Source organism: Lactuca sativa, chromosome 9, assembly GCF_002870075.4.
Source record: "Lactuca sativa cultivar Salinas chromosome 9, Lsat_Salinas_v11, whole genome shotgun sequence".
NCBI classification, from domain to species: Eukaryota; Viridiplantae; Streptophyta; class Magnoliopsida; order Asterales; family Asteraceae; genus Lactuca; species Lactuca sativa.
The window spans coordinates 73,596,032-73,668,120 of NC_056631.2; the positions used below are offsets into that span (position 1 = coordinate 73,596,032).

General features: G+C 36.9%; 3 protein-coding genes and 1 non-coding gene across 4 annotated transcripts; 1 reads left to right on the plus strand and 3 right to left on the minus strand.

Annotated features, from left to right (window-relative positions):
* Positions 1-33,948: 33,948 nt before the first annotated feature.
* Positions 33,949-34,347, minus strand: LOC111901650 (uncharacterized). Its single transcript, XM_023897535.1, has one exon. The coding sequence runs from the start codon at positions 34,345-34,347 to the stop codon at positions 33,949-33,951; it is 399 nt and encodes a 132-aa protein (XP_023753303.1).
* Positions 34,348-35,001: 654 nt separating this feature from the next.
* Positions 35,002-39,353, minus strand: LOC111901651 (uncharacterized). Its single transcript, XM_023897536.2, has 3 exons — positions 38,630-39,353; positions 35,956-36,075; positions 35,002-35,810 (listed from the first exon to the last, which is right to left on the minus strand). Exons 1-3 carry the CDS (start codon positions 39,351-39,353, stop codon positions 35,002-35,004), a joined length of 1,653 nt encoding a protein of 550 aa, XP_023753304.1.
* A 59-nt stretch (positions 39,354-39,412) lies between these two features.
* On the minus strand, positions 39,413-40,585 carry LOC111901652 (uncharacterized). The gene is made up of 2 exons (XM_023897537.1): positions 40,429-40,585; positions 39,413-40,314 (listed from the first exon to the last, which is right to left on the minus strand). The coding sequence occupies exons 1-2, from the start codon at positions 40,583-40,585 to the stop codon at positions 39,413-39,415; spliced, it is 1,059 nt and encodes a 352-aa protein (XP_023753305.1).
* A 550-nt stretch (positions 40,586-41,135) lies between these two features.
* LOC111901815 (small nucleolar RNA R71) lies at positions 41,136-41,242 on the plus strand. The gene has a single exon (XR_002853612.1). It is a non-coding gene; the product is annotated as a small nucleolar RNA R71 (small nucleolar RNA).
* The last annotated feature ends 30,847 nt before the right edge of the window (positions 41,243-72,089 follow it).

A 72,089-nucleotide genomic window follows, 5' to 3' on the forward strand; every position in this document is an offset into this window, starting at 1 on the left:
AGCCTTTTCTCTTTTGTTGATGTAGAAGACCACTAATGATCTTGCTCACCATATTCACTTTCCCACCATGTGGAGAAATCTCAAGTAAAGAGTTAAAATCTGATTAATAAACATCAGTATTAACTGTGACATTGAAACAATGAAAGTTGGTTATCATTAACATTCACCAATCAATACATTCACTTGTTCAATCACTACAAGAAAAAAAGGGTATCAAACACTAACATAATCAGTCTCTGATGTTTAATTGTCAGTTTCTAATAAGAATCAAGGATTGGTTTATATAGTCCTCGATACCTAGTCTTAGATAGTCGATTTTTTTATGTATATGGGAATGAAACTCAGTCCCTAATTCATTAAAGTGTCAAAGACATAAAATCATTGGTTGATAGTATCCCATTCGGTCACTAACTTGTTTTCTTTAAGTACTCGATTTGATGTCATATCAATCCCTGATACTATCTTTTAAGGACTGAATATTGAAGGATCATAAAGATTAAAATCAGGTAATAAAGAACAAGAATAATCAACAACCAATTTTGATTAATAGCTCTTACAAAGAGAGAATGCACAAAGTCATAACTTTTATAATGAACCCTAGTACTACCTATATATACTCTGAATTACAAAAAATATGGAAATCCCTATAAATTAAGGATTTAAACAAAACTATAGGTAACATCCCAAAAATCAAAGTAAAATTTCATTTTTCCAAAACAACCCCAAGAGAATAACTGTTTACAAAAATATTGTTTCAAAATTATAATTCATAAATCAGAGTGTCCTAAAATCCAAAAACATAAAATCCTAACGATGTGCACTATCTCGCCTTCTCCTTGTCATGTTCATCTGAAGTACCTCAAACAATAAACTAAAATTGTATGCCAAAGCTTAGTGACATCACCCAAGGTACCACCACATAAACATATAATCAAACAGAATTGAAGGACTCTGAAACATTGTGATATGATCCACAAGTATAGTAAGGAAAACTCACATGAATCGAAGGACTCTAAAACACTGCGATATGATCCCTTTTCTACACTGCTTGCACCCACGAACCCACTAACACCAAAACCAGATAAATATTAATCAATAGTCCAAAATTCTCAAGTTTTACCCAAAGACAAACTTGGTCAAAAGTCAATGGTCAAAGTCAAAATCAACAGCCCTTAATGTGAACTATACAGCCTCACGTCGTGACCAAACCTTGGTTACGTCATGAGAGTCCACTCGGTCCAATTCCAACTCGTATCGACCCAACCTAGCCAACTCAGCCAATGAAAATCAACTGAGTTGACCTCACGACGTGAGAAACCTTCTCTCATGTTGTTAGCTCCAAAGACCATAACAAAAAACAAGGTCGTTCAAGCCTTACATGGTGAGACCCTATGTCTCACGTCATGAGCACAGTATGAAGTTAAAAGCCAACCATTTAAGTCCTTAATTTGTTAAGGCTTTTACACTAACTTTCCATAAGGTCTTATTACTCCATAATATACTTAGAAGTCGATGCTTTATAGACATGTTTATTCAGTACATGTCTAGATCTCATTTGGGACCAAACTGAGGAAAAGATCATCTAAATTTCATGCAAAGGTTTAAAACCCAATCATTCACTAGATCTGAACTTCATGACACGCTAAAGACCCTTATGGCCGATAAAGTTTCCAATTTTATGGTTTCCATTCATTCAAACTTGCTCAAGCAAGGGGAAAAGTGGGATAAAACTTGGATATAGCCACAAACAACAATGAAGATGGAAGCTTGGCACTTAAGGGTCGAGAAACGATGTGAGGTGATTGTGACTTCCCCAAATTCACGGTTATTTTAAAAAAATTATTTATGCTTATTTAAAACTCAGAGTATTTATTTTTAAGAATAATATTACGAAATTTGTTCTTAGAAAACATGTTAAATATATTATCAAAGCATTTTCGATGAAATCTATTTTGTTTATATTAAAACTTTGGGATGTCATCATTAATAGCAAAACATAAGCATAAACAGACCATACATTCATTTACACTAGTGATTTATATCTCCTTTAATCTCCCAGTGTAAAGTGTCCTCGTATCGATACATGTGATACAAATAAACTGAGTGAGTCAGGTTGGGAAACCTATTGAGTACATAGGATTTTCAACCCAAAATAATAAAGTTATTACGTTTCAATATCAAAAAATTAACCAAATTACCCAACCCCATTATCTTCTTTATTTCTTAAGGATCTACCCTAAGAATCATCTATCATTCACTCATTCATTCCTAAGGATTGTCCTAAGGAGTAGGCATGAAGTCCATCGTTGCGAGGGTTTATTTAACAAGCACAAAGTTCATAGCTACCGAGGTTATTAGTTAGGCATTAAGTCCATAGCTGCTAGGGTTTATCTCATTTATTGACTATATTATTTTAAGGAGTCCACCCACAATACATGTCAATGGGTTTTAGAGTACATCTGATGACCATATTGCTCACAACACCAACAGGTTGCGAGCCTGCTAGTGTTCAACTGGACTGTCTAGAATAGTTTGTATTTGTCATCTATACTTTGCTAGATGACTGGGCCATCGCTTCTCATATCTTTCACCTCTTATCATCTATATTATCTTCCATATCTCATCATTCATCTCTCATCTCATCTCATCTTTAATCTACCCATCTTTACCCATCATAATTATAAATATAAAATACGTATACAGTTTAAATCGAATAAAACATGTATATTTTGTTCATCCAGCATAAATATCAAGAACATAGATAATATGCACACATAGCACGTATTTTATATTAAATACTTCATATCTATGTGTAATACGAAAGTAAAAATGCACCCATTTGTTAAAGTGATGATTCCAAACTCAGGCAGCACTTCGCTTCTAACAATTCTATTTTCCTTCAGCGAAATCTAGTATCATTACCACTAGATTTTAGTCTAATATTTATTGCGACTATTTACGAGCGATATTTTTTTTTATAAGTGTTAAGCAATACTATTCAACCATTATGTGCAGACAAGGGCCAAACATGAAACACTGGAGGGTAGGACCATTTTGGCATTATAGCATTTCTGAAATTCAACAACCTTATGCGGCCCTTCAAACCAGATTCCGCATATATATATATATATATATATATATATATATATATATATATATATATATATATATATATATATATATATATATATATATATATATATATATATATATATATATATATATATATATATATATATATATATATATATATATATATATATATATGGAGGAGTTCACGGCGGAGGGGTTCACGGCCGATGACAGTTTGTGCGGGTTCACGGCCTGCGAAGGGTTAACGATCGTGAACCGTTTGCGGTCCGACGTGGTTTGTGACCAGAATGTTGTTCACGATCCGAAGGTAAGAAAGAATGGTCTTCAGACATCATGTTTTCACCTCTTAAACATATAACACCTTGTATACAAGGTTTAAACACTTATAAATCATTAATCTAACCTAGTTAAGATATAATAAGATTTAAGTTGACTTTAGTAGACCCGAGTTTGACTTTACAAGTAGAAAATAATTGGACGTTACAGTTCTTCTATATACCACTTTTGCTTGAAGATATCTTAACTTCAATGGCTGCTTCTAATACTCAACAAACGATTTCATTGCAAATCGCAAATAGCATGGGTGGCCCTACACGTGCCCCACTACTAGTTGTGGAAGAATATGATCACTATAAAGTTAGAATGGAGATATTTTTTTGGCTAAAGAGAAAGGTGAAGCTATTTGGAGATCCGTCAAAGAAGGCCCTCATGTTCCTATAAGAACAGTTGTAAAAGATGATGCTGCTCAGCTTATAGGTCAAGATGAGACTCGTCCAACTCCTCTAACTGCCGATGATATTGAGAAGTTGCATGCTGATCAAGTTGCCTTCACGATTTTGTTTGTGGTTTCTCGAATGATTTCCGGACCAGTGAGAGTACTGTCTGGAACTTGAACTCTAGCAAGTTCCGTATCACCCACTGCAGCCCAACACAGATGTGATCTGCACGTGCAACCATAGAGGGCTTCGAATGGAGCAACCTTTATGCTAGTGTGATAATTGTTGTTGTAAGAGAACTCGACAAGGGGTAAATAAGTATCCCATGCCTTTCCAAAGTCTATCACGAAGGCTCGCAACATATCTTCTAGAGTTTGAATCGTCCTCTCACTTTGTCCGTCTGTTTGTGGATGGTAGGTTATACTCATGTCCAACCTAGTTCCCGAAGAGTTTTGTAAAGACTGCTAGAAATGAGAAGTGAATCTACTATCTCAGTCAGAAATAATAGATATTGGCACACCATGCAGTCTAACTATCTCTTTGAGGTAAGTTCTTGTTAGCTTCTCCATTTTGTCGTTTTCTTTTATTGGAAAGAAGTGTGCGGATTTGGTCAATCTATCGACGATTATCCAAATAGCATCATAACCACCCATTGTTTTGGGTAACATAGTTATGAAATCTATCGTAATCCGCTCCCACTTCCATTCAGGGATTTCAGGTTGTTGCAATAGACTTGAAGATTTCTGGTACTCTACCTTGACTTTGGCACAAGTAAGGCACTTGCCCACAAAGGTAGCAATCTCGGCCTTCATATTAGGCCACCAGTAAAGTTTCTTAAGGTCCAGATACATTTTGTCTAAATTTGGATGAATGGAGTATCGATTTTTGTGTGTTTCATTCATAACCCCGTCTCTGTAACCACTAAACTTTGGTGTCCAGATCTGGTTCATGAAACAATAGACTCCATCACCCCTGATTTCGAAGTTCTTATCCATTCCTCTCAGGGTTTCACCCGCCATGTTTTCAAGTTTCAAGGCCTCGAGTTGAGCTTCCTTGATCTGTGCGGACAGATGTGAATGGATTGTGATGATCAACGGCTTTACTCGGTACCCCGAGTATTCTTTTCTACTAAGGGCGTCGGCTACTACATTGGCTTTACCAGGGTGATAACGAATCTCACATTCGTAATCGTTCAGTATCTCCACCCACCGTCGTTGTCTCATGTTCAACTCCTTCTGGTCGAAGATATGCTGAAGACTTTTATGGTCCGTGAATATTGTGCATTTCGTTCCATATATGTAATGTCTCCAGATCTTCAGAGCAAATACCACTGCTCCTAGTTCAAGGTCATGTGTTGTATAGTTGACCTCATGTGTCTTAAGTTGTCTAGATGCGTAGGATATAACCTTTCCTCATTGCATAAGAACACATCCAAGCCCTTGGTTAGAAGCATCACAGTACACTACAAAGTTTTCTATCCCTTTAGGAAGAGACAAGATCAATGCACCGCACATCGCTCGCTTCAGCGTTTGGAACGGTGTTTCTTGCTTCTCTCCCCAACTAAAATTTACACCCTTTTGGGCCAGGGTGGTAAGTGGCTTAGCAACTCGGGAGAAATTTTGAAAAAATATGCGATAGTAGCCAACAAGACCTAAGAATTGTCGGATTTCTATAGGTGTTTTGGGTGCTGACGAGTTCTCGATTGCCTTGATTTTAGAAGGGACAACATGTATTCACTCCGAACTGAACACGTCACCCAGGAAATCTACCTTCCTGATCCAAATTCACATTTTGAGAACTTCGCATAAAGTTTCTCCGTTCTCAAAGCTTTTAATAATTGACGAAGATGTTGGCCATGCTCCTCTTTGCTTCGTGAGTAGATAAGTATGTCGTCAATGAGGATTATGACGAATTTGTCCATGTATGGACGACACACTATGTTCATTAAGCTCATGAACACAACAGGTGCATTTGTCAATCCTAAAGGCATCACTACAAACTCGTAATGACCAAAATGAGTTTTGAACACTGTTTTGGGGATGTCCTCCTCCAGAATTCGTAATTGGTGATACCTGGATCTTAAGTCTATTTCCGAGAAGTATCTCGCACCTTGAAGTTAGTCGAACAAATCGTCAATGTGAGGTCGAGGATATTGGTTCTTAACGGTAAGTTTATTCAGCTCGTGATAGTCTATGCACATACAGAATGATCCATCCTTCTTCTTCACGAACAAGACCGGTGCTCCCCATGGTGAGAAACTTGTTCTTATGAAGCCTTTGCTAAGGAGTTTGTTCAGCTGGCTAGAAAATTTCTGCATTTCTGATGGTGCAAGACGATATGGGGATTTGGCTTTAGGGGTAGCCCCAAATATTAAGTCGATTCTGAATTCGACTTGTCGTTTAGGTGGCACTCCTGGGAGATCGTCAGGAAATATGTCAAGAAAGTTGCAAACCTCGGGAATGCTCGTGATGTCTTTCATTTCTTGCTTTTTGTCTACTATGTAAGCTAAGAAAACACAATACTCCTTGCGAAGATACTTTTGTGCCTTAATACAAGAAATGATCTGAAGGTTCGCTCCGAGTATGTCACTGAAGATGATAAGAGTTGCATTATTCGGCAAGCTCAGGTGAATGGCTCTATCATAACATAGGATGTCAGCATGGTTAGAACACAACCAATCCATACCAATAATGACATTGAAACTTTTGATAGAGACTGGCATAAAGTCTATTGGGAAAGAAAAGTTATTCAAGGTAAGGGTACATCCTATGTATATATCGTTAGTGTATTCAGACTTCTCGTTAGCCATTTCTACTGTGAAGGTTTCATTTAGTGGTTAGGAGTTTTGTTTTAGTAGGTGTTCGAAATTATGGAATACGAATCTCTTCTCAGCACCACTATCAAATAGAATGCATGCATAAGTATTGTTGAGAAGAAACGTACCCGTGACCACCGTAGGGTCTGCCACAGCTTCTTCGTGACCAATTGCCAGTATCCTTCCAACTCCACCGGCATTTCCAACTTTAGACAATCTCTTTTGAAATTTCCAACTTCCCCGCATCCATAACACGCTTGACCTACTCCAACGGCTGGTACTTGGTTAATCGGTTGGGTTGGTGATTTACAGAATCGAGCAGTATGCCCTTTCCTGTTGCAGTTTCGACATTGCATTTCTTGGCAATTTCCGTTTTGGTGGAAATTACACTTTTTACATTTAGGGACATTACCAGCATAAGGCTTAGCTGGTGTGGGGTTAACAGGAACAACAACGGGTACAGTAGCAGCATGGACTGCCACCAAGGTTGTAGAACTCGTTACTCGGTACCTGTTCGGCCGACTACCGAGTAGTGAGTAGTCGGGAGTACTCGGATTTCGTAATTCATGTAGAACTATTTTTAGGGAAATTATATATGTCAAAATCGTAAGGTGATTGAAATATATAACAAAATTAAATACATGTGGATACACAAAAACTAAAAAAACACATAATGGTCTTACTTCACGAATAATTACTAAAAATTTAAGATGTATATGTAGTAATAAGCACATGTGTGTGTGTTAAATAACAAATCATTAAGTATATTTTACATATTAATCACCGAGTTGACCGAGTTTTACAACACGAATCAGTTCATTAATGGGCCAATCGGGGAGTACTTGGGATTCTGTAACTCGCATCGGTAAGGCGTCGAGTAGCGAGTACTCGGAGGAGTAATCGGCCAACTCGGCTATCTACAATACTAACTGCCACTAACTATTGGTTTTTCCAGGGTTCTTGAGAAGATTTTCCCTTCCTTTTATTCCAGGCTATCTTGTTGTTGTTGTTGTTGTTGTTGTTGTTGTTGTTTCCCTTAGGTTGTTCCGAAACAGTAACCACTAAGTTTTGACGGGATCCATGGTCAATAAGCGACTGTGCCAACTGCTTGGCAGTGTCAAAGGTAACAGGCCTGGAAGCAATAACACTTCCCTGAATCTGAGGTGACAACCCCCAAATGTACCTTTCAATCTTTTTGCTCTCCAGAGCAACCATTTCGGGACATAGAATCGCTAAGTCGTAGAACCTATTAGTGTAGGTTTTTATGTCTAAACCAACCATAGTAAGACCCCAGAGCTCTTGAGCTTCTGAATTTCACCCCGCAGGCAGTACTCCCACATCGGCATTGTCTTAAAGTTCTCCCAACTTATTGAGTTAGCCACTACTAAGGTCAGTGACATAACATGGCCGTTCCACCATGTTAAGGCTCTATCAGCAAAGGTACAGGCAACAAATTTAACTTTGCTAGCCTCCGAATAGGAGCAGATCTCGAAGACTGCCTCTGTTTTCTCAATCCATTGCCTTAATGCCATAACTCCCCCAGTTCCATTAAAGGTCCTGGGTTTGGCGTTTGAAAAGTCCTTGTAGGTACACTCCCGATGGTGCCCGTGACTATCACCGTGATTGGAGGGGTGTGCGCCACTCCCTGATCCACTTGTGACAGTGGTGGTTATATGAGACATAGCAGCTGCAACAGCTGCGGTGACTGCCTCCTGAAACATGGCAGCGTCAAATTGAGGAGGTGGTGGCGGAGGTGTTGTTGGCGCTTCATTAACATTGACACGCTTTGGATTTCTCTGTGGAGGCATCTTTCACTTTAAGAATTAAAAGATGAAAAGACATTCAGATATCAAGAATGAACATGAATATGATATCTCTGAAGTAAAACACTTAGTTCAATATGAATCTTGTTAGGAATTAGAAAAAGAAGTCTACTACAAGTACAACTTGCAACAGGATAATATGAATTTGAGTGGTTATTTTTCAAGGAGTATGAAAATGCATGTTAGCTGTATTGGCATATTAAATACATAGAGTTTGGAAACGTTGACCCTAAATAGGTCTACAATACACCAAAATACTGGGAAAACATCGACATTAAACCGACCTACCGAAAATGAAAGTTTCGCGGTCGTACAGAAAATCATGAAAAATAACACTAGAACATATCTAAAGACTTAGACTATATCCAAAAGAGTAAGTAGAGGGCGAGTAGAGTATGATCTACTTCTTACTGGATTCGGCCCTGGATTTGGCTAACTGGCATTCTATTTCGTACATACGCCTGTCTTGTGTTATTTGTTGTTCTCGCAATTCTCTAACTTCGGCTTGGGATGCAACCAGTTCTCTCATCAAGAAATTAGTACGATACCTTGTCACATTATGACTGTTTTCTAGGTTGTGAATGTGAACGTTGTTGATTTCAGTAGCAAGATCAACCTACATGAATCGGTCGATAGCAGCTCTTCCCTGTTCATCGTTATGCGCCGCACGACAAACTAACACTGGGAGGACTCTGTCTGCTTAGCCTTTTGTGTCTAGATTGTAGAAGCTTCAGTCTCCTTGATAAGGATGGTTCTAACCCTGCTCGTTACTCCTCCTGTCTAAGTTTATCGCCCACAGAGGCGTTGGGCCTTGTAAGTTTTGTTGTGGATTGGGATTCTAAGCAACTGGTGGTGGATTATAGGCTTCTGATCCTTACTCAGCATCTTCAGAAAAATTTTCTGCAAAATCACCATCTAAGGAAATTTTAGGGTTCTCATATGGCTCTTTATCGAGCCATCCTCCATTTCCCTGATTGGGAAAGTATGGGTCTCCACGTAGATGGAATCCAACCACTGTTATCTAAGCGAGAATAAGGATATAAGAATAAGTAATATCTCATATATATATATATATATATATATATATATATATATATATATATATATATATATATATATATATATATATATATATATATAGTAAAGATAAATTGCAAATACAAGTTTCTATGAGAGAATCATACAATTAACAGATAATGAATTCTGTTTGGAATAACTCCTACTGAGTCCTTCTATAGGTACATAGTGTATACTAATTATATACAACTTGGGTCGGATAGGCCTTTGAATAAATGATCCTACTCCGAATCCACATCCAAACATGGAAAAGGAAATAAAGTTTAGACCATTTATTTTGAGCCTATACAACCTTCATCATATATAACTGTGATGTATGCACTTAGTACTTATAGAACTATCAACTAGAGCCCTTTGTTTTCATGTAGTTTGTTCTTACTATATAGTGCCTAAAATACTCCTATAGTACTTTAACTTTATGTTATGTTCTAAAGTTCTTTTGTATATGTATAGTTGGTACGTTTTAGACTTGTTGCAACACTACATTCACTCCCAAACACATGTTGGTCATATCTCAAACCAATATAGTTGACCAGGCTATATTGATCCCATATATGATTACATAACTGTCCAGGTTTGACTGCAGTGTCCAACATCCAAATACTTTTGAGTTGTTACGACTGTGATACTCTTCTTGTATGTATGAGTGTTAGTATACTTCTTGTAATAATACTTAAATTTTAAAAGTATACTTGTAATTAGATCTCTTAGCCCCAAGATATTTATAGTTTGTATATCATTTATGAATTGATATATTGAGTTCACTATAAACAATGTTCTGATATCAATCTGTCACACCCCCAAACCAGACGGCGGAAACGTCCGGTGGTGGACAAATTCATTTGTAGTATCACAACACATGCATTATAGTAATCAAAGTACAAACAACCATTGCATTAATAAGTATAGGTTTCTACATGTGTTCAATCATTGTATATTGACACCAAAATAGTTATAGCAAAAAAAAAAAAAACAGAAGACATGACTCAAAACGGCTTCGTCTTCTCAAAAGCTCAGGGAGTACCTGTCTATTGATTCCTTGAGAATACAAGTAATTTGAAAAGAGAGTATCAACATAAAGTTGAGTAAGTGCATAAATATTTATGTTTGAAAGCTTGTTTTCTGTTCTTTGACTATGTAAATTGTTCCAAAAAATCCTATATTTTCCGATGTATATGCAAAGTAGTTTTAATATCATAAAACCATTCTATTTGTAAACCATTGTTCTGTATTTGTATTCCTTTGTAATTCCTGTAAAAGTGACTGTGCATGGCTCCACCAGCTGTTATTGTAAACTATAATGTAATATTGTAAATTGTATCTTTGTAAACTTGTACTTTGAAAATGTACTCATGTTTTGTTAGTTATACACTAACCGTATTGTGAATATCTTTTTAATGAGTTATTATAACCATACTATGACTAGATGGCCTGAAACAAAGCTTTGAAAGCGTTAAAGTTGTTGATATCAATTGCCACTCATAGGCGTGTATGTCGGACTGTAGCTAGCAGCCCGAGTGCGGGGTTGTCAATCCCAATATAGATCTGCACACACTTGTTTCGATCCCCGACTGGAGATTTTGGTTATAATATTAGGACTTTAACTATGTTGTTCAAATAAATAAACAACCTGAACATTGTCTCATAAAAAGCATATAGACGTTATGTGTATAATAGTAATGAAAACCCAATCAACTTGAAATAAATGATTGATAATATGCTCCTTCTTTAGTATACTTGAAATGTATTTGTAAATTGTACACCATTGTTTAGTTTTGAATCAAATCCTTGTTATTGTAAAACAATCTACTCTTGTATACTTGACTCGTGAATTAATATTCTTGAATCATAAAATAAACCTATTATAATTTATATGTACTTTATGTATTGATACTAACTGTTCATGAATGCAACCCCTTCCTCGACATGTTACAAAGGGTATTGAAACTGAATGAAATTACCTTTATATTTATCTACATATACAAATATATATATAACTAAAATTTAAACGACATTCGAACAAATAACCGATACCCTAAGCCCACATCCAACCAAGGAAAAGGAAATAAAGTGAGTTATCAGTCCTAAGCCCTTTAAATCCTATATATGTGTGTGTGTGTATATATATATATATATATATATATATATATATATATAAGTTTTGGGGAAAAGTGTAAGTTTATAAAATATTTTAAAGAGTTTAACATTTTGAAATACTTTTGGTGACTTGATGTCATTTTAACACAAATTGAAACCATTTGATTTTAAGATAACTGAAATCCATTTTGTGAGATATTCTGAAACCATTTGTTGGTAACACAAAATCCTTGTGTTAGACTTGTATTCCCCCCTTAAAACTGTAAAAATTATGAAAATACGAGGGTATGAACTCACCTTTTAAAGGGTGAATCAATTGAGGATTTGATATAGGACGTTTATTTCCATAAGTGAAATATCGTAGCAAAACAAGTCCTATTTAGCAATTTGTATAGTATATATGCAACCAATTAGCGAATATAATCATAGGAATGATTGGAATTTGGACTAATTTGTAAGTATAACATCTAAATAGGAGTGTTAGAAGCTAAAATGGAGGCTGAAATGGGTTCATGGCCAGGAGGGTTCACGACCCATGAAGTGTTCACGACCCTGATGATGTTCACGGACCTGTGTTCTTGATGAATGAAGAACACCTGAAGATCCTAAGAAAGTTTCTAAGAAGATTCAAAGGTTTTCAGATGGGTGTTCTTCGTGTTCTTCACGTGTTCTTCATGTTCTTCGCGAAAACTAGTGAAATTAACAGATTTCAGTCTAGTATATGAAGATTGAAGGATGTTCTTGAAGTGATAACAAGACCAAGAAATGATACCTGTTAGATCTTATGAAGAACTAGTGATTATCATGAAATATGATGAGAAAGGATGAGTTTAGCATGTTCTTGAGGAGAGAGGTTGTTCTTGGCCGATGATACTTGAGAGAGAATTCTTGATGTTCACGGCCAGAAATGAAAGAATGGGAAATAATCAGCCCATTATATATATATATATATATATATATATATATATATATATATATATATATATAGGGAGGAGTGATGGGTTTTGGTCATAAGACATCCTATGTGCTCATACAAACCCTAATGCTTGGATTTAGCTTTCTCTATTGTACATGCAAGTTATCCAAGGCTATAAACCCTAATTCTAGCATATGGAAATCGATATTAACATATAATTAGGTTTAAGATGTTACCTTGATTGTTATGTAGTAATAACAATCACAATTCCTCCTTGAATTGACTTTGGAAGGCTTAGAGTCACAAGTGTCACTCCTCTAATGGCTTACAAACACCAAGAGCAAATGGAGAAAGTATAAAGAGAGAGGAGAGGTATAATAATTCGTCTCTAAGACCTCTTGGGAAGGCATGGACGAATTCATGAGCCTTGAAGGTCTTTATATAGGTGTAGAGATTAGGGTTTTAGTCCTTATCCTTATCTAGTTGCTTGCCCACCAAGTAACCATAAGATAAGCCTTGAAAACCCTTATCCTAATCGAATTCTAAGGCCTTATCACCTTAAATTCGTCCAACCTATTAATAAGATAATCCTTACCTTATTTTGTAACTATCACATAATTACAATTCAGCCCCTCTAGTTTAATTAATTACACTTGATCACAAAATTAATTCTTAATTAATTATTGACCAATATTAATTAAACAAATATGATTTCTCCTTTAATATATTATTCTTATAACATATTAATAAATCATAATAACCTCTCTCTTTATTTATTTCTCCAATCAAGTTGCTTTGGTGAAGGCAACCCAAAAGGACCATACACCATCGGGTCAAGTACATACCAAAATAGTTATGGACTTAGACACTAATCCAACAAGGAGTTCATGACCGAGGGGTTCACGGCTTTGGTTCATGGCTGAAGGCGGTTTGCGAGGGTTCACGGCCTGTGAAGGGTTCATGGTCGTGAACCGTTTGCGGTCTGAGGTGATTTGCGACCATAATGTTGTTCACGGTCCGAAGGTTCATGTTTTCACCTCTTAAACATATAACACCTTGTATACAAGGTGTAAACACTTATAAAACATTAATCTAACCCAATTAAGATAGAATAAGATTTCAGTTGACTTTTGTTGACCCAAGTTTGACTTTACAAGTAGAAAATAATGGGATGTTACAGTTCTTTTATATACCACTTTTTCATGAAGATATCTTAACTTCAACGGCTGCTTCTAATACTCAACAAATGATTTCAATGCAAATATCAAATAGTGTAGGTAGCTCTACACGTGCCCCACTGCTAGTTGTGGAAGAATATGATCACTGGAAAGTTAGAATTGAATGATTTTTGTTGGCTAAAGAGAAAGGTGAAGCTATTTAGAGATCAGTCAAAGAATGCCCTCATGCTCCTATAAGAACACTTGTAAGAGATGTTGCTGCTCAGCTTATGGGTCAAGATGAGACTCGTCCAGCTCCTCTAACTACTGATGATGTTGAGAAGCAGCATGTTGATCGAGTTGCCTTCTCGGAAATGGTGTTTGGTGTTCCTCCTTCACTCTTTGAACACATTAAGTTGTGTAAATCAACAAATGAAATTTGGTACACTCTCCAAGATCTGATAGAAGGTTCGGAAAGTATGAAAGACAAGCGTCTCACCTCGGTTGTCAATGATTGTCACACCTTCACTACCACTCCTGGTGAATCAGTGGCCTCAGCCTCTAACCATTACCGAATCGTAGTCACAACATGACTGCTCATAGGATTGTCCGAACTCCCTTGGAGTACAATCTCAAGTTCATTAACAGCCTCGGTAAAGGATGGGAAAATGTGAAATCTTGTCTCCAAATTAATGGCTCCTTGAAAAAGTTAAAGCTTTATCAACATTTTTGTATGAACTTCAAGGACACGAATCTAATGTTGCTCAGACCATAAGGGAACTCTCCGGAGGTCCTCTTACTCTTGTCAATTCCATTGAACCAACCATTCCGAACCCATCAACCTCGGATCCTTTCAAACCCATTGTTCCATCTGTTCAATCCTCCTTACCTTTCTTACCCACACAAAACTATCATGTTGATGATTCCGAAGCCATAGATTCTGAACTCCGTTTCCAACAGGTGTTTGCTCTACTTTGCATGAAATACAAACGTCTTTTTAATCCATCTGATAAACCATACCAAAATCGTTTCCATGCTCCTCACCAAAATAATCCTTAATCATACTCACCTCTAGAATCTCAACAAACTCCGGAAAATCCTCAAGCATATAAACCATACATCTCAAAGCCAAACTCTACTTCGGAACCACCACAAAATCCAAAAGCTAACAAGCCGAAAACAGTGTGTCACAAGTGTGGACATGCAAACCACTTTGCAAAAGATTGCTTGGATGAAGCTTCGCAAATACCAAAGATCAAGGACTATGCGTACTATGCCCAAAGAGCTCAAGAGATGGTAGAAAGTGAAAAATCCTTTGAAACAACTGTATCAAGGGATGTAGAAGGATATTGGTCATCTAGAGATGATGATGACATGGTGATTGGAAGAAACATGTGCTTGATGGAAAGACAAACTGTTGAATGTGATGAAGGCTATTGGTCCTCTGGGTCAGAAGATGAAGATGATGTTGCTGAATTACACTACTGCTACATAACCACCAACGATCCACCTGGTCGAAGCATCATTCAGCAGGTAAAATCTATGATTACTGATAATAATTTTGATTTGTCTCTTTGCGAACCTTATGTTTTACCCAGATCCAAATAGATATGAGCACCATTTATAAAGCCTACGAATCCGCCATAGAAGCCAGTGTGAAGAAGGAGTGTGAATTAAATCGTATTAGGTTACGTTTTGAGGATAAAAAGTTGAAAATGGAGTCTATAGAGCATAAGCTTGTAATCTCAAAAGATGAATGTATCATTTTAAAAGACAAAGGTGAAATCACCTATTTTGAAAGAAATATTTTAATTTCCGATACCAAATGTATCAATGCAAAAATAGTTGTTTTGCATAATTCCATTGACATACTTGAAGCGAATCAACGAATGACTCATAAATTTCATCATCCTTGGTCAAAAGCTCCTCGTCTCTGAAGTGAGTTTTTGAAACCAATAGCTAGTCCCTTGAAGGAATTGCAAAATCTGACCTTTATGGGAGATGTTTCGAACCATCAACATTCGGACGCACCTGTCTCTCCCTTGTTGTCCCTTCCTAAGACTAATGACAAGTTCGCATCCTTGATTCTTGAGTTCCAACTCATCGTTGTTAAGAGTCCCAATTCCACGCAATTTCTTCCTCAGATAAACCTGGACCTGAATCAAACCTCTAGCACTCAAAAGTTTGTTGTTCAAAATCTGAACCGTATCCCTCCTAACAACTGTGTTGTTGAGGAAATTTTTCTGGAATCAACTTCGTCTGAACTTATAGTGAATGTTTGGGCATCCTTAGATAGTGAAGTCGATGGGAGAATCTCGTGTGATTTTGAAACTTAGGTCATTTAAAAACAAATCTGGTTCCCATTAAGCCTGTGTTTAACAATCCTTCAGTAGCACAGACTTTGAAATCCTCGTCTCAATCAAAAAGAAATCCAATGTTGAATAGGAAGGATATTGTAGACCCTAAAGTGGAAGCTCAAAATGCTCACAAAAAGGAATTTAAGACTAGACAAAATTCAAGATTCCTTGAGAACTCCAAAAAGAGTGTATCTCAGAATTCTTACTCATCATCCCATAGTTAAAACTCCTTCATTCCCAATAAGATACACAAAAGATCCTCAAATCATCATAGTCCCGTAGAACAAATTAAGGCGGCTAGTTCCACTCAGAAAGAGTCAAAGTAAAGCCCACATCTATCCTAAACACTTCTCCTCGGAGTGTTTCATCTGTTTTTATTGCAAAATCTGATGGCACAACTTTTAGACCTCGAATTTCAAAATTGAATGTGTCATCAAACAAAGTGAAACATCTTACGAAAACAAATTCTACAAAGTATTCAAAACAAAACCTTGTTTAGAAAGTAAAAAGTTCATGACTCTGGATGATACTTTGACTTCCACTACTTCAGAAACATCAGGTCCGGAGAAAGCCATTCCAAACCCTCAAGTCATCAAATATGACTATTGGATAGATGAAAATACATTAACCTTTTGTTTGTTTCCTAAGAACTCAAAAGACATTCCCAAGAAACACAAAGTTGTGCTGCAGTCACAATCAAAGTCAAAAGCCCGTGCCTATGTCCCTAAACCTAACGCGGAGCCTAAAAGCTCCACCACTTACTAATTTTGCATGCACTTTGTGCTTCGAAGCAAGAAACAATATGGTATATTGATAGTGCTTGCTCCATACACATGAAGGGGCAGAAAGACTTTCTGCGGGATCTGAAGCTCTCTCCAAATGCTGGTTATGTGACATATGGAAACAACTCCAAATCTCAAATTCGTGGTTATGGAATTATCACCAATGGAAATTTCTCTATCTCAAGTGTGGCTTATGTAGTTGATCTGAAACATAATTTGATAAGTGTAGCTCAGCTCACTTACTCAAATCGACATGTTGAATTTTGCAAAAATCATAGCTATGTAATGATTGAAGACTGAAAAGAGTGTTTAATCAAGCCAAATCGCAACAAGAACATGTACCCACTCGACATCAACATGATTATTGGCAAACCACAACTCTGCCTTCTCTCTAAATGTTCCTGAAGTCAGTTGGTTATGGTACCGAAGGCTCACTCATCTGAATTTTCGGTAAATGAAAGATCTCGTATCCAGTGAAATGGTGAGAGGTTTATCTCTTCTTAAATTTGAAAATGATCATTTATGTGCTGCTTGTGAGTGTGGAAAGCACTCGAAGAAGGGTCATCCTGTTATCATCGAAAAATCAATCTCGGAACCATTGGAACTTCTACACATTGATCTTTGTGGACCATCCACTGTAGAAAGTCTTCATCATAAGAAATACATTGTTGTGATTGTTGACGACTTTACAAGGTTCACTTGGGTCTTATTCCTAAGGCTGAAATCCGAAACAGCCTCTGAGCTCATCAATTTTATCAAAGGAATTGAAGTTCTCATCAAACTCCTAGTTAAGAGAATCCGAAGTGACACTGGCTCGAAATTCACTAACTCTACCATTAAGATATTCCTCACTGAGAAAGGAATTGACCACAACTTCTTAGCCCCTTACACTCCACAATAGAACGGTGTAGTTGAAAGATGCAATAGAACTCTTGTTGAAGCTGCTCGATCCATGCTTAACTTTGCAAATTTACCACTCTATCTCTGGGCTGAAGCCGTATCAACCGCATGCATCACTCAAAATAGGAGTATCATCAATCGACGCCTCAACATGACACCGTATGAAGCAATCAATGGTCAGAGACCAAGTATTTCGTTTCTCCATGTCTTTGGATGTTGATGTTTCATCAAAACTAATCGTGATCAGCTTACAAAGATCCAACCCAAAGCTGATGAAGCAATCTTTCTTGGGTACTCCTCAAAGTCAAAGGCATATCGAGTTCTCAACTGTCGAACTCGAGTTACTGAAGAAAGTTTTGATGTCACCTTTGATGACAATTTCATTCGAAATTCTACTCCCACTCATGTTACAACTCACATTATGGAGTCTGATGCTCCATCCTCTGAATGTCCGAACATTCAGAAAATTCATGAAGTCAATTTTGAAACTCTTTTTTGACCGTTCGAAACAACACTTGATTCAGAATCTCAATCAAATCAACCTTCACCATCCCTTCCTACCTCACAACCTATTTCTAGTCTTCTACCCTCTCTTTCTTCATTCGATTCCAAACCGTTTCAACCTTCTCAGGTTAAGGGGGAGAATGGTCGACACTCACTTGAATCAAATGTACATGGATTTCTCAATGCAACTGCTGAATTTGATTCCAATTCGATCAACAGTGATGACGATGTCAACTTCTTCGAATTTCCTCCTGAGGATGATGTCAACCTCTCTGGATCCAAAGTTCAAGGGGAGCGTCGCCCACAAGTTCAAACCATTCAGGGGGAGCAACACAAACCTATCGTCAATTTTGAGTCTTCTGCTGCTGAAGAACTATCAAGACTTCACATCTGGACTCAAGATCACCCTCCAAACCAAGTTATTGGAAACCCTAATGCTGGTGTTCAAACTCGCCTTGTTACAAGTGTTCAAAATGAATGTCATTTCTCGGCATTTATCTCCATGGTTGAACCCAAATCCATCAAGGAACCATTAGAGTATGCGGACTGGATTACAACCATGCAAGAAGAATTGGTAGAATTCGATAGAAATGCAGTATGGACACTCATGCCTCCTCCTCCGGATCACCCTATTGTTGGTATAAGATGGGTATTTCTCAACTAACTTGATAATGCAGGAATTATCATTCGAAACAAAGCAAGACTGGTTGCTAAAGGATTTACTCAGATCGAAGACCTTGACTCAGATGAGACCTTTGCTCCTGTTGCTCGTCTTGAAGCTATCATAATCTTTCTAGCTTATGCTGCTCACAAAGGCTTCAAATTTTACCAAATGGACATTAAGAGTGCTTTTCTTAATGGTATTCTTGATATTGAAGTGTATCTTCAACAGTCTCCCAGTTTTGTTGATCTCTAATTTCCAAATTATTGTTACAAGCTCCGAAAAGCTATTTATGGCCTCAAGCAAGCTCCAAGTGGATGGTACTAAACTCTCACCGACTTCCTCAAGCGCTCCAGTTTTCAAAGAGGTATTCTAGATCCTACCCTGTTCCGAAGGTCAAATGGAAAGCACCTCATGTTGGTTCAAATTTATGTGGACGACACCATTTTTGGATCTATAGATTCATCAATGGTTGCTGACTTTGCTAAACTAATGATCAATCGATTCCAAATGAGCATGAATCGAGAGTTAAGCTTCTTTCTTGGTCTTCAAATCAAACAAACCAACAAAAGGTATTTTCATTCACCAAATGATGTACATTTCGGAACTCCTCAAAAAGTACTCAATGGACACTTGTGCCTCAGCTAAGGTACCAATGGGTTTCAGACACAAGATCTTTGCAGACCCTTCAGGTGTAGCAGTTGATGAAAAGAAATACAGAGGAATGATTGGATCTTTGCTCTATCTCACAACAAGTCGTCCAAACATCATGTTTTCTACGTATTTGTGTGCCAAATTTGAAGTCAACCCAAAGATGTCCCATCTTTTGGCTGTGAAGAAAAGTTTACGATACCTCAAAGGTACAAAGAATCTCGGAATCTAATACCCAGCAAATGAGAGCTTCCTGCTTAAAGCATATTCATATTCAAACTATAGTGGTCTACAACTTAATAGGAAAACTAGATCAGGAGGTTGTCAATTTTTAGGTGGTCGATTGGTTAGTTGGTCATCCAAGAAACAAAACTACATTGCACTCTCTACAGCCGATGCTGGATACATTGTTGCTGCCAGCTGTACCTCTCAAGTTCTATGGAAGAAGTATCAACTTTTGGATTATGGTCACCGCTTTCAATGCATTCCTATCTATTGTGATTCTCAAAGTGCCACGATCACCCGTCTCCAAAAGTAACCATAAAATCGCCGTTTGGGGGTTTCCTTTCTAAGCTATAAGCTATCCCTACCTTTTGTTTCCCAAGTAAACTCACTCCCAAAAACAATTATTCATTAAATGCTACCCGGTTTAACTTCATATCATCATCATTACTTTTCTTAACCCGACCCGTTTCCCTTACCTATAAATACTCTCCAAAACCCTCTTTTACCTCTTTACGCGCACAAATATTCTCAAAACCCTCTGTGTTCTTTGTGTTCTTGAAGCTCTCATAATGGTTCTTCAATGGCGTCCCAATCCTCAACTCAACAACCATCTGCAGCCGCTTCAACACCAAAGAAGACTGCCACCAATAAGAAATCATCCAAAGACTCATCCTCTTCTTAATCATCTGAACCGTTTCTTAGGGATACGACTCAACTATTCTCGATAAATCCATTGTATTTCGACGAACCTATTCAGGTGATGATCGAGTTCATCGCTCATCATCCTATTTCCATTCCACTCACCAAGGTTCCAGAACCACCACTCCACTTCATCTTTTGCATATTTCTTTTTCGAGGATCAAAATTGAAGATGGCATCCTAGAAACAAAGTTTACTGGTGAAAGGATTGTGCCCATTCACAAATCAACCTTCCCTAGGGCCATTGGTGTTGCTGAAAATCCTGAAGGTTTCAAGGTTCAAGAACCCACTACCGAAGAATGATACAACCAAGACTAAAGGGCCAAGGATTTCAATAAATCAGCTGTTTCCGGACTATGGACCATGTTGATGCACTTTATCATCCGTGGACTGTCCGGATAGCATGGAGGTATAGACACCCTAAGCAAAGATTTGCTTTACATGGCATACATCATCTACTCCGGAGGAAGCAATGTAGTTAATCTTCCGGAGGTGTTATGGCAAGACTTTCGGAAGTTTGCCATCAAGAGAAAAGTCAACAAGATTTCAAGCCCTAGGTTTTGGGCTTTCACAAGTCAGGAACTCAACAAAGAAAGATCCGAACACATTCCTGTTTCAACGATTCCAAAAGAGGTATGTGTTACTTTCAAGGCCATTAAGTACTACCGCATTCCGGACCAATCATCCTTTGGTCCTGTTTGAAGACCTTCAGGCCACATGTTGGCCCTAATTCCTTCTGAATCCATTCATTTGAAAAATCACTTAGAGACTTCGGTTGTGTTTAGCCCAACACAACCTGCCCCTGTCTCTGTTGATCCCATTCTGAAAGAGGCCAATCCAAACATGTCCGGAGTGGAAATCAAAAAGTCTGCTAAACGTAAGACTTCACCCACCAAGCCAAAGTCGAAAAAGAGATCCAAAATCAGCTCTTCCTCTCAACAGGATGGAGCTCCAGACATTCCGACTGACTCTAGCCGTCCGAACACCCTACCTACCCACTCATCCAAGGTACCCCTCGATGTTTCAACATCACCAGCACACACACACATGGGAAGTCTGCTAATAAACCACCCACATCTTCCCAACAAGGTGATGTATGTGTTGAAAAAAGTTCCTTGCCCCTCCCTGAAACACACCCATGAGTCAAATTTGCTATCATATCTTTTCATCACACACACACACACTCTCTGGAAGCCCTGTTCCAGACCCTAAGCATTCCGAAGCTCGAGTTGTTCCTCCAACGTCAGATGCCACAATTGGTCTAATACCCGGAAAGAGTACCGGACGACCAGGAGCTAACAATCCATTATGGGAAGACTACGTTAATAGGGCTATGTCGAGGCGTACGGATCTTACACACTCTCAGATTGAACCTACACTCATTTCCATGTAGAATCGAGCTATTCAAAGCAATCAACCTTATGTTGCTCCTACCGACGATGATGCTGACCGAGAGCTTACCTCTGATGAATCCCCAGTAAATCCTCACAACAACCTCATCCAAACTGATTCGAATGAAGAAATCTCAGAAGAGGTTATGCTTAATGATGAAGGTACCACCATTCCGGATACACATTTCATGTCTTATATTCAATTCCATTTAAAGCCATCCACTTCCAAATCTGCCTTTGATTTTGGATCATCCTCATCCACTTCGGATGAAGAAAATTACTCCACAAACAAGCTTCAAGAAGATTATGCCACTAACCAACCAGGTCTTTCCATCAATTCAACATCTCACAAATCCAAGCCTCAACATTCCAACTTTGACACCAAATCATCTGCTGGAGACTACATTAATCCATTCGCCCTTATTGACATACAAACAAATGTGTCACAAATAATGCAGAAGGTCGCCTCTCTCAAAACTTCCATAGCAAGACTGAACACCATGATTGATGAAAAGGTTTCCGGACTAGACTCCAAGCTAGACGTAATTGTCAAGTCCTTATCAAATCAGTTCGGACCTTCGATAGCTGAACACGAAGCTCAAGTAGATCAACTTATCTAACTACGGCTTAAGCACTCAATCGAAGAGTTTGAAGCAAAATATGATGCCTCCATTGAACACTATCTCAATACAATCACCACAATGCTCAAAGTTGATGACGATTTGGCTGCTGCTACCAATGATCTCATTAAGAAGACCCATATCCGTCATGAGAAGCAGATTTAGAGGCTTGTAAAGGAGATTAAGAAGAAGGACGAGATGAACTTGATCATACAACAAGTTCTCATCAAACTGCTCCGATCTACTTAGAACCTTGTTGATGTTCCGAATCTCAATCTTGATGAGAGGCTTTCCATCATTGGACACCTATTTGATCATCTCTCCTCCCAAGTGCCCACTTCCGAAGCTTATGATCCTCTGACTCGTCAACTCAACACCGGTCTTCAACAAGTGTATGAAAAGTTTTCTGGTATGAAGGAATCCTTAATGCTTGCACCGGTTTCTAAGGCCACCGATGCAAGAGGGGGAGAAGGTCCAAGTCAACCTTTGAAGTCTACCTCGGATTTTCAACTCCGAGATGAAAATATTAGTTCCGATGATGAAGTCCAAGTTATTTCCAGAGCTCTAGGGAACAATGATGATGATGAAGACAGTGAAGGAGAAGAATATGTCACCAATGGAGTTATTGGTCTTAAAGATCCAAGGAAACTTTTCCCCAAGGTGATGATTGAAGAAGAAAAAACGATTCGGTTTGTAGTTTCTTGGCCATCTTCTTTACCTGATGCTCTTCATAGGGCAATCAAAATGGATAAGGAAAAAATTTCCTAACAGATCAAGCCTTCTGATCCACTCCTTCAATGTTACCACCAATTCCGGCTCCAATCCTATTGACCAGGTTTGCCCACTCCGGTTCCCTGATGTCATTTCGGAAGAACCTCTTCCGACGCCCACTCCAAAATTTTTTATTGATGAGAACATGGCGCATGTCATCTCTACTTTAACAAAATACAAAGGAAAGAAACCCATCACATTCAAGCATCATGCCTTCCACTCTGGACCTCCACCAAAGAAAAAATTTGGACGATCTCAGGAGGAAAACAACAAAGATTTAGAAGACAACATCTGGACGCAATCTCTTAAGAATAACCCTGATCCGATGCGTGGAATATCCCCTCTGTGTCGTGAAGGAATTCTTAGTGATTATGATATAGTAGCTTTTATGTACTATGATCTTCCAGCAAATGATTCCAAACATCTCGATCTTCCTCTCTCTCCATACAATAAGTTCTACATCAAGTTCGCTCCTCTTCACCCAAATGACGATCTGGAGATGAATAACAGGACTGAGCGAGAAAGATTTTCTATTCTAAAAATGTACAACCTCAAAAAGGAAGTGTGGACAACGAAAAGGATAAAAAAGATCCAAGGGTTCGGAAGAAAGATTTTGGTGAAATTTGAACTCAATTGTCCATTTTTCCGATATCACATCATCCAGAACAAACCAACATATCGCACCATCACCGATGTTGACTTCCTGGCAATGAATCATAATGACATTCTCAATTTAGCTACTCACTTTCGAGGACTTCAAAATGATGATATCAACATGGGTGCTTACCATGCTTCTCTGAGCTTCCTCAAAGATTATGTCGCGGAATTTTGTCGATGCGACTATGAGTTGGCTCATCTATTCGGAACTGAAGATTTTGTTGCAAAAATTGATTATGTGCTTCCTGAAGCTGAATTACTTGCCGATGGACCAATTGATGAACTGGTTCTAGAGTTTGTCTACACAACAAAGAAGACAAACTAGAAAGACTTTTTCAGAGTCCTTGATAAACACCTAGTTGCCACCAAAGCTCTTTGAAATTTCATCAGCCGAGCATCCAATTCTGAAGCTTTGGAACAAGTAAAAGAAAAGTTTGTGAGTCAGCTTACCTGGTATATCGAAGGTCGAGAATGGTTGTTCCGAGCCTACATGTTCATCAAAGAAGAAGCGAAATAAGATGACTTGATTGCTAAGTTCACTTAGGGGAGATTGTTGGAAACTGAAAGTGAAGCTCTAGCAATCCTAAATCCTTGAGAGTGAAGGCATTCTGGACATAACTTTGTATCCAAAATGTCTGATGTTCCGGAATCTGTATTTTGTCTTTATGGATTTAATGTATTTGTCTTTTGTTTGATTTAACTAGTCATAGGACTTAGTCCTTTTGTCAACTCGGAGAGTCTCAGATGTAACTCTTTTATCCAGTCCTATGAATGTAATCAGTTAGTACCATGTACTTCATTCTCCTATTTATAGGAGCATTCAATATTAAATCAATAGACGGATTGTTCAAACTTTTTAGCAATATTTCATTTACTTCAGTCTCTTTGCAAAATTCTTAATGTTCTTCATTTATTAACCTTACTTTGATCTTAATTCACATTCTTCATTTATGGCTTGAACATTTGTTGAGTACATTATTAACTCAGACTTGACTGGTCTATCCAGACTCCACTAGAACATTCATTAGTAAGCAGACATTGATCTTAAGCATTAACTCAAGATTTGAGTTTTCAAACCTTGTCCCTGCGCATCAATCAATTTGTTCTTTCAAAACCTTATGACACTTAGATTTTATGGTGTATGTGTTCTTATACATGTGAATTTGTCATAACCATAATCACAAGACAAGGTTAGTGACAAATCCAAAGGCATATGGTTTGAAGTTATTCAATTTTAATTTCTTGCCACTTGGTAGCACAAGGCCCTACCATGTCTTCCAAGTTGGTAAGCAGCTCACCCATATTAATCAATGAAACTTTCATCGATCTAGGTTCTTTTCTTTATGCAAACAATTGAGAACCCATAGACCTCACATGCATAGTCAACTTTTAACTAGAATGAGCACATAAATAAGAATATGCCAGCATGATCGATTACAACCTCAAGTCGTGTGCTAGTGATTCACAATAGGTTTATTCTTGATTAGTTCTTGAAACTTGTCAATATCTTTAAGACTCCCATTGACCTCTTATCAAGATAAACACTTCACACAGTTGGTCTTAGTTGGTATTTGTCTTATCCAAGGCATCAAAACTTACCAATTTCAAATGTATAAGAGTAGAAAACATTTTACTCTACATTTGATAAGTGTTATAAAACTTTCTTAAGATTATGTCACTCAAGTTACAATCTTGGAGTATGACTCTAAGACCTGATTTTGGAACGAAATATGATTTATCTTCTTGAATTAACCATTTCAACAATTCACGATTCCTCTTCTTAGCCATATAAATGCACTAAGATGTCCTTAGAGGATCAATTGTGATATGGTTTCATAATCACTAAGATAATCATAAAACACGATACTCAAGTAGCCTCCCTTCTTCTCAGATTGGAGAAACTTTTATCTTTCCGCCTAATTTGATTCTTCTTATTCGTTCTGCTACATTGAAACTTTTCCAGTGGCTCAGAATTACACTTAATCTTGTAAGTATAACCATATTTACTAAACATTAGTAAATCATAACGAATAGTCTTATCGTTCTTTGTCGTGGACCTGACCAGCGCACAACCAAGTGTACTCAATCCCCTTGTCATTCACTTGACTCACATATACATGTGAGCAAGGAATTAGTCTTAATTTCCCAAAGACAAAGGTTCCAATTCATCACAAAATACAAGTTGCATGATTCCAAGTTTCTATCCAACTGAAACTTAGGTGATGAGAATCTTTCCTTATTTGGTAAATTATGACACTACTACAAACGAGAGAATCAAATCCATTTTCCAATATTGCTATCAATGGAAACATATAAGCAACAATTTTCACAAAAGCCATTGTAAGGAAACTTAAAATAAGATAAATTTAAAAAATTCTCTTTATTAGCAGAAAACTTATCCTTAAAATGAAAATACATATGAAAACTATGTTGTTATCTATTCCTAAGCAATCTATCATAACTCTTAAGTAGCAACTCAAAATTTTGATCATCGAACCATGCGATTGAAACCCATCTCTTCACAATCAGAATAAACTTACTTCTTCCTTTAAGTTTCCTTTCATTTCTTTGAGTCTACAAAACATCAAAATGTAATTACATTACATCATGTATTAAGAATCTCCAAATAAGAACTTAATAGAGTTAGATAGTGGACTTACCTGAAGTAGAGTCAAATATTTTGACATTATCATCCTTACGATCTTTCAAGTAAATATGGCAACTTCGCAACCAATGCCCCTTCTCTTAGCAATAGAAATATATGGACTCTTTGGGAATGGTACACGTGATTATCTAAAACTTAGCCTTTCTCTTTACCATCCGGTCAAATGACATGACCACGGCCGATCCCTTTCCATTGGGAAAAAAAAGCTTTTCTGGACTTCCAATGTTGCCACTGTCAATTTCCATGGAAGTTTTGGGAGTAGATCTTCCAATCAAATTTGCTTTACTAGTGCGCCAAATCATTGTTGATTTAGCCGCAACAAGCAAATAGGCAAGATCGATAAGGGTCATGTCGTGATCTGTCACATAGTAGTCCTTAATGAACTCACTATATGACTCGGAAAGTGATTAAAGAACCCAGTCAATAGCCAACCTCCTCGAGACTTCGACACCCAACTCTCCCAACCTGTCAATGTGAAACTTCATCTCCAAGATGTGAGCACATATAGACTTTCAATCTTCATGTTTGCTTGCCAATAAGGCTTGAGTGACCATGAACTTTTCAAGTCTTTGAACTTCTGGGTTAGTGAGAACTATTAGAGGAGGTGGAGGAAGTGAAGTTCCACTACAACACAAAGAAGGGATTAATCTTTTACCTTGATTGTCTTGTGGAATATCATCTTCATGAGGAATGTTTTTTTTTCATAAGATTCGGGAAGACCATAGTTGTCTGACTTAGACATCTATAATGGGAGAATATTCAAGTTAGTTGATTTAAGTCCTTATATAACACCCAAATGAAATATTAGGCCTAGGACCCAACACAATATTCTACGGTTCGAAAGAGGGATCTTGTAATCCAGTTGCAAAATATTTGAAGGTAGGTAAATGACTATATACCAATTCCCACCATGATAAACGAAATTGATTATTAAGTTTTAAATGAGTTGAAATTCCTAGATCTTTTGAGAGTCATGGAACTTTTCATGGCATGTTTAAATCTCGATTGTGCCCTTCAAGTTTGTGACTAGGATGCTGAGGATCACAAACAATGTGTGTTAGCTTGGTACACCCAATGTTACAACCACCTAATCAATGTGTCGGTTAACCACACACGCTCCATTGATCTATGATTAACATCAATCTACCCTTTTCCATGCACTATCAGTCCTATATTAGTGTGTTGATTAACCACAAATGCTCCACTAATGACTTAACAAGGTGCAAAATGCAATTTCATGGGATAGCACCATATTCACATTTTCCTAAAGTAACTAAGATTGTGAAATTAATAAAATTTTAGTTACCTTATAATTATCATTATACTTATAAAGAATTAATGTCCTATCCTACCCGTTTGGCTAACGACCCTCCACCATTCAAGGAAGCAATGGGTAAGAGTGGACACCCATTAAACAACCATTTTATTGGCAGTAGCCTTATCCCCCCCCCCCCCCCCCATATATAGTATAAGAGTGTATTTTAAACTTTTAAAATACTATATGGTTTAATCTATTAACAAATTATACTCTTAGTTTGATTAAACTTAAACCATGTCATTATGGAATTATTAATTCTCTTTTAATTAAACACTTTAATTAACTATTAATAAAGTCCATAAAGATGTAATATGAATTATTCAAAACATCAAGATGCTAAAACAAATTAAAACTATTTAATTTATTATTAAGTTATGAACCCATGAGTTACACTTTTGAAAACTTTTCTAATAACTTTAGTTTTAGAATTCAATATCTCATAAAAAACTTTTCAAATTCCATAACTTTAGGGCAAGTTTTGTAACTCTTGAAAACTTTTAGAATTCCATAAAAGAGACTTTCCAAGTTCCATAACTTGAGGGCAAATTATGAAACTCTTCAAATCGATTTATAACAAATTGTGTAACCTTTGAAGACTCTTGGAAATCATAACTTAAAGAGTTAATGAATGAGACATTTCACATCCATAACTTATGGAAGTTTCAAAACTCTTAAGATCATAACTCTAAAAAAAAGCCTTTTGAGTTCCAAAATTTTATGACAAAATTTGTAACTCCTTAAAAACATTTAGATCAAACTCTTAAAACGAATAAAATAATCATATCATTCTATCTTTTAATAAATTGACCTAATTCAACTCTTGTAGTAAAATGACTAAAATTTTACAAATAATTAGTTTTTTTTATAAAATCAAGTAATTATCTTAAAATTTGACAAACTTCATGCTTTTTTTTTCAAATTTAAAAATCAAACATTTGCATCAATATAACAGAAAACAACCCATGGCTCCGATTCCACTGTTGGGTTTTAGTGTATTACAACATCCTATGGTGCACATACACCCTAAAATCTTTGGATCTATGTTTTCTCTAATTAGACATGCAATATTGTTTCCAAAGATTTAAGCATACATCTAACATACAATTGATATATACAAAATAGAATTTAGTTGTAGAGTTACCTATTTGTTGTACCTTGTAGTTTTGGCCTTTAAGAACTTAATGCCCCAAACGTTGCACCTTAAACGGTTCACAACACACCTAGGACAAAGGAGAACTTGAGAGAGAGGCTACTTGCACACAAAAACGACTGCCACTCTTCTTGGAAAGCATAGGGCCGATTTTGGTGACTAATGGGTTCCTTTTATAGTATGGCAAGGGCTAGGGTTACATTCATGCAAACCCTAATGTCCATGACCTTTTATATTAATTAGGCTCCATGCGTTAAACCTCCATGGACTACCATATTGGTTTAGCCCATCCAAAATAACCATTGGCCCACACTATAAGAATCATTGATTTATCAAATCAATCCCCATATATTTAATTAGTCTGTTTTAATCACAAAATTAATTCCAAATTAATTCTTGATCAATACTTATTAAATAATATGATTTCATATTAATATATTAGAACTTATAATATATTAATAAATCATAAGTAACCTTTTATTCGAGTATCCATCCTATCAAATTGTCATGATCATATGTCATTCGAATGGGGCATGCTACTCTCGGTTCAAGTACATACCAATTATAGTTATGGGCTTAGACACCTAACCCAATAGTTTCTTCACTTGTTTGTGCTCTGCTGACCAATAGGTCAGGTGTGATCTGAACCTTCTGAGGAACGGAGCAAATGATTGGTTGAGGCTCGCTACCAATTCCTATTCTGCTGAGCAGAGAGCTGCTGTGACTTGGGAGTAGTTTTATGAGATGTTTCGCTCCCGATATGTTCCACCAATGGAGTGAGATAGGTTGGCCCAAGAGTATCTGGACTTGAGGCAGGCTACTGAGACGGTGATGGAGATCACCAAGATGTTCACAAAGAGGGCTATGTTATGCCCTCAATTTGCTGCATATGAGCAGGCTCAGATGACCCATTACTTGAGCATGCTTAATACGGAGATAAAGTAGTTTGTTTCTACTTAGTGTTATGGTATATTATTGGAGATGGAGGAGGCTACCAGGTGGCATGATATTGAGATTGATCTTCATACGAGGGAGCATAGGTCGGTCGCGACATAGTCGCCGTCTAGCCAAAGTGGTTTAAGACCGCTGTTGTCGGATCTGTGGTCGAACCCCCAAACTAGAACAGAGATAAAGTAGTTTTGTGTTAGGCTTATGTTTGTACCTTTGTCAGGTACGCTCTATCTGTAACGCCCCCGTTTCCAGCCTAGGCATTTTCGTTGATGTAATACTCTAGGTTAACCCTTGTAACTCTTTTTGAAGTATTAATGATGAAATATTTGAGTATTATGTGAATTATGTGTATTTGTGTGCTTATTACTTAATTATTATGATTAAATGAATAAAGGATAAAAATAAGCGTCAAAATTAAAGTGTGAGATAAGCCCTATATCCTTACATAAAGTTGTAGTGGTCGAAACAAGGATTCTGGAGATATAAGGAATGCCGAAATCCGAGTTATAACGAAGAAGTTATGACCTGTCGAAGTTTCGCGACAGAACCGGCACGACGCCGAATGATGTAAAATATGAATTTAAGATAGAGAGATATTTAGCCTTAGTGATCTAAACGAAGGTCGTAGAGTTCGTGAAACCGAGAGCATGCATGAAAAGAATGCCCAAATCTGACTTCGTATGAGGAAGTTATGATTTTCTGACGTTTCGACTTAGCAATATGCAGCCCGAATACTCGATTTGAGATCGAGCGGTTTGTAGCCGAAACAATCTAAATGAGAATCGAAGATCTCGTTGTTAGTAGCGAAACGATGAAAAGTTAGGCGACAACGGACGTCGGACAAAGAAGTTATGAATTTATAACGAAGTTTTCCTGTCCGGCCCTACTAAAAATAAATAAATAAAATAAATAAAGTCAAAATTAGTCGATGGAGTCTAAACGAAAGTTGTAGAGCGTAGTCTCACATACGCGTGGATATAAAGAACGTCGAAAACGGAGTTCGTATGATGAAGATATGAAATTTCAAAGTTTATTAAATAATTAATATTTAAATTTAATTATGATACCCGATATTATCCGAAGGGGAGTCACCCGACTTATCCGAAGTACGCCGAGCGTACTGGCGTACGCCCAGCGTACAGCGAAGCATGACGAAGCCTCGCACTCGAGTGCTCCGATGACACATGCGGTGACGACTTCGGAGGAGTACGCCCCGCGTAAAGCTGTACGCCCAACATACTGCGAGGCCTCAGCCTCCTATAAAAGGGATGCGAGGGTTTCGAGCATTCTTGCTCATTTCTTCTCTTTTTCGTGCCGAAGCTCTGCGTTTAAACCCCTGAAGCCATCCCGACACCCCGGATCTCATATCCAAGTTTAGAAGGAAGTTTTACGCTCCCGAGATCCCGAGAAGTGCGATTCCCGAGCTGAAGCTCTGCCCGCGAGGAGTCCGGTTTTTGTGAAGATCTTCTAGATCTACCGAAGAATACTACTTCTACAAGCCGTAGTGGTGTCCGATCATCTTCTGATCAAGTGAGTGTGTAGTTACTTTCTTCTAATACATAAATACGAAGTATTTACTATGAAATACGTGTTATGTGTTTATATATATATTGGTGTTAATCTGAAGGGGGTACATAATCTCTTTCAAATGCACGATTTTATACAAGTATCGATTTAACGTACTAAGTATATGTGTTATGTGAGTGTATCGATGTTATCTTCTAATCTTATAGATATGATTTATTCTCTATGAAATACATGTTATGTTTATGTGCCTCATCTTTTATCTGGAATGTGTTTTGAATGAACATACTATACAAGTTTTAAACTATGTATAAAAGTGTATATTTTATCTACTAAAATGTTGGGTAGAACATGGGTAGATAGTTGTCTTGTGATAAAAAGATGAGAGGCCTCGATGTTTTTGATTTAGTCATCTAGCGGAGTTTACATTAAAATTATCATCTCACCCATGTCAACTAAACCCCAACTAAAATTTACTCCATTAAGCAAAAATGTGTAACAGTGATGAAATATAATCCAAACCTCATGTCTAACTCTTATCTTTGATAACAAAACAAAGTCAACTCATAAAAAGCAAACCAACTACTATAACAAAACATAAAATAAACAGAAAATATAGAAGGAAAAAAAAATGGACCAGGTTATGTGTCGTACGCTACAACCCCACGAAGGGAATTAAAAAAAAACCTCCAATCATTGTACGACTCCTTCTCATTACTTCTCATCTTTTGATTGGAACACTAGATCAAAAAGAGGGCTCAAGTCTCCTTGTTTCTTGATTTGCAATCTGAGGCGCGCTTAATGAACTTGACACATATGGTGGTGTGGACGACTCTTATGATGAAGATGCAGATGGCGAGAGGTGATCGCTGCCGCTTTCTACAGTAGGGTTTCTTTGCACAGGTTTTCTTCTGTTCCAAGCCCCCACGTAAATAACCATATATATAAAGCATAAGTACAATCTTATCCCTCCAACTTTTATCTACGGTGCAGCCTTAGCCCCTAGCTTTTAATTTTCTACATGGAACAACTTTAGCCCTTGATCTTTCAACTTTAATTCAACTTTTACTTTTAGCTTTTGATTTTCGTCCAGCAAACTAATTTCAATTTCAACGTCGCTTATGAGCAGGAAAACGACCGATTCAGCAAAACCTCAAAGCTTCAAACTTGTAGATAATTGTGCTTAGTTTCCGAAACATCTTGAATCACCTAAAACATTGAGACGTGGTCAATCTGCCAAACATCTTTTATTCACCTTAATTTGCTCGTGATGAATTTATCTTCTTTCGAATCCGTCAATTCCTTGCCGAAACCATTTGGACATTATAATATGAATCCAACTCCCACCAAGACTCGTGGAATAAGTGGTGGGGGCCTAAGAAGCTTCGGCAATCTTGTATTCACAAGATAAAATCCGTTAATTCCTTTTAGAATTTTGAACTTCATAAGAGGAAGTCAAACTCCCACCATGACCCGTAGACTAGGCGTTGGGGAACCCATAAAACACAGGTTGCACTTACATTAACAAGTAAAATGAATATCGTTAATTCCGATGCAAAGCACGATGTGCTATATTATGGATTTCGTGCAAGAAAACCATCTCCCACCAACATGTAGAATAGGAGGGGAACTCAAGAAACTCGAGTTGCACTTGTGATGACAAGTGATGATGAAAGCCGTCAATTCAAATGAGAAGCACGTGGTGCTATATTAAGGATTTCGTGCAAGAAAACCATCTCCCACCAACCTGTAGAATAGCAGGAGGGGACCTAAGAAGCTTAGGTGAACTTGTAAAAACAAGTTAATGAGCCGTCAATTCCTTTAAGAACTTTGAACTTCATAAGAAGAAGCCCAACTCCCATCATCCTATAGAATAAGAGATGAGGAACCCATGCAAGACATGTCAAAAACCCAAATGAATGGGAACAAAAATACCAACTGGGAAATATTATGTCGATTACACTCATTAACGTACATTTATCTTTTTAATCTCAAAAAATGATATAAATGGTAAAATCTGGGGACAAAAATAAGCTTTTTAGTTCATTTAGTGATCGAAAAATGACCACTAAACACATCCCCAAACTTTAAACATTTTTCGTCCCGGGCAATAAAAATAGAATAAAAGAAAATACTCCCTGATGGCATGTCATCTCACATGATATGATAAACTAAGAACGTATTTTGTGACGGCTGATCTCTAAGCATAGGTCAAACATTTTCTTTACCACGACTCTCACTTCACCACTAACTACACGGATAGAAAACAAGGGCTGCACACTTGAGAGAATTATTAGTACAAAACAAATAATAAAATGAAATAAGAAACCATGCATAAACAAAAATAAATGAAATTCTCAAAAACAGAAATAAATAAAACCAAAACCAAAACAAATAAAAAATTAAAAAAAAATAAATAAAACTAAAACTAAGACAAAAAAAATGAACATATCATTCTCCAACTGGCTTCAAGTGAAGCACAGCCACTTCCTCTTTTTCTTCTCCAAAAATAATGTTTCACTCGTTGACCATTCACCAGGAATCTTTCTCCATCCTTCTCATTTATTAGCTCCAATGCACCTCCTAGACAAACCTTTGTAATCTTAAAAGGGCCAGACCATCTTGACTTTAGCTTTCCTAGGAATAACTTTAATCTTGAATTGAAAAGTAAAACTAATTGTCCTTCAGCAAATTCCCTTTTCAAGATCTTCTTGTCATGCCATTTCTTAACTTTTTCCTTTTGAATTTTGGCATTCTCATACGCTTGCATCATAAACTCTTCAAGTTCCACCAACTGCTCCATTCTTTTCTTTCCAGCCGCCTTCATGTCTAAATTCAACTCTTTCAAAGCCCAATAAGCTTTGTGCTCTAACTCTAGTGGCAAGTGGCATGCTTTTCCAAAAACTAGTTGATATGGGGACGTCGCCAAACTTGTTCTATAGGCAGTCCTATAAGCCCATAAAGTTGTCATCTAACTTTGTTGCCCAATCTTTTCTTGACCCATTTACAACTTTTTCAAGAATGGTCTTCAACTGTTTGTTATTGGCTTCAGCAAGACCATTTGTCTGAGGATGGTAAGCAGTGGCAACTCGATGCTTTATCTGGTATTTAGCTAAGACGGCCCCAACATTCTATTGCAAAAATGAGTACCTTCATCACTGATGATTTCCCTAGGAGTGCCAAATCTAGAGAATATCTGCTTCTTTAGAAAATTGTTTACAGTTCTCGCATCATTTCTCACACATGCTACTGCTTCAACCCATTTAGAGACATAATCTACTGCAACTAATATATACATTTTTCCATCAGAAGGCACAAAGGGTCCCATGAAATCAATCCCCCAAACATCAAACAACTCCACTTCCACTATATTACTTAGTGGCATCTCTTGTCTTCTTCCAATACTCCCAGTCCGCTGGCATCTGTCACATCTTTTCACAAACTCATACGCATCTTTAAATAGACTAGGCCAATAAAATCCTTAATGAAGGACACGTATTGCAGTCTTTTCACCTTGAAAGTGACCTCCATATTCTGAGTTGTGACATTTTTCTAGAATTTGCTTTTGTTCCATTTCTGGGATACACCTCCTCCACATCTTATCAGCATTTCGTCTAAACAAATACGGCTCATCCCAAAAATAGAATTTAGCATCAGACATTAGCTTCTTCTTTTGATGCCAACTAAACCCATCAGGAAATACACCACCTACCAGGTAATTCACAATGTTAGCATACCATGGGTGTTCTCCACTCACTCTCAAAATCCTCTCATCTGGAAAGCTATCTTGAATCACTGGTTGATCATATTTTATACTTTCACTTTCTAACCTTGAGAGGTGATCTGCAACCACATTCTCAACTCCTTTCTTCTCCCGCACCTCTAGATCAAACTCTTGCAACAACAAAATCCACCTGATCAGTCTTGCCTTGGCATCTTTTTTTGCCATCAAGTATCTGATTGCCGCATGACCCGTGTATACAATCACTTTTGCACCAATAAGATACGATCTAAACTTTTCAAGTGAGAATACCACAGCTAAAAACTCTTTTTCAGTGGTTGTGTAATTCAATTGGGCACCATTCAGGGTGGTGCTAGCATAGTAAATCGTGTGGAAAAACTTTCCTCTTCGTTGCCCAAGTACTGCACCAATGGTTGTATCACTTGCATCACACATGATCTCAAATGGCTCATCCCAATTAGGTGCAACAATGATAGGTGCACTAGTAAGTCTTATCTTTAACTCCTCAAATGCTCTTTTGCATGAACTGTCAAAGATAAACTCTCGATCTTGCTCCAAAAGTTAAATAAGTGGCTTTGCAATTTTTGAGAAGTCTTTTATAAAATGCTTATAGAACCCAGCGTGCCCTAGAAAGCTGCGAATGCCCTTGACATTGACAGGTGCTTCAAGTCTTTAAATAATCTCAATCTTTACCCCCATCAACTTCTATTCCTTTTTCAGAAACCTTGTGTCCCAACACAATACCCTCTTTTACCATAAAATTGCATTTTTCCCAATTTAGCACAAGATTATGTTGGACACACTTTTGCAACACTGCATTCAAGTTTTTCAAGCAAATCTCAAATGTATCATCATGGACTGAAAAATCATCCATAAAGACTTCGACAAAATTTTCAACCATGTCTGAAAAAATAGACATCATGCACCTTTGGAATGTAGCTGGTGTGACAACCCGATATTTCAACTCTATGTAATGACCTAAAAAGTCAAGTATTGTAACCACTTTTGATATAATGAAATTAACTTCGAAAATAAAAAGTCCAAAAAGTCTTTAAATAATTACGTACTATGTTTGATGTCATTAAACCGTGATCGTACGTAAAAAGAACGCCCAAATCTGACTTCGTATAATGAAGTTATGATTTTTCCAAGTTCGGCTTAGCGACTGACAGCTAAAAACTCGAATCGGAGATCGAGCGACTTTTGGCCGGAATGACCTAAACGAGAATCGAAGGTCTCGACAATGGTATTTCAACGGTAAAAAGTCTGGAAAAAACAGACGTCAGATAAAGAAGTTATGAATTTCTAACGAAATTTTCTTACCGCGACCTTTTAAAAATAAATAATAAAAATAATTTCAAAATTGGCCGACAGAATCTAAACGAAAGTTGTAGAGCGTAGTCTCACCTACGCGTGGATATAAAGAACGTCAAAAACGGAGTTCGTATGAAGAAGATATGAATTTTTGAAGTTTATTAAATATTAAAAATATAATTTTTAATAGAAATTTCGGTATTATCCGAAGGCTGAGTTGCACACGAGTACGCCCAACATACTCAAGGCCTAGGCCTCGGATCGTCCATGTCGCGCCCTATGCGAGCCTATGTCCAGTCCCATCTGGAGTCTGAAGCAGTCGAGGATGCGCTCATGCGTGACGCACGAGTACGCCCAACGTACTCGAATACGCCCCGCGTACGGAGGCGGTTCCCGCCCCCTATAAAAGGGATGCGAGGGTTCCGAAGAGAAGAGCCATTTCCGCTCATCTTTCTTGCGTTTTTGCCTCGTTTTCCGTGCACGAACTATCCCGAAGCCTCGGTTACCTTGCTCAAGTCCCGAAGGTCGTTTGTGCTCCCGAGATTCCCGAGAATCCCGAGAAAATCCGCTTTCTCGAGTCGAAGTTCTGTCGGTTTTCATTTCGCCTTCTTCGATCTTCCAAGTGAGTTCATACCCCTATAATCCACACTTTTAAATTATTTATAAATACTTTTATATACTTTTAAGGAGGGGGGGGGGGGAATACAAGTAAAACACACGATTATTATCGTGTGTTATATAAAGTTCCATTATACAATTTTTATCAAAAGAATCATATGTGATTTATAACTATTATAAGGAAACATTCATATGCAAAAATATATTGCGATAACATCTTGTCTTTTGAAAAATGTTGTTATATATATATATATATATATATATATATATATATATATATATATATATATAAGTTAAACACCCTGCTTGTACTATATGTATATATGTCTATTTTTGGCACTACAAAAGTTATATTTTCATAACAAGTGAGCATTTCACTAGGGTTTACTTTAAAAACAAGACACACTTTCAGGAAACTATAATAGGTATAGTTTTACGAGAACATCACGAACTTTTACATACTAGAAACACTATTTCAAGGAGATACATTCATATACAATAACAAACGAACATTTTCACACATAAATCTGTTTTATACTAAATTTTTGTGAGACATTAAACTTCACGTACATTCGAGTACACATTTCAAGTCCTGTATTATATACCAAAATCCCTTGGAGAGGGAGCATGGTGTTTGTGTATAGATCTATACGGGCTTGACAACCCCGCACCCTGACTGTTAGCTACAGTACACCATTTGGGGTGACAAACGTCAGAACATTCCAATGCCTGAAGAACGTTGTGTATAGGCAAATTCAGTCAATAGCATGGTTATAAAACTCACATGGAGTATTAAAAACACATTGATTTACGGGGTTTTTCAGACGCTTTGGAAATTTCACACATACTTAAATTTTCTAGAAACAAACATTGGTCTTGATAGAAGGCTACATTTATACTAGTAGAAAATATGGGATTTTCTAGGAAGGAACAAACAAAAACAAAACATTTCATTTTAGTTCATACAAACATTGTCATTTAAATACTTATGAAACTCACCAGCTTAAATGCTGATCTACTCTTTCAAAACTACTTGTATGTCCCAGGGATTCAATAATTACAGGTAACAAACAGCTTTTGCAGAAGGAACGTTGCGACATCAGTTTAAATTCATATTTTGACATCATATTGTAATTGGTTTTGAACATGTATCTTTCAACAATGTAAACTTTCAATTATATATATGATGGTTATGTTGCTTTCTTTACTATGTATTCAATTGTTACGGTACTACATGAAGTCATCCGCCCCCGAACGTTTCTGCCGTTCCGGTTTGGGGGTGTGACAGCTGGGACATTACATAAACCAAAATGCATGCGTCTAAAAGCAAAGGTACCAAATGGACACGTGAAAATAGTTTTGTGTTGATCTTCTGGTGCAATAGAAATCTGATTATATCTAGAGTATCCATCCAAAAAGCAGTAAAATGACTTACCAGCAAGACGATCCAACATTTGATCAATGAACGGTAATGGGAAATGATCTTTCCTAATGGCGGTATTCAACTTTCTATAATCTATACAGATCCTCCAACCTGTCACTGTCCTCTTTGTGATCATTTCCCCTTTCTCATTTTCGACTACTGTTGCTCCACCCTTCTTGGGAACACAATGCACTGGACTAATCCACTCATTGTCGGCAATCGGGTAGATAATCCCAACATCTAACCATTTGATGATTTTCTTTTTCACAACATCCTTCATCAACGGATTTAGTCTCCTTTGGTGCTCAACAGATGTTTTCGCTCCCTCCTCCAAATTTATCTTATGCATACACATCGCTGGACTGATTCCTTTTATATCAGCCAACGTCCATCCAATCGCTTTCTCATTTTCCTTGAGAACATCAATCAATTCTTTTTCCTGCATACTAGACAACTGAGATGAGATAATTACAGGCAATGTATCATCATCTCTCAAATATGCATATTTCAAGTGTGTTGGAAGCTGCTTCAGCTCCAAATACGGTGCTTTTTCAATAGAGGGTAATGTTGATGCAGTTACCCTATCCTTCAAGTCCAACTCCTTTTTGAACCATCTCACATCTTCCTTTATTTTCCATTCTTCAATTTCCTCAATATCATGAGTCACTTTACTCAATTGAGCCACTTCTGCATGTACCAAGTTATCTATGACTCGTACAAATGAGCACTCTTCCATATTAAAAGGTTGCTTCACAGCCTTAAACATATTGAATGTCCTTTGCTCATCATTCACTCTCAATGTGACTTCTCTTTTTTTACATCAATCAAAGCTCCAGCTGTAGCTAAAACTGGCCTTCCCAAAATTATTCCACAATCGTCATCGGCTTCATAATCCAAAATGATAAAATCCGCAGGAACAAAGAGATTGTTGATTTTGATAACAATATCCTTGATTTTACCTTCTGGATATACCACTGATCGATCTGGCAGCTGGAGTGAGATAGTGGTTGGCCTAGCTTCTCCAATTCCCAATCTTTGGAAAATAGACAAAGACATCAAATTTATGCTTGCTCCCAAATCACATAAGCCTATCTTGTCTAACTTTCCAATTGTACATGGTAGAACGAAACCACCTGGATCATCCTTTTTCACGGGCAATTTGTTTTGGATTATTGACGTGCAACTTTTTGTCACTGCAATAGTCTCAAATTCTCCAAAAACTCTTTTCTTTGTAAGAACATCCTTCATAAACTTTGCATATGTGGGCATTTGTTTCAAGGCTTCAACAAAAGGGATGTTGATATGAAGTTGAGAAAGGATCTCTAAAAACTTTTTAAATTGCCCATCATCGACTTTGGATTTACTTTGCCTAGGTGGGAAAGGCAAATTTGTTGGTGCAACTGCCGCACTAGTTCGAGCATGTTTTTCTTGGGCCTTCTTTTGATTTCCAGCACTTGGACTTGAACTTGTTGGACCTTCCTTGTTCACTTTCTTCTGCCCGTACTCCTCATCAGTTATGTCCTCAATCTCGACATACTCTTTTTCATCATCTTTCAATTCTTGCTTCTTCTTATGAGTCTCAACACTTACCGGGTGTTTCTCATCATCGGTGACTGGTAAGTCATGATTCTTTGGAGCTAACTCCTTTCCCAATCTAAGTGTGATGGCATTGCATTGCCTCTTATCATTGACATTACCTGGATTTTGGGTGTTACTTGGCAACGTTCCAGGTTCTCGTGAGTTCAGTGCTTATGCTAATTTCCCTAATTGATTTTCTAAATTTCTCATAGCAATTGCTTGATTCTTTTCACGTGCCTCGGTCTTTTGATCTTTTTTGATCATAAACTCCATCATTGCTTTCTCGAAAGGTGACATCTCTTGATTTGATGAAGGCGCTGCTAGTTTCGAATTACTTCCTGATGCATGGTGGAATGCACCTCCTTGTGGTCTCACTTGCTGATTTGGCATTTGATAAAACCCCGGTGGGTTTTGAGTCCTTTGCTGAAACTGCTCTTGCTGAGGTTGCATATGTTGTTGTTGTTGTCTACCCCATGAGAAATTAGGATGATTTCTCCATCCTGGATTGTATGTTTCAGATTATGGATTGTTTTGCCTTGGGAAATTTTGTCTGTCCATGAAAAATACAGATTCAGGATTTTGTGGGCACTCACTATAATCATGGACGCCTTGACAAACCGCACAAAAGTCAACCTTCTTCTCTTTCATCCCATTGCTTGACATCATACTCTTCATCATGCTCTTGATTGTGGCCAACTCGGCAGCTAATGCATTATTTTGAGCTGCAAGACGAACTTCAGCCGGTGTACTTCCTTTCGAACCACTTGCATGTGCCCTATCTGTGGGCCACTGGAAATTATTGGTTGCTATTCTATCCAATATCTCCACGCTCTCCTCATAGCTCTTTGTGAGCAAAGCTCCTCCTGCTGATGTATCTACTAGCATGCATGTTTGAGCATCTAAACCTTGGTAAAACGTCTCAAGTTTCACATCGTCAGGGAGTCGATGTGTTGGACATTTTCTCAGCAAATTGTTCCATCTCTCCCACACTTCCCATAACGATTCACCATCCATTTGTCGGAATGATGTGATGGCATTTCTTAGATTTGCATTTCGCGTGGGTGGGAAAAATCTCTTTAGGAATTTTTCTCTTAATTCCTCCCAAGTGGTGATGGAATCAGAAGGCAAAGACTCAAACCAGTCTCGAGCTTTCCCTTGTAGTGTGTAAGGAAATAATCTCAGCCTAAATGCATCAGCCGTCATGCCTCCTTGTTTGAAATTATCGCACATCTGGTTAAAGGAACACAGATGGGACAAAGGCTCATCACTAGGCATGCCTCCAAAGAGACCATTGTTGTTTATCATCTGAAACATCACAGGCTTGAATTCAAAATTGTCAACATTAATTGTTGCGCTGACAATTGGCGGGTTTGTTCCTTCAAAACCTCTATTTCCATTATTGTTTTCGTTTACGTTGTCTCCCATATTTTCTTGAATCCGATGTCTCCTCAACCCTCTCAAAGTTCTTTCAATCTCCCAATCAAGCGCAAATTCAGGTGGTCTGAATCTTCGACCGGCCAGAGTAAAATATCCTCAAGATGTTTAAGAGTCTAACAACTACCTAATATTCTAACTTATAAATAAAAATAGTCCCCGGCAACGGCGCCAAAAACTTGTTGACGAAAACGCGTACTCGCAAGTATATGAAGTCGTGCAAGTAATATAGTCGTAAGACCAGATATCGAACCCACAGGGACTACCCTATTCTAAGGAAGAGAGAACAAGGCAATTGATTGCAAAAGTGATTGATTTTATTAAACTAAAGAAACAATTAAAATAAAATTAAACTAAATTCAACAACTTAAAAATGACAACTAAAATAATCGAACAAACAAGGAAAACAATTAAACGATTTAACAATTATGAGAAATATGGGATTTAGTTGACTTATACGGGTTCAATGGTTCTTCTAATGCAACTAATTTGTCAACCCAATTATGTAGAAACGAATAACTTAACACCAACAAAAATTATCAATTACCTCTCGGTCTCATGATTCAATTTAAAAACATTCACTCATATCTCTATGTAGTTCATGATTTTAACAAGCATTAAGTCCAATGGTTTTGTTAAAAATATCCTAACACACGTCTATGTTAAGTTTAAGCGAAATAACGAAACCGCACATTTGTATTTAAACGATGTCACAAATAAAGCTTCTCTCGAAGTCAATATAAGCATGTAATATTAAAATTAAACCAAGCAAATTAATCCTAACAAACGTTGATCAAGTGCTATCCAACATCAAATTTACCCGACAAAATTCATAATTTTAAACAAAATAAGCACACATTTAAATATGTTATCTGATTTCAAAAAAATTGGTTTAAACAAAATCAGTTACATTAAAATTATCATCCCACCCATGTCAACTAAACCCTAACTAAAATTTACTCCATTAAGCAAAAATGTGTAACAGTGATGAAATATAATCCAAACCTCATGTCTAACTCTTATCTTTGATAACAAAACAAAGTCAACTCATAAAAAGCAAACCAACTACTATAACAAAACATAAAATAAACATAAAATATAGAAGGAAAAAAAATGGACCAGGTTATGTGTCGTACGCTACAACCCCACGAAGGGAATTTAAAAAAAAACCTCCAATCATTGTACGACTCCTTCTCATTACTTCTCATCTTTTGATTGGAACACTAGATCAAAAAGAGGGCTCAAGTCTCCTTGTTTCTTGATTTGCAATCTGAGGTGCGCTTAATGAACTTGACACATATGGTGGTGTGGACGACTCTTATGATGAAGATGCATATGGCGAGAGGTGATCGCTGCCGCTTTCTACAGTAGGGTTTCTTTGCATAGGTTTTCTTCCGTTCCAAGCCCCCACGTAAATAACCATATATATAAAGCATAAGTACAATCTTGTCCCTCCAACTTTTATCTACGGTGCATCTTAGCCCCTAGCTTTTAACTTTCTACATGGAACAACTTTAGCCCTTGATCTTTCAACTTTAATACAACTTTTACTTTTAGCTTTTGATTTTCGTCCAGCAAACTAACTTCAACTTCAACGTCGCTTATGAGCAGGAAAACGACCGATTCAGCAAAAACTCAAAACTTCAAACTTGTAGATAATTGTGTTTAGTTTCCGAAACATCTTGAATCGCCTAAATCGGAGTCCCGATGAGCCAGATATGATTAAAACATTGAGATGTGGTCAATCTGCCAAACATCTTTTATTCACCTTAATTTGCTCGTGATGAATTTATCTTCTTTCGAATCCGTCAATTCCTTGCCGAAACCATTTGGACATTATAATATGAATTCAACTCCCACCAAGACTCGTGGAATAAGTGGTGGGGGCCTAAGAAGCTTCTGCAATCTTGTATTCACAAGATACAATCCGTTAATTCCTTTAAGATTTTTGAACTTCATAATAGGAAGTCAAACTCCCACCATGACCCGTAGACTAGGCGGTGGGGAACCCATGAAACACAAGTTGCACTTGCATTAACAAGTAAAATGAATACCGTCAATTCCGATGCAAAGCACGATGTGCTATATTATGGATTTCGTGCAAGAAAACCATCTCCCACCAACCTGTAGAATAGGAGGAGGGGACCTAAGAAGCTTAGGTGAGCTTCTAAAAACAAGTTAATGAGCCGTCAATTCCTTTAAGAACTTTGCACTTCATAAGAAGAAGCCCAACTCCCATCATCCTATAGAATAAGAGATGAGGAACCCATGCAAGACATGTCAAAAACCCAAATGAATGGGAACAAAAATACCAACTGGGAAATATTATGTCGATTACACTCATTAACGTACATTTATCTTTTTAAGCTCAAAAAATGATATAAATGGTAAAATCTAGGGACAAAAACAAGCTTTTTAGTTCATTTAGTGATCGAAAAATGACAACTAAACAATAGTATCATAACAATTAAATATTAATGATCAAAGCTATACCACCATCATATTGATAATTTATAAGTTTACATTGTATTCAAATCATTGTTTGTTGATATCAAATACATATGAAAAAAATATATGATGTGACGCTGTAGCGCTACATCCTCAATAACTGTTTTGATTACCTGTTTACTAATTTCCTGAGAATACAAACAGTTTTGAAAAAAGTGTCAACAATTAAGCTAGTGAGTTCATAAGAGTTTTATATGAGAAAAATCTGCCATTTTTCCTTGTAAGTTTATAGAGTGTGATTTCCAGAAAATCTAATATTTTCTTTTAAAATGAACTATAGGTCTATACACAAGTATCACGCTCTCTTACGGGAGATTCTGGTTATAATACAGGACTTTTGTAGGTACTCTAGTAGGTATGTTAAGATAGTGTCTCACAACCTAGTATCAACAAGTTTACGTATAGTGTTGTGAAAACCCTTTTGTAAGTGAAAATATTGCCTTCCATAGTAGGTTACATAGTGTAAAATAATTATTTGTGTTGGATACCAAAATGATAAAATAGTGTCAATGACCCATAAACTATACCTATTATAGTTTATTATAAAGGTTTTGTTGTGTCCGTATATATATATATATATATATATATATATATATATATATATATATATATATATATATATATATATATATATATATATATATATATATATATATATATATATATATAAGTCAACCAGTTAGATGTTTAAAAAGGTCATATCATATGACTTACATCTAATACGAATGGGGGGGGGGGGAGGGCCGAAGGGGCTCTCGGCCGAAGTTAAATAGGGAAAAAAGGAGGGTGGGGGTGTGGTGAAGTGACGTTTGCATTGATTTATGTAATATATCACATTGGAAAAAAATGCATCAATCACGTCAAAAGTCCACCGAAATCACATGTTGATTTCGGTCCAATCACCACCGAGATCACATGGGGATTTCGGTCCAAACTCCATCCGAAAACACCATTATGCTACCGAAATCACATGGTGATTTCAGTCCAGTTTTACCGAGATCATATAGTTTTCGGTCCTAGACCGAGAACTCTAAAAATGAGATCATAGAGTTTTCGATCCTTAGTCGAAAACTCTAACAACAAGGTATAAACCGGAAATTTATGTCCAAATCAGTTGACTTTCATTGAGTTTTTCGATTTTTGCTTACTTGTTGACTTTGATTGACCCAAAACAGCCAGTTGTCACATTATCCCCTCGTTAGAAGGAATTTCGTCCCGAAATTAGTTCTAGAGTGCGTACTCATGAGCTAAGGAAAAGATGTGTGTACTTCTGTTTCATCTGGTCTTCTCGTTCCTAGGTGAATTCAGGCCCTCGCTTGGTGTTCTAACAGACCTTCACTATGGGTATGCGACTTTGTTTCGTCTTTTTGACCTCTCTGTCCATGATTTCCACATGTTCTTATACGAAGTTTAGAATCTCGTTTACCTCGATATCATCGAGTGAGATTACAAGAGTCTCGTCGGACAGACACTTCTTCAGGTTGGACACATCAAAGGCGGGGTGTATGTTACTGAGTTCTTGTGGCAGTCGAAGTTTGTGAGCCACCAAGCCAATTCTAGCAAGAATATTGAATGGCTCGATATACCTTGGATTTAGTTTCCCACGTTTTCTAAAACGTATCATACCCTTCTAGGGTGAGACCTTTAACAACACGCGGTCACCAACCTGGAATTCCAAGGGTTTGCGTCGCTTATCTGCATAGCTCTTTTGCCGATATCAGGATGCCTTCAATCGTTCACGAATCTGAACAATCTTCCCCATAGTTTCTCGTTTGATCTTAGGTCCGGTGATAGTGTTGTTAGGAACTTGCCCCCTTGCTAGTTGCGTGTCACCCACGTCAGTCCAGCACAGTGGTGATCTGCATTCGCGCCGATAGAGAGCTTCAAATGGCGCAACTTTGATGCTAGTGTGATAGTTGTTATTGCATGAGAATTCGATGAGTGGTAAATGGGTATCCCAGGATTTACCAAAGTCTATCACACAAGCTCTTAACATGTCTTCCAGCGTCTGAATCGTTCTCTCCCTCTGCCCGTCAGTTTGGGGGTGATACGTTGTACTCATGTCGAGTTTGGTCCCCAAGGACTTTTGTAGTGATTGCTAAAACCATGAGGTAAATCTACTATCTCTGTCAAATACAATGGATATTGGCACACCATGTTATCGTACAATCTCTTCAATGTATGTTCTGGTTAGCTTCTCCATCTTGTCGGTCTCTTTTATTGGTTGGAAGTGTGCGAATTGGTTAAACCTGTCAACGATCACCCAAATGGTGTCGAGACCACCCGTCGTCTTAGGGAATTTGGTTATGAAATCCATGGTTATCCCCTCCCAATTCCACTCGGCTATATCCGGTTGTTGTAGCAAACCCGAGGGCTTTTAGTATTCTACCTTGTCCTTGGTGCAAGTCAGGCACTTGCCCACATAGGTAGCGATTTCTGCCTTCATGTTTGGCCACCAATAAAGTTTCTTGAGGTCCAGGTATATCTTGTCTAAACCGGGGTAAACGGAGTATTTGGTCTTGTGAGCGTCGTTCATGACAACGTCTCTATACCCTCCAAATTTCGGTGTCTAAATACGGTTCATGAGATAATAAGCTTCGTCGTCCTTGACCGCAAGGTTCTTATCCATTCTTCGCAAGGCTTCATTTACGACATTCTTGGGTTTCAAGGCTTCCAGTTGAGCCTCTTTGATCTGTGTGGACAAGTGTGAATGGATGGTCATGGTTAATGATTTTACTCGGCGGCGCGAGTATTCTTTTCGACTTAGGGCATCCGCTACTACGTTGGCCTTGCCCGGATGATAACGAATATCACATTTGTAGTCATTTAATAGCTCTACCCATCGTCGTTGCCTCATGTTGAGCTCCTTTTGGTTGAGAATGTGCTGGAGACTCTTATGCTCCGTGAAGATTGTGCACTTCGTACCGTAAAGGTAGTGCCTCCAGATCTTCAGGGAAAATACTACTACTCCCAGTTCGAGGTCATGTGTGGTGTAGTTGACCTCGTAAGCCTTAAGTTGTCTCGAGACATAGGCAATGAAATTTCCTCGTTGCATGAGATCACAACCTAGCCCTTACTTGTACGCATCACAGTAAACCACAAAATTTTCCGTCCCTTCTGGAAGGGACAAGATCAGGGCGCTGCATAGCACTTGCTTTAGCGTTTAGAATGCAAGTTCTTGTTTCTCCTCCCAGTTGAAGGTTACACCTTTCTGAGTCAAGGTGATGAATGGCTTTGTGATCCTGGAAAAATTTTATATGAACCTCCTGTAGTAGCCAACAAGGCCTAAGAAGGATTTACGTTGGTGTTCTTGGTGTTGCCTAATTTTCAATTGCCTTGATTTTGGAGGGGTCTACATGTATCACTTCCTTGCAGACCACATGACCTATGAAATCTACTCTTCGAATCCAGAATTCGCATTACGAGGACTTCGTATACAACTTCTCCGCCCTTCATGTTTCCAAGACTTGTCTTAGGTGTTGAGTATGTTCTTCCTTACATCATGAGTAGACTAGTATGTCATTGATGAATACTATCACGAATTTGTCTATGTAAGGTCGGCATACATGGTTCATTAGGTCCATGAACATTGCGGGTTCATTTGTCAATCTGAAGGGAATTACTACAAATTCGTAATGACCATAGTGAGTTCTGAATGCGGTTTTGGGGATATCTTCCTCCTAGACTCACAGCAGATGGTACCCGGATCTCAGATTAATCTTTGAGAACTAACTTGATCCTTGCAGTTGGTCGAAAAGGTCGTCGATTCGGGGTAGAGGATATCGGTTTTTGATGGTGAGTTTATTCAGTTCCTGGTAGTCAATGCACATACGGAATGATCCGTCCTTCTTCTTTATGAACAAGACCGGTGCTCCCCAAGGTGAGAAGTTGGGTCTGATGAAACCTTTACTCAATAGTTTGCTCAGCTGACTGGACAGTTCTTACATTTCCATCGGGGCTAATCGGTATGGAAACTTGGCTATGGGTGTGGCTCTAGGAATTAAGTCAATTTTGAATTCGACTTATCGCTCGGGTGGTACTTCTGGAAGGTCTTCGGGAAATACGTCGGGGAAATTGAAGACTTCCGAAATGTCCTTGATGTTCTTTTGTTCTTTCTTCTTATCGACAACGTGAGCTAAGAAGACGTGATATTTCTTGTGTAAGTACTTATGAGCCTTGATACAAGAGACAATTTGAAGGTTCGTGTCGGGTTTGTCACCGTAGATGACCAGGGTTTCGTTACTCCGCAGGTGGAGGCGAACAGCCTTTTCGTAACACATAATGTAGGCATGGTGAGGACTTAACTAGTCCATGCCAATGATAAAATCAAAACTCCTTATTGTATCCGACATTAGGTTGATTTAAAAGGAGTGGTTTTTTAGATTTAGGTTGCATCCTATGTATATGTCATTTGTGGTTTCGGTCTTTCCGTTAGCCATTTCTACGGTAAATGTTTCAATAAGTATTTGAGGTTTTTGCTTGAGAAAATGTTCAAACTTATGGCTCACAAAACTTCTCTCCACACCGCTGTCAAATAGTGTGCATACATATATGTTATTGAGGAGAAACGTACCGGTAACCCCCGAAAGGTCTTTCATTGCCTCGTCGTGCCCTATTGCTAGGACTCTTCCCTTGTCCCCAATATTTTTGTTGTTGGCTTCCGGGCACTACCTCCTGAAATGTCACATTTCCCCACATCCATAGCATGCTTGGCTTACTCCGGCATTCGCGGCTTGAGTGGTTTGTTGGGCGGGCGCCCTACAGAAATGGGTGGTGTGCCCCTTCCTGTTGCAATTATTATAGAGCATCTCTCGGCAAGCCCCGTTGTGATGGAAGTTGCACTTGTTACACTTTGGAAGGGTTCCAACGTATTGTTTGGCGGGTGCTGGAGTGGCGGGGACAGTAGCGGCGTGGACTGCAAAAATTTGTTGTTTCTTTGCGGGCGGTTGCGTCGGCTGGCCCTTCTTCTTGTTCCAAAACTTTCTCTTATTATCACCCCCTTTTGTTTGCTCGGGGACGGGGGTCATTATTCCTTGGCGAACTGCATGATCAATGAGTCTTTGGGCCAAGCGTTCGAAACTGTCAAAAGTGGTCGGGTTTGCAGCTATCCCCATTCCTTGAATATGGGGGGATAGTCCCCAGATAAAATGTTCCACCCTCTTGCTTTCTGAGGTGATTATCCTGGGACATAGTACTGCTAGATCGTTAAATCTGACAGTATAGGCTATGATGTCGGAGCCTATCATTGTGAGGTTCCTGAGCTCCTGTTCTAGCTTTTATACTTCTCCCCTCGGGCAGTATTCCTCCAGCATCATGATCTTTAAGTCCCCCCAGCTCATCAAGTTAGGTACAGGGAGGGTTAGTGATTTGACGTGACCATTCCACCAGGAAAGAGCTCCGTCAGCGAAAGTGCAGGCCACAAATTTGACCTTGCTTTCTTCTGGGCATGCACAGATCTCGAACACCGACTCTGCCTTCTCAAACCATCGTGTTAGAACAATGACACCTCAGCTTCCATTGAAGGGTTTGGGTTTGCAATTTGTGAATTCTTTGTAGGAGTATTCCCTTGGGCGTCCCTGGCTTTCCCCCTGGTTAGAACTATTGGTACCATTTCCCGTCCCATTGGTACCATTTGTGTTGATTTGTGCCATGGCGGCTGCCACAACGGCTGTTATAGCAGCTTGGAAAACAGCAGAGTCCATCTATGGAGGCGGTCATGGGGGTGGAGTTGTTGGTGTGTTATTGACACGCTTGATAGATTGCGTGGTGACATTCTTCTACCATAAAGTTTTAAAGGTGGAATGATGGTAAGTCTTTGATAATGGTTATGAATCGAGTATTGCCAAAATGAAATGTCTTGATTATATATGTATTAGGTCCCGTTATTTTTGTGATTTGCAAGCAATTCATAAATGGAAATTTACTATAATAAGTAAATAATTGCATACCAAATATTAACACCCAATGAAGTAAAATGCATGCCCACTTCATTGGTAATATAGAATTAATACATAGTTTTTGTGAAAATTGACCTTTAAGAAGGTCTGTAATACATCTAGGGAAAAGTTGACAGCATAACGACCCCTCACATAGTGTAATCACTTATTCGTAGGGTCGAAACTACTTACAGGGAAGAGTAGCACCAACGTTTAATCGTAAACATCGTCTATAACAAAATATGAGTAGTATAAACCCTACTCGCAGTGTGGGGTATCATGTGGGCCAAGGGATAAAGTCATGGAGGACTGCATCTCCTCTATCCGGCACTCAGCCATGATCACCCTCTCTTGAGGGATGTGTGTCTCTCCTAGTACTCTCTCGTTTCCACTCGGGCGCTGGTGAAGTCCTCTTGGAGGCTGTCAATAATACTATATGTCCGGGGTAGTCCCTCTCCAGTCATCGAGCTCGTGCATCAGTGACCTCCACAGTAGCCTCCACTTCCAGGATCCGAGTACTCGATGCCCTGGACTGATCCCCTAGTCGTGTGATCTACTGAACCATGATAGGGAGGGCCTTGTTTGCTGGACCTACGCGACTAAGGTTATAGAATCATCGCTCCATGCTATATGAGAACGTTGGTGTTGCTGTCTGCTCCACCTCTCCAGGTCCTCCGCCCAATGGGGGGTGGGCCCCTGGTAGCCTAGACGATGTGAGGGCACCCGGGTGACATAGGGAGGATTAATGACCTCGAACTCTACATCTGAGTCCTCCTCTATCTCCTCCTCGTCTTCTTCCTCCTCTGGATCCTCTTTGGGATCTTCCTCGATTAACTCCTCTGGATCTTCTTCGATCCAACCTCCATTTCCATGGTTAGGGAAATAGGGGTCTCCTGGTATATGGAATCTTGCCATGACATCTGCGCAAGAATAGGAGTATGAGGAATACAAAAAGGGTTTAAGGGTATGAATCTGTAGTATTCTAAAATACTCCTATAGTATTTTATACTTTATGTTTGATTCTCGAGTTTCTTGGTATATATAGGGTTGGTAAGTTTTAGATTTGTTGTTCACCACGACCATTCCCAAACACATGTTAGTCATATCTCGCATAAATATAGTTGATCAGACTATATTTATCCCATATATGATTACATAACTATCCAAGCTTAATTGTAGCATCCAACTCATCTTAGTACGTTTTATATAGTTCTTATTATGACACTATTATAGTATGTATGCATGTACGTTTACTTTTATAAAATATTATTATATTTTAAAAGTATATTTCTTAGTTAGACTGTTTTAGCCCCATTATGTTTATAGTTGTATTCTCTTACATGGTTTGATATACTTAGTTCACTATAAACATTGTTCTGATACCAATCTTTTGCACCCCCAAACTAGAACGACAGAAATGTCTGGGGGTGGGTGACTTCATGTATAATATCATCACAATTGAATATTAATTATTAAAGCCATAAAACCATCATGTTGATAACTTATAAGTTTACATTGTATTCAAATCATTGTTTGTTTGATATCAAATACATATGACCAAAATATATGACGTGACGTTGTAGTGCTCCATCCTTAAAAAACGTTTTGAGTACCTGTTTACTGATTTCCTGAGAATACAAGCAGTTTTGAAAAAAAAAAGTGTCAACAATTAAGTTGGTGAGTTCATAAGAGTTTTGTATGAGGAAAATCTCCCATTTCTCCTCGTAAGTTGATAGAGTGTGGTTTGCAAAAAATATAATATTTTCTTTTAAAATGAACTGTAGGTCTTAATCCTAAGACCTAAATAGTAAGTAGTGATGTACTGGACAATAGTGTAATGTAGTTTTATCATTATATGAAATTGATTGATGGTAAGTTAGCCCCATAAACCAAATGTATTGTTAATACCCCATGTGAGTTATTATAATCTTGCTAAGCGACATAGATGGCCTGTCACGACGTTCTTCACGCGTTGGAATGTTATGACATTTGTTACCCCAAACCTATCGCTCTAACTGTAGCTAACAATTTAGGTACATGATTGTCGGTCCCGTATAGATCTATACACAAGTATCACGCTGTCTTACGGGAGATTCCGGTTATAATACATGACTTTTGTAGGTACTTTAATAAGTACGTGAAGATAGTGTCTCACAACATTGTATCAACAGTTTTACGTATAGTCTAATAAAAACCCTTTTGTGAGTGAAAATATTGCCTTCCATAGTAGGTTACATAGTGTAAAATAATTATGCCTTTAAATAATTATTCATGTTGTATCCCAAAACGGTAAAATAGTGTCAATGACCCATAAACTATACCTATTATAGTTTATTATAAATGTTTTGTTGTGTCTATATATATATATATATATATATATATATATATATATATATATATATATATATATATAAGTTAACCTATTAGACCTATAAAAAGGTCATATCATATGATTTACATCTATTACAAGAAATTTGTATGAAAAAATCCTTTTCTAGCTTTTGCCCATTTTTAACGATATTTACCCGATAAATAATGAAATTTAACTTAATGAAACTTATTCTTCACCTTTTTGAGACATTCAGGTAAAGTTAATTTTTTATGTGTTTAAAACACATATTTTGGTCAATACCCACAAATGGTGTAATAACTTGGTTTTTAACCATTTTGCTAGAAAAGTCGTCTCATGCTCAATAAAACCATATTTTATGTAAATAACACTTTGTACACATCATAGAGATGAACATGTATATTAACTCCTTGTTAATATATAACTTTTCTTGTATCCCCCTCCCATCCTAAAACGTAAAAATCTTGAAAAGATGGGGTATGAACTCACCTTGAGTATGATTGTGGTTGGTTAATGAGGTGATGGTGAAGATCTTCAAACTTAGAACACTTGAAGATGGTCGAAAAATTCTTTGAAGATGGTATTATCCTATGAGTTTTAACATATGATAATGTGTGTAAATGAGATGAAACTAGCATGAAAGAGTGTAGAGCACTGGATTAACAAGGAATGCTTACCAAAAATTTTAGGAACTAATATTGAAAATAAATCCTTGGGAGGTTGAACTTGATGTTGAGAGAAAAGGTGAAGAAAATGAAGAAAATGTTGAAATGTGTAGGGGGGGGGGGAGGCCGGAGTGGCTCTTGGCCGAAGTTAAATAAGGGAAAATAGGAGGGTGGGGTTTGGTGATGTGACGTTTGCATTGATTTGTGTAATATATCACGTTGGAAAAATGCATCAATCACATCACAAGTCCACCGAAATCAAATGGTGATTTCGGTCCAATCACCCCCGAGATCACATGGAAATTTTGGTCCAAGCTCCATCCGAAAAGACAATTAAGCCATTGGAATTACATGTTGATTTCGGTCCAGTGTCACCGAGATCACACAGTTTTCGGTCCTAAACCGAGAACTCTAAAAGCGAGATCAAAGAGTTTTCGTTCCTAAACCGAAAACTCTAATAGCAAGGTATAAATCCAAAATTTCTTTCCAAATCAGTTGAATTTCGTTGACTTGTTTGATTTTTGCTAACTTGTTGAGTTTGATTGACCCAGAACAACTAGTTGTCACACGTTCCTAGTGAACTCTTTGCCTAATCTAGTGTTGTTTGACTCGGGTGCGAGTCGGTCTTTTGTATCTTGATCGTTCAGTAGGGAGTTTGATATGTCCATTGGGGAGTTAGAGTGTCTGTTGCGAGTCTCTATCACCAACGAACATAGGGTTTCTGCATTTCTTGTATATTAGGGTTGTATTCTGGAGATCTTCGGGTTCCTTATCCGATCAATTTGACCAATATCCCCATGGGGGATGTCTGCTTGATTGTGGGTATAGATTGAGTGAGCCGTTTCGGTGATTTGATTGATTTTGAGGGTCAGTGCTTGGTAGTTCGAACCCAAAGTGGGGGAGAACTCGTTATTTATCGAGAGGGCACCTGGATGGGTTCAGGGTTTTCTTTGGCAGCCAGAGCTCGTTAGTATATTCAACATGGCTGTGTAGGTTACTTGTTCTATGTGATAGATATGTGTGTTTGGGGATCGAGTTTCAGTTTCAAACATCCCGGTGGTCAAAGAGTTTGCCAATGTATTTCTGGAGGAGTTACTCAGTGTGCCTCCTGATAGGCGGTTCGAGTTCATGATTGATCTTGTGTCAGGTGTGGCCCCAATTTCCAAGGCGTCATATCGTTTGGAACCGCCCAAGATGCAGGAGTTGCCATCTCAGTTGCAGGATCTGCTAGGTGATGGGTTTTGGTCATAAGACATCCTATGTGCTCATACAAACCCTAATGCTTGGATCTAGGTTTCTCTATTGTACATGCAAGTTATCCAAGACTATACACCCTAATTCTAGCATACAAGTAATCATATTAACATGAGAATAAGTTTATAATGTTACCTTGATTGTTATGTAGCAATAACAATCCCAATTCCTCCTTGAATTGACTTTGGAAGGCTTAGAGTCACAAGTGTCACTCCTCTAATGGCTCACAAACACCATAAGCAAGAGGATGAAGAGGAGAGAGGATGGAGGCTGCCCAAAACGTGTTCTAACCCTAGAAAAGAAGTTCCCCACGTTTTTGAGCCTTCAAGGTTCTATATATAGTGAGGCAAGGAAACCCTAATTTGGTTGCTTAAGCCCTAAGCAACCCATAGACTCCTTTACTCAAGCCTTTGGACGATTTCCTTATGGGCTTCCCATAAGAATTCGTCCACCTCTTGATTTAAGACAATCAATGGCCCAAATTGCAATTATCTTATAATTACAATTCCAGTCCCTTAAGTTTAATTAATCTCTTTTAGTCACAAAACTAATTACCAATTAATTATTGACTAATATTAATTAAACAATATGATTTCTCCTTTAATATATTATTTCCATAATATATTAATAAATCATAATTAATCCTTTCTCTCCATAATTCATCCTATCAAGTTGCTTTGGTGAAGGCAACCCAAAAGGACCATGCACCATCGGGTCAAGTACATACCAAAATAGTTATGGACTTAGACACTATCCCAACAGTCTCCCACTTGGATAAGTTTAACAACTATTCTGCGTATGACTTCAAATCCTGATCTGCAATCGTAGCTTTCCAAAGCCGCTGTCAACTCTGATCATATCAGATACGTGTGTCCTTAGATAAGGGATCATATATTCCTCCATTCTAGATATCATAAGAGATATGATTTCAAATCATTCTCTTTGTACTATATCTCGATTTCCGATTTATGACGACTGACTAATTGAACAAATCAAATTAGCCCTAGCCCGGCCGAGCATTTACGTTTTTCATCACTAAATCATCGAGGGGCCCAAAGATATCGCTTTTATCCTACTTTGGATAAAAGGAACGGATAAACTTTGATACAATGCTTGCTTGCACTTACTAACCAAATCACACACAACAATATGTTTTATAACACCAAGTTACTAGTGCGTTTACATATTATCAATGTGCAATCGATTTGCAAGATACAACTCACACATCTCGGTTTCAAGAATATAAGATGTTATCGTCTCACCAATCACTCGTGATACAATCCATGGAGTGATCCAAGTGAGCGTGGTTTTAATCCAATGCTCAAATCATATTCGTAAGCACTCATGAACGTTGTAGCAAACATTTGCTTATGTCTAATACTTTTCTAGACAATCCACATACCAATTCACGACAGTCTTTATTCATATCTACTTCCATCATATGAACGACTGTGGCCCGTTTGAATAATTCGATTATTCTTAATAAACTCAATTATTCTGGAAGTCAAAACACGCAAATATGAAACACAAGAATAATACTAATCCCATATGGCCTCAACTCTTTGAGCATAAATAAAACACCTTTTATTTATCACCATATCGATTACTCATTATTTGTCGTTTCGGGTAATCAACTTCTTACTTGAATTACAACATTTGTCCCATGCTCCTAGCATGCACACAATGTTTACCTATGGTTCTTACTTTGTGAAATAGATCACATTGAACACATTTCCAATCATTCTCATTTCACAACTCCAAATCCATTTTTCATAAGTTTAAGAATATCAAATTCTTGCTACTTATAGAATATGCTAGATTCTAACATTTTATGCAATTATCCTTTCTTAATGTCAATGCACCAAAGTCACAAAGACTATTGCCAATGATATTACAAAGTCTTCTATCGGAGATTGTTACAAGACAATTCCTTAGATATGATGTCTCTCACTCAAAGTACATTCCTTTGAACATCCTATTGCATAAAGGTTTCTAATCTAGTCATAGATTTTTTCAATATTCAATTCCCAATATGGACACGCTTCCATATTTTCCATATGACAACTCATTCTTAATAGAATCTTATCTATTCGTAATGATGTCGATATGGTCCATCCAATATGGAAACATTTCCATAATTTCCATATGACAACTCATTCTTAATAGAATCCTTTCTATTCATAATAATATCGATATGGTCCATCCAATACCATGTTTCCAACTACTCACAAGCAACCAATCCTCATCGAACTTTGGATTGTTCTTTGATAGTTGTTTAATTATTTTAGTCAAAACTGATTCTAGTCCCTTTTCCCTCTAAATGCGCTAGACATTTGGAAAATTTTAGAATGGTCAAACATTAAAGAATTTGCAATCGATCCTATACCTGAAGCGTATGGGACACGACGCATAATGTTTTATTTGCTATGTTCTCAAAATTCAAATTGTGAAGAGGAATGTCGTAATCATAATCGAAATTTTAAGAACACACTATGTACCCTTGACTAAATTTATTAACATTTCTCAACCTAATCCTTTAGATTTGAAATGAAGCATAATATTCTCTCCCTTAATTATAGCAAAACAACTTTACAACCCTTATGACTTTGCAAGGTATAACTCTTGTTTTCTATAATTAATATTGCCAACTTGTAATACGTGCCTTAATAATCATACAATCATAACTTTTATGCTCCCACTATCATGATGATTATTATAAACATAACACTTATGCTCCCACTAGCTTCAACATGTATTCAGAAACAGCTAAACTTTCAGAAAAACAATACTTATTGAATTTCTTAAGTTCATGTTTCTAATACTTAGTGCTTTGATAATCTTTTATCAAGGCTTCTTGAACTTATACACCTTTGCCTTAGATAGTTCATATGTGTGTCTAAACAATTAAGACTAATTGCCAAACCTCACAATTCAAATTATGGAAAGGGATACCGTAACCATAATTGAATTCGAGAATGCAATTTCACAATCACTATCTTCTCAAAATCTCTCTTAGTGAAAACATTTCCTCACAATCATTTTCATGAAGGAGGAAATCTTATGACACTTAGATTTGAGCGGTGTATGTGTTCCTATCCATGTGAATTTGTTAAAACTAAAGTTTACGACAAATTCAAACTCATATGGACCGAACTTTCTTAATCTTGATTTCTTGCCTTATGGTAGCACAGCTGCCCACCATGTCTTCCAAGTAGTTAAGCAGCTCACCCTTTCCTATCAATGTACCTTTCATTGATTAAGGTGCTTTGCCTTTTATGCGTTTAAAATGAGAACTCATAGAACTCACATGCATAATTAACTCGATTGGATTGGCACAGAAACAAAATGATGTCAACACGATAGGTTGTAAACCTCAACTCGTGTGCTAGTGATGATTGATAAGGTTTATTTGATTTGTTCTTGAAACCTTTCAAGACCATTAAAACATTTCTTAACAAACAAATATTCAAGAGTTAGTGTAGCTTTTATCAAAACTCTTCATAAGTAGGTCCTAGTTGGTCTTTGTCTTATCTAAGACATCACAACTTACCACATTTAATGAATGTTTTAAACCTTCTTAATACCTTTCACTCATTGTCACAATCTTAACTCTAAGACTTGTTTTGGAACGAAGTATGATTGACTTCTTGATTTAACCATTTCTTCAATCTTTGATTCCTCTTCTTGGACATACAATTGTACCAAGACTCATTTAGAGGATCAATTGAGATATGGTTCTTAATCATTAAGACCTATCATAAAGCATAAAAGGTACTCTCCGTTCTTCTTAGAATGGAGAAACTTTTATCTCTCTGCCTACTTGATTCTTGTTATTCGTTCTGCTATTGATTTAACCTTTTTCAATCAATTCAGAATTACACTTAATCTTATAAGTATAATCATATTTACTAAACCTTTAGTAAATCATGACGAATATCTCGTTACTCTTATGGTGGACTTTGATCAACACATAACTTTGTGTACTCGATCTCCTAGTCCTTCACTTGACACTTTGTCTATGAATTAGTCTAATTTCCAAATAAGAAATTTCTCATTCATCGTGCAACCATGTTGCATGATTCCAAATTTCTGTCCAATTGAAACTTGGGCGATGAGAAACTCTCCCTATTTGGTAAATTCTCGACTTTCCATAAATAACATCATAAGAACCAAATCCATTATTGCTAATAATAGAAACATTTTAATATCAATTTTTCATACACGCCACTGTAAGGATAAATAAATAAAATTTAAAGTCAAAATTTATTTTATTGTGGAAAAATTTGTCCTTACAATGCAACTCATTGAAAAACTTATGCTAATACATCTTTCTTAGCAATCTTATTCTAACTCTAAGTAGTAGCTCAAGAATCTAATCTTCGAGAAATGCGATCGAAATCCATTCTTTCACTGTTAGATTTTGCTCACTTCATCCCTTAAGCTTCCTTTCTTTTCTTCGATCCTACAAAAGATCAATTGTAATCTTATCACATTATGTATTAAGAATCTAGAAGCTTAAAAGAGTTAGTCAATGGATTTTACCTAAAGCAAAGCCATACGTTTTGACTCTCCCATCTCTTAGATCTCTTAGGTAAATAGGGCAACTTCGTCTCTAATGCTCCTTCTATTGGCAATAAAAGCAAATTGACTCTATTGGAACAGGACATGGAACTACTTCAGACATCGCCTTTTCGATCATATCATGTCTTTTGTTGCCATTGTCTATATCCATAAAGGTCTTGAAGGCAGATTCACCAATCAACTTTGCTTTTCTATTGCGCCAAACCATTTCTGATTCAGCAGCAATAAGCATATAAGTGAGATCTATAAGGTTCACGTCGTAGTTCATCATATAGTACTCTCTTACGAACTCACTATATGAGTTAGGAAGTGAATGAAGAACCCAATCAACAGCCATTTCCTCACAGACAACGGATCCCAACATTCTTAGTCTATCAATGTGCGACTTTATCCCTAGGACGTGTGCACACACCGACTTTCCTTCTTTATGTTTACTTGCCAAAAGGGCTTGAGTGATATTGAACCTTTCAATCTTACAATCTTGTGGGTTAGGGAGAATAATTGGAGGAGGAGGAGGAAGTGAAGCATGATTTCTTGTTCCTCGATCGAATCGTGGAAAATCATCTTCATGTGGAATGCTTGTTCCACGGGATTCGAGAAGACCATAGTTGTCGAACTTTGACATCTACAAAACGGGAGAAAACGAAATTCAAGTTAGTTGATTGATTGAGTCCTTAGTAAATCACCCAAATGAGATACTAAGGCTAGGACCCAACACAATATTCTACAACTCGGGAGAGGGATGTCGTAACCCTAATTGAAGAATATTTGAAGGTAAGTGAATGATGATTCACTAATTTCCACCACGAAAAACGAAAAAGAAATTTAAGTTTTAAATCTATGAAAACTCCTAGATCCTTTGAGATTCATTGAACTTTCAATGGCATGTTTAAATCTCGATATGCCCCTCTCGTTTGTGACTGGGATGCCGAGGATCACAAAGCGGGTGTGAATAACCATGCAAACTTACATGGTGCCCTCATATGTTAGAGTCACCTATTCGATGTGCCGGTAAACCACACACGCTCCACCGAACTATGACAAACATTGAGTCACCCTTTTCTACCTTTGCTTAGAACCATTTAGTGTGCCGGTAAACCACACACGCTCCACTAATGTCTTCGCAAGGGCACAAAGTGTAATTTCATGGAATTGTATCAATTCACTTTTGCCTAAGTAACTAAGCTTGGGAATTTTAAAAACATTTAGTTACTTTTATAATTCATTATACTTATAATGGAAGGTTTCGTCTTATCCTACCCGTTCGGCTAACGACCATCCACTAGTCAAGAGTGCGGTGGGTAAAAGTGGATACCCATTCAATCGCCATTTTATAGGCAATTTCCTTAAACACCCCTTATAGACCAGCTTCGTGAATGAGGCCTACTAACGGTAAGACCGACTTTTACTCATACATATATATAATGTTAGACTTTTAATGTTGTATATATAGTATAGGGTGTATTTTATAGTTTCAAAATAGTAGGTGGTCTAATTTAACAATTATACTTTTAATTCAATTAAATTGTAAACCTAAACTTTTATGGATTTATTAAATCTCTATTAATTATACACCTTAATTAATTAATAAAACCATAAGGGTGTGATTTGAACTTTTTCAAAACTATACTAGTTTTAGAATTTAACATTCCTAATTAAACTTTTAATCAACTTTTAAATTCCAAAACTTGAGGGCAAGTTTTGAAACATTTCAACACATTAGGGTTTAGAATTTAAATATACATAAAAATTAAATTATTAATCAAAATTTAAATTCCAAAACTTGAGGGCAAGCTTTGAAACCTTTTTCAAAACATTAGTGTTTCAACTATTTAAATTTCAAAACAACAAAACTTTTGGGTTCAAATTTAAACTATAAAACCTAAAGGGCAAAATATGAAACTTTTCATAACAACAAGGATCAAATAACAAATAATTCAAAATTAACATTTAATCACATAATTATCCATATTTGATTTTTTTTAATGATTTCTTGCAAAACAATTTATCAATTTACTCAAAATAATTAATCAATTATCACATAAGGAAACAATTATCTTATTAATTGATAAATATCTTCAATTAGATCAAAATTATAGTCAAATATATCATATAATCGAATTAATATTGATCTAACATGATAAGGTAACTATCCATAAGCAAAAATAGCAAGAAATCGCGAAATACCCTCTATCTGACGAGTTGACTCGTCGAGTCAGGCTTGGACTCGTCGAGTCTGCATGGACTCGGCGAGTTCAGCCATGGACTCGGCAAGTCCAGCCTCCAGAATCCAAAAAATCAAATTTTCCAGTTATACAATGCATCAATACAATTGAAACCAAGCTAGGCTTTGATACCACTGATGGGTTTTGGTCATAAGACATCCTATGTGCTCATACAAACCCTAATGCTTAGATCTAGGTTTCTCTATTGTACATGCAAGTTATCCAAGACTATACACCCTAATTCTAGCATACAAGTAATCATATTAACATGAGAATAAGTTTATAATGTTACCTTGATTGTTATGTAGCAATAACAATCCCAATTCCTCCTTGAATTGACTTTGGAAGGCTTAGAGTCACAAGTGTCACTCCTCTAATGGCTCACAAACACCATAAGCAAGAGGATGAAGAGGAGAGAGGATGGAGGCTGCCCAAAACGTGTTCTAACCCTAGAAAAGAAGTTCCCCACGTTTTTGAGCCTTCAGGGTTCTATATATAGTGAGGCTATTAGGGTTATCTAACAAGGAAACCCTAATTTGGTTGCTTAAGCCCTAAGCAACCCATAGACTCCTTTAATCAAGCCTTTGGACGATTTCCTTATGGGCTTCCCATAAGAATTCGTCCACCTCTTGATTTAAGACAATCCATGGCCCAAATTGCAATTATCTTATAATTACAATTCCAGTCCCCTAAGTTTAATTAATCTCTTTTAGTCACAAAACTAATTACCAATTAATTATTTACTAATATTAATTAAACAATATGATTTCTCCTTTAATATATTATTTCCATAATATATTAATAAATCATAATTAATCCTTTCTCTCCATAATTCATCCTATCAAGTTGCTTTGGTGAAGGCAACCCAAAAGGACCATGCACCATCGGGTCAAGTACATACCAAAATAGTTATGGACTTAGACACTAATCCAACACTAGGCAAGTAGTTCATCAGACCGAGTAGTGCTCCATGGGGAGCGCCGATTTTATTCGTTAAGAAGAAGGACGGTCACACCGAATGTCTTGGTTTCAAGAATATAAGATATTATCCTCTCATGATCACTTGTGATAAAATCCATGAAGTGATTTAAATGAGCGTATGTTGGGTCCAATAATTAAATCTTATTACAAGAGTACTCATGAATACTGCAGCAAACTTGTTTTATGTCTAAGCACCTTTAGACAATCTATAGACCCATTCAGGACAATCTAGCTTCAATACCTACTTTCAAAGTATGATCGATTGTGGATAGTTTGAATATTCTAGTTATTCGGGAAGTCAAAACATGCAAAGTGAACACAAGAATAATGAAATCCAATATGGTCTCAAAACTTTTGAATATAAATAAAACACCTTTTATTTAATCACCATATTGATTACACATTATCAATTGAATACTTTTTCGATTAATCAACTTAATACTTGAATTAAAAACAATAGTTATCCCATGCTCCAAGCATGCACACTATGTTTACCTACGGTCCTTTCTTTTTGAAGTAGATCGATTGAATACATCTTCAATGAAACTCATTTCACAATTCCAAATTCTTATTACTTAGTGTAAGAATACCTAATTCTTGCCACTATAAGATTGTGTTAGATTCTAAACTATCCTGCAATGTATCTTTTGTAATGACTATGTACAAAAGTCACAAAGACTTTGGCAATTACAAAACTTTCCATTGCATATTATTACAAGACAATTCCAGAGATACGAAGTCTCATATTCAAAGCACATTCCTTTGAACATCCTTCTTGCATAAAAGTTTCTAACTTACAAATAGACTCTTAATATCCAACTCCCATTATGGAAACATTTTCATATTCGCCATATGACAACTCATTATTAATAGAATCTTGTATATTCATAATAATTTCAATATGGCCTATTCATTACCATACTTCCAACTACCCATAAGCGACCAATCCTTGGCGAACCTTAGATTATCCTTGACAATTGTTTAACTACTTTACTCATATCTGGTTCTAGTCCTTTTTCCTTCTTAATGCCCTAGGCATTTGGAAAATTAGAACTCGTGAATATTATAACACATGCAATCGATCCTATACCCCGAAGAATATGGGATACAATTCATATTGTCTCACATAATGACATGATACTTGACCAGTCTTTGGCTATAATATTTCCATATATAGAATTTCCAATGTTGAAATATTTCAACATGGTAATCACACACACACACACACACACACACACACATATATATATATATATATATATATATATATATATATATATATATATATATATATATATATATATATATATATAGATATCCATGACTAAGTTTAATTAATATTTCCATCTAAGCTTTTAGATTCGAGATAAAGTATAAGTATCATCTCCCTTACTATAGCGAAGCAACTTTTCAAATTTTACAACTTTGCAATTTAAAAATTGTTTCCTATAAATAGCATTGATGATTTGCAACACTTATCATAATGATCATGCTCCCATTATCATGATAATTATATTTTTTACCAGCATAACACTTATGCTCCCACCAGCTTTGACATGTACCCAGAAATCAGTTGGACTTCTAGAAATCAATACATATTGAATTTCTTTCCAAAGTTCAGATTTCTGATACGAGACGCTTCGATAAGCCTTTATCTAAGCTTATACACCTTTTATAAGAAATCTCATATGTGTGTCTAAACTATTTCAGAATTTACCGCAATAAGTTCCGAATGTTCGGACTATTTGCCATTTCTGACAATTCGAACTATGAAGAGGGATGTCGTAATCATAATTGATTTTGAGAATGCAATTAATACAACTACTATCTCCTCAAAATCTTCTTAGTGAAAGTGTTTCATCACAATCATTTTCATGGATTGGAGAGAAACCTTTGTCACTTAGATTAATAGTGTATGTGTTCCTATCCCTGTGAATTTGTCATAACCATAATCACAAGACAAGGTCAGTGACAAATCCAAACTCATATGGACTGAACCTGTTTAATCTTAATTTCTTGCCACCTGGCAACACAAGGGCCTACCATTGCTTCCACATTCTTATGCAAACAATTGCGAACTCATAGAACTCACATGCGTAGTCAACTTAACTGGAATGGGCACATAAACAAGAATATGTCAACACGATAGGTTACAAACCTTACGGCGCGCGCTAGTGATTAATAACATGTTTATACTTTATTAGTTCTTGAAACTTTTCATGATCTTTAAGACTCCCAATGACCTCTTGACATATAAGATTCTCTTGTCAAGAACCATTTCTTGAAAAATAAATATTCATGAGTTAATGTCGACCCTTATCAAGAATAGCATTTCACACAATTGGTCTTAGTTGGTCTCTGTTTTATCTAAAACATCACAACTACCAATTTGAATGTGCTATAACCTACTTAAGATATGTCACTCAAGTCATAATCTTGGAGAATGACTCTAAGACTCGATTTTGGAACGAAGTATGATCCACTTGAAATGATTTAACCATTTCAACAATTCCCGATTCCTCTTCTTAGCCATACAAGTGCACTAAGGTGTCCTTAGAGGATCAATTGTGATATGGTTTTCATAATCATTAAAATGATCATAAAACATGATACTAGAGTATTCTCCTTTCCTTTCAGATTGGAGAAACATTTAATCTTTCTGTCTAAATGATTCTTCTTATTCGTTCTGCTATATATTGAAGTTTCTTCAATGATTCAGAATTATACTTAATCTTGTAAGCATAACCATATTTACTAAACTTTTAGTAAATCATGACGAATAGTCTTATTGTTCTTTATGGTGGACCTGATCTAGTCCACAACCAAGTGTACCCGATCCCCTAGTCCTTCACTTGACTCATATATACATGTCAACAAGGAATTACTCTTAATTTCCCATAGATGAAGGTCATCATTCATCATACAATACAAGTTGCATGATTCCAAGTTTCTGTCCAATTGAAACTTGGTGATGAGAATCTTTCCTTATTTGGTAAATTATCGACACTACCACAAACGAAAGAATCAAGTCCATTTTCAACATTGCTAACAATAGAAACATACAAACATCAATTTTCACAAATGCAATTGCAAGAATAAATATAAAATAAGACAAAAGTTAAAAAATTTATTTATTTATAAAAAAATGGAAAGCTTGTCCTTAAAGTGCAATTAAAAATGAAAACTATGTTACTACACATTTCTAAGCAACCTATCAAAACTCCTAGTAGCAGCTCACAAATCTGATCATCGAAGCATGCGATCGAAATCCATCTTTTCGCGATCAGATTCAGCTTACTCTTCCCTTAAGCTTCATTTCTTTTCTTTGATCCTACAAAACATCAAAATGTAATTACATTGCACCATGTATTAAGAATCTCCAAATATGAACTTAATAGGGTTAGATAGTGGACTTAACTGAAGCAGAGTCAAACATTTTGACTTTACCATCCTTGTGGTCCTTCAGGTAGATACGGCAGCTTCGCAACCAATTTCCCTTCTCTTGGCAATAGAAGCAAATAGACTCTTTCATAATGTTACACGGGACAATCTCAGACTTAGATTTTCTCTTTCCCTCAGAAAGAGAAATCTTTTCTGAACTTCCAATGTTTCCATTGTCATTGTCCATGGAAGTTTGGGAAGTAGATATTCTAATCAAATTTGCTTTACCAGTGCGCCAAATCATTGTTGATTCAGCAACAATTAGCAAACAGCTAAGATCGATAAGGGACATGTCGTGGTCTGTCATATAGTAATCTTTAATGAATTCACTATATGACTTAGGAAGTGATTGAAGAACCAAGTCAACAACCAACTTCCTCGAGACAACGATTCCTAACATTCCCAGCATGTCAATGTGTGACTTCATCTCCAAGACATGTGCATACACAGAACTTCCATCTCAGTGTTTGCTTGCCAATAGGGTTTGAGTGACCTTGAACTTTTCAGTTCTTTGAACATGTGGGTTATGGAGAACTATTGGAGGAGGTGGAGGAAATGAAGTATGATTTTTGGGAACATTATCTTCATGAGGAAAGCTTTTTCCAAAAGATTCGGGAAGACCATAGTTGTCAGAACTAGACATCTATAAGCAGAAATTCAAGTTAGTTGATTTAAGTCCTTAATATAACAACCAAAATGAAATATTAAGGCTAGGACCCAACACAATATTTTACAATTCAGAAGAGGGATGGCGTAATCTAATTGCAAAATATTTGAAGGTATGTAAATAACGATTCACCAATTTCCACCACAAAAAACGAAAATGAATTTTAGGTTTTAAATGAATTGAAATTCCTAGATCCTTTGAGATTCATTGAACTTTTCAATAGCATGTTTAATCTCGACTATGCCCTCAAGTTTGTGACTGGGATGCTGAGGATCACAAACAAGGTGTGAATAACAATGCAAATTAGCTTGGTACTCTCGATGTTATATATCACCTAATCAATGTGTCGGTTAACCACACACACTCCATTGATCCATGATTAACATCAAGCTACCCTTTGCCACACATTGTTAGTCCCAAATTAGTGTGTCAGTTAACCACACACGCTCTACTAACGACTTAACAAGGTGCAAAGTGCAATTTCATGGAATATCACTAAATTCACATTTATCCTAAAGTAACTAAGATTGAGAATTTATAAGGGTTTAGTTACTTTATAATTCACTATACTTTTAATGAGAGTTTAGTGTCCTATCCTACCCATTCGGCAAACGACCCTCCACCAGTCAAGCGGTGGGTGAGAGTGGACAACCATGAAACCACCATTTTATAGGCAGTAACCCTATACCCCCCCCCCCCTTATAGACCGACTTCGTGAATGAGGCCTACTAACGGTAAGGGTGACCTTTTACTTATACATATATAATATATTAAACTTTTAATTTTATATAGTATAAGGGTGTATTTTAAACTTTTAAAATACTTGATGGTTTAATTTAGTAATAAATTACACTCTTAATTTAATTAAACTTAAACCATATGATTTTGGATTTAATAATACTCTTTTAATTAACTATTAATAAAGTCCATAAGAGTTAACTGAACTTATTCAAAAAACATCAAGATGCTAAATCAAATTAAAAGTATTTAATTAGTTTTAAGTTATGAACCCATGAGTTACATTTTTGAAAACTCTTCAAATTACGAGGATTTCTATGAATCCAATGTTTCTTAATTGAGACTTTTCACCTTTTAAAACATGAGGGCAAGTTTTGTAATTCTTGAAAAAACTTTTAAACTTCATAACCTAAGGAGTTAATTTGTTTATGAAGATGAGACTTTTCAAGTTCCATAACTTATGGAACTCTTCAAAAACATTAAGATCAATTTAACTAATATTTATTTGTAACTCCTTAAAACACTTTTGAGTTCCAAATTTGATGACAAAATTTGTAACTCCTTAAAAAATATTTAGATCAAATTATAAACTTATAAAATAACCTTTTTTTATCTTTTACCAATTTGATCATAATACAATTCTTGTAGTAAGATAATTTGTTTCGCTTTCTCTATTACCTCTTCCAAACGTCCGACATAATACGCTTCGTCTTTGATCTTACTTTTCTTCTCCTCTTTCTTTCGAAGCATACAGTCACTTGCCATATGATTTGCATCATGACAATAGTGACAGTCGACACCCGAGCCACCTTTAAGCTTCATTTCAATTTTCGGATCTTCAGTTTTTGATTCTTTCTTTTCGAACTTCTTCCCCTCATTCACTTTTCACAAAAAACTCGCTTTCGCCTCACCAGTCCTTAATTTCAAACCAAATGGCTTTTATAAAATCTCTTTACTTTGTTATTGGAGTAAAAAGCAATGGCTTCGTCATCTGAGTTAACAATCAATCCTTCATCATCAAAACTCTCTTTTTCATAAGCTTCTTTCTCAGATACTTCCGAAACTAAAGCAAGTGGTCCTCCCAAACTTATCTTTGATTCTTCAGTCATTTCGATAACATCTGGCTCATGAGTTTTCAGTAAATTGTAAATATCATTCAGAGTTGAGGTATCGAAGCTTTGTTGAGTTTTCACCATGATACTAACATTTCGCCATTCTTTTCTTAATCCCATAATGCAGGTGAGATTAAACTCCATGGTTGTCCTGATTATTCCATTACGACTGCATTTGTAGATGAGTTCATTCAAGCGATCGTAATAAAGTTCGATAGATTCACCTTCCTTTTTCTTGAACTCTTTCAACTCCACCAAACAATGCTTCACAAAGTTGATCTTTGTCTTTTCACTCCCTTGAAACTTCTTTTTGAGAGTATTCTAGATCTCTTTTGCATATTTACAACTACGAACGTAGTTATAAACGACATGAGTAAGAACACCACGAAGCTCTCTCATACATCTTTTCTCATTCTTCTTCAGCCTCATTGATTGATCAGAAACACTTTGTGTTGAAGCAGACGAACCAATGGCTTGAACATTCGCAGGAGGAAGAACAATGCCATCAATACATTCACAAAGCTCTTCATCCAGTCCATTCAAGTAGTCTTCCATACGATCGGCCCATTAATTATAATACTCTAGAATCAGCATAGGAATCTTAGTTGAAGATCCTAGCATATGAGAAAAAGACGTCACCGTGTTCATATTGAAATTCTCCACTGATGTACAGATGAGTTCTCAGAAAAACTTCAGAAATTTGAGAATTAATGGATGAATTGATCAGAAAAAGCAATTAGAACACTCTAATAAACAAACTAGTTGCAAAATCAAATCACAACTGAAGATCAAAGATGATTTTCAGTATCAAAAGTGCGGAAACTTTTGAATCCAATATGAGACTCAAAATACGATTGACACAAGATGAAAATTAGATCATTGCAGTATTATTCCTACTCTGATACCAAATGTAGTTGTGATTTAATCGAGTAATGAAACGAAATCAGAAAACAAACATAATTAAGAACACTCAGAGTTAATATAATCTTGTTTTAGCTCGTATTATGCTTTCTTGATACAATGAGAATTAGACAGAAAATGATATCAAAAGTTATTTTCTATCTACTGTATCATCCCCTATTTATAGGAAAATAGAAAGCATACAAAAAATACAAAGGACTAGACAATACAATTTCGAAACAATAATGCCTTTGTAAATAACATTACATTACATCACTAACATTAGAAAACATTTGACACCCTACAACAAACTTCGACTCTTACATAATTTCAAATCAAAAATAAAAAATAATTAGATTTATCATATAAACTAGTAATTATCTTAAAATTTGAAAACTTATCTTTTAATTGGAAGAGAATTATCAATATCATATCAGAAAAAACATATTTTATGATACAAACCAATTTGTGGTAATGATTCTAATCCAATTGAGGCTAAAAAACCCGAAAAACTGCTAACAGGTGATCCAACTCGTCGAGTTGGATAATGGACTCGACGAGTTAATCACTTATGAGCATGGACTTGACAAGTTCATGTATGGACTCGTTGATTCCTCCTGTCAGGGTGCAGTTTTTCGACTTTTCCAACTTTGAACAATTAACTATACATGAATATAATATGAAACTACCCATGGCTCTGATACCACTGTTGGGTTTTGTGTACTATAACACTCATGTGGTGCACATACAACCCTAATAGCTTTGGATCTAAGTTTTATCTAGTTATACATGCAACAAAATTTCCAAAGCTTTAAACCTACAACTAGCATACAATGTTGGTATTTGAAACATAAAAGTAAGATAGAAGAATACCTCTTAACTGTATCTTGTAGGAATTAGTCTTTCAAGAGCCTAGCACCTCAAATGTGATGCCTCAAATGTCTTATAACAAACCAAGAACAAGAGGAGGTACTTGAGAGACAATTTTGGAGACACAAAATCATCTAGAGCGTCTAGGAACCCATAGTGTATGATTTTTAGCTTTAGAGGAATACATATATAGACTATACTGTAGAATTCCAAGAGTCATAACCAAACCCTAATTCTACACTTTGGCTTATGATCCATAATTCATATGGACTAAAACTTCATGGACTTTCACATAAGCTTAGTCCATCATGGATCAATGTGACATCCCCAATTTCACGGCCAGAAAAGACCGATTTGTTTATGCTTTGTTTTACAAAATCAGAGTAATCTTTTGATTAAAAGAGTTGCCGAGTTTGTTCCCAAAATAAAATATGATAAGAATTTATCAAAAGCATTTATTAAAGAAAATGTATTTTGCTTAAATAATAAAACCTCGGGATGTCATGTTCTGATACAGACCAAAAGCATAAACAGTATAAAATAGATCTTACAACAGTTATTTTTTACTACTGATCTATAATCCAAAATCTCTCGTCAAGTCCACCAACTTATACTCTTGTGCTATTACCTGTAACGCAAAGAAAACTGAGTGGGTCAGGCTTGGGAGCCTGGTGAGCATATAGGGTTTTCAACCCACAATAATACATTTATTATATTCAATTATCAAACAATCAACCCAAATACCCATCCCCATATCTGCTTTATTTTCTCAAGGGTTTACCCTAAGAATCCACTATCCTTCATTCATTCATTCCTAAGGATTTACTTAAGGAATTGGCACAAAGTCCATTTGCTACCATGGTTTATACAATAGGCACTACGTCACATAGTCACCAGGGTTCATACAATAGGCACTACGTCACATAGTCACTAGGGTTCATACAATAGGAACTACGTCTCATAGTCACCAAGGTTTACACAATAGGCACTACGTCTCATAGTCACCAGGGTTTACACAACAGGCACGAAGTCACATCGTCACCAAGGTTTATCAAATAGGCACGAAGTCGCATCGTCACCAAAGCTTACTAAATAGGCACGAAGTCGCATCGTCCCCAAGGCTTTACTTAATAGGCACGAAGTCGCATCGTCACCAAGGCTTTACTTAATAGGCACGAAGTCACATCGTCACCAACTATTCCATCTACCCATGTTCTACACAACATTTTTGTAGATATAAATACAAGCACAATTTAAATCATTTAACACCTGTATAAAAACATCAATTCCAAGCCCATCTCAAATAGACAAATAATATATAACACATAGCACGTATTTCATAGCTAATACTTTATATTTATGTGTTAGAAGAAAGTAACTATACACTCACTTGATCAGAAGACGATCGGACAGCACTACGGCTTGTAAAAGTAGTATTCTTCGGTAGATCTGGAAGATCTTCACAAAAACCGGGCTCCTCGCGGGCAGAGCTTCGGCTCGCAAATTTCACTTCTCGGGATCTTCGGGGCCTCGTGACTTGCTTCAGGGCTCGGGAATGATACCGGGGCTTCGGGATATTTCTTGCATGAACAACGATGCAAAAACGCGAGAGAAAGAAGAGAAATAAGCAAATGAATTGGCTGCACTCGACTCCCTTTTATAGGGTCTGGATTCACGATTTACGCTAGGCGTAATCTTAGGTTACGCTGGGTGTAACCTGGATAAGCCCGGTGACTCCCCCCTTGGATAATATCGAAAATTTATATTTAAATTTAATATCGAAAATATTTAATAAACTTCAAAAATTCATATATTCCTCATACGAACTCCGTTTTCGACGTTCTTTATATCCCCGCGTAGGTGAAACTACGCTCTACAACTTTCGTTTAGACTTCGTTGGCTAATTTTGAATTTATTTTTATTATTTATTTTTAGTAGGCCGGGACAGGAAAACTCCGTTATAAATTCATAACTTCTTCATCCGACGTCCGTTTTCGCCTATCTTTTTATCGTTTCACTACAATTAACGAGATCTTCGATTCTCGTTTAGATTGTTTCGGCTAAAAACCGCTTGGTCTCAAATCGAGTATTCGGGCTGCATACTACTAAGTCGTAACTTAGAAAAATCATAACTTCCTCATACGAAGTCAGATTTGGATGTTCTTTTTATGCACGCTCACGGTTTAACGTATTATACGACTTTCATTTAGATTTCTAAGGCTAAATAGCGCT

What these genes read in the sequence shown, in the direction of transcription:
- LOC111901650 (XM_023897535.1), bottom strand. Translation starts at nt 34,347, where the DNA reads ATGAAGGCGGCTGGAAAGAAAAGAATGGAGCAGTTGGTGGAACTTGAA.
- LOC111901651 (XM_023897536.2), bottom strand. Translation starts at nt 39,353, where the DNA reads ATGGAAGAGTGCTCATTTGTACGAGTCATAGATAACTTGGTACATGCA. An exon ending in AATGTTGGATCGTCTTGCTG is followed by an intron (nt 36,076 to 38,629) that starts GTAAGTCATTTT and finishes ACTTGAATGCAG; the next exon opens with TGTTGCAAAAGTGTGTCCAA. An exon ending in AGGAATAGAAGTTGATGGGG is followed by an intron (nt 35,811 to 35,955) that starts GTAAAGATTGAG and finishes TTTTGGAGCAAG; the next exon opens with ATCGAGAGTTTATCTTTGAC.
- LOC111901652 (XM_023897537.1), bottom strand. Translation starts at nt 40,585, where the DNA reads ATGCCAAATCAGCAAGTGAGACCACAAGGAGGTGCATTCCACCATGCA. An exon ending in AGATCAAAAGACCGAGGCAC is followed by an intron (nt 40,315 to 40,428) that starts GTGAAAAGAATC and finishes CCCAAAATCCAG; the next exon opens with GTAATGTCAATGATAAGAGG.